This window comes from Nicotiana tabacum, chromosome 9 (assembly GCF_000715075.1).
Source record: "Nicotiana tabacum cultivar K326 chromosome 9, ASM71507v2, whole genome shotgun sequence".
Lineage (NCBI taxonomy): Eukaryota > Viridiplantae > Streptophyta > Magnoliopsida > Solanales > Solanaceae > Nicotiana > Nicotiana tabacum.
In genome coordinates, this window is record NC_134088.1 from 127380017 (window position 1) to 127452105 (window position 72089).

Below are 72089 nucleotides of genomic sequence, written 5' to 3' on the forward strand. Positions count from 1 at the left end.
TCGTAGGCTAAAACTCAATATTTTCCTCACAATTATGGATAAATATGCACTGAAACACATAAAAGAATTATCAAATAAGCCTAACAGGCATGACTCCTTATTAATACTATAGTTCAAATTTTAATTTCACAAAAGGAGAATTTAAACTCATAAGTTTTTCACCACAAGGACCTCGTCCTTATATAATTTCCACCGGCTTATAGCCCAGTTTAAATATTTCACACAATATAAAAAAAAATGCAAGGATCTCGTCCTCAACTCCGAATCACAAGTATTTTGCACATTGTGCCAACTGAAATTTTCAATTTTCTTTCTTTCTTCTTTTCAATAAATTTCGTAAATAATTTTCACAACACATAATGAACCCCCATACCGGTAGGGCATATAATTCATAAAGACAGCAGGTTCCCTTTAGGCTACCTTTCCAGCTTTGCCATGAAATGTACCAGGCAGCTTTCCAAGCTGGAATGCACCAGGCTGCTGGATAGCCTTGCCAGCCTTGCCAACTACCCCCTTTTGTGTAGCCATTTTAATTTCTATAAATAGGCTTTAGACTCATTCTTTGTAATCAGCAGATAATTGATAATACAATAGAAAAGGGCGCTTGCCTCCCAAATCTTGATCTCTTTCTTTCATAGCTTTCTTACTTATTTCGTGTGATTGTCATCGCTTTAGAACGATTGTACTGTTTATTGTTTAGGACTGAAGCTAAGTAGCAGTCAAGCTAACTTCTCTGTCCTCACAGAACCCTCAGAAAAACAGGGTCGAGTTTAGAGAACAAGTCTACAATTATCTTCAGTTGTGCGGCGTCGGGGTCGTCGCCATTTTAAGTGGGGGAGAGTGCAACACCCGCCGTCACACCTATTAATTTTCCGTAATTCTAGCAATGGCGTGGCTTACCCGAGCCCAAATCTCGGATAACCATCAGTGGGAAAACACTTGGGGCCTCACATAAATTATGAGATACCATCAAAAGGCACCTTTGGCAGAAAGTCAGCAGACCAAGGGACAAGCAGCCGAAAGTGGGAGAGCATCTTTAACATTCTGGGCCATGGTTGACAACAGGGTCCCTCTAGGCTGCCTTTCCAGCTTTGCCATGCTGGAATGCACTAGGCAACTTTCCAAGTTAGAATTCTAGCTCCGCCCCTGACTGCAGTGGACATGGCTATTAATGAATATCCCACATCGTTCAGGATGAAAGTATTAGACTCCTGATCTTGGTCAGCCTCATAAATTAACTTTTGGGATTGAGCTAGCAAATGATTCTTCTTCCATGTGAAAAACAGATCTTAGGCTACATTTTTTTATTTTCAATCATTTACATTTGGTCGGCCATGTGAAGTTTATCAATTTATTAGACTTCTTTCATCACAAAAAGAATTTGCTTTTACAAGACTTTTTCTAATAGTCAAGATTTAGAACCATATAGTATTGGAACTAAATAATTGAGGAAGAAAACCACTATTAACCAAGATTTGGACACGATTATATTTTTCATATATTGGATCCAAAGATGCGTGTAATTAAAATATGACTTTTGTATGACTATGGAGTCACCTAGGGTGTCAAATAGACGGGTTGGGTTAATTTTGGATGGGTCAAAACGGATAGAATCAATAAATAAGCGTGTCTATGACTCGCCCAAAAGTAACTTGGGCCGAGATAGGCTAGGTCAAGTTAGGCTAAAATTTGGGTCATAGCACAACCTGCCCAACTCTTACTAAGTTTAATTAATATATATTGTTTTCTTATGAATTGTTTAATTATCGAATACGACTTTTTTTCTGTTTTTATTGGAAACAGAAAAATCTATATTTCTCTACCCCGATATCGTATGAATAAATGGGTTAGACCATTGGAAACTAGGTTCAAATACCTTTATTTTAGTATGATATATGTCCCAAAATGACATCATAAAGCTTACGAAATAATTTCTTAAAATGGCTCGTTACAAGACAAATCTTAGCTCGATTTTTTCGCAACTTAAATCCGATTTTTCCCAAACTTTATATTTCATATCCAAACATCATACATAGTCATATCATGATTTTAAACTCATTTAAATCATGATTAATAAGTCTCACATTCATCTTAACTTACTTAAGACTTCGTTAAACCTTTCTTATCCTTGTAGAAGGATTTCGTCCTTTTTGAGCTTACATTAGATAATCCTATAATGACAGTGACGTCTGAAATACGGGGTGTAACAACATGTACCCTTAGAAACATTTGTCCCTGAATGATAACTCTTAAAGGCTTACGAAAATGGGTCGTAACATTATTAAATCACTTTATATACTTTCAAAGAGGATCTCATTTTCAAGCTTATATCAATTGACTTACGACGTACTTTCACGTATAAAAATATGGGGTGTAACATATATTCATAAATGCTCGTTCCGTATTGAGCACCAAACTCAGCTCTAAGGGTTGCCATAGCGTGTGGACAAGGTATTTCGTCTAGGTCGAACTCTCTACAATAACATGTTCTATTGCGTAGATCAACCTTTGCAACTGCACCATGACCAGTGATGTTGAACACATGTTGCCTTATTGGATGGACCAATAGCATGTTGTCCAAAGTTGTATTTTTATTAATCTTCTTTTCAAATGAAGAGACACAAATGGTTGGAGTGTCGAGGAATTGTATACGCCTCCCATGGAATTTTTGGGCAAACCTCCTATTAATAGCATCGAATAAGACAGTGATAGGGAATTCTCTTTCAAGTAGAAACATTAAGTTAACAGACTCGGCAATATTTGTGGTCAATACTTCATGCCTGAAATAATAATATATAAGACTTTTTTAGAATCTGGAATATAAGCAACAAGGTTCAAACATCTTGCAGACGTTTCAAACGTCATGAGAGATAGATGTTGGGAACAGTACTGTGTAAATATTAAGGACATGATGTCCTTAACTTCATAAATACTGTGTAAATATTAAGGACAAAGTGTCTTGTATTTGTACATTCCATTGTTAAACTTTAGGACATCATGTCCTTAACTTCATATGTTCAGTGTAAATATTAAGGACACGACGTCCTTAACTTCATGTGTGCAATATAAATATTAAGGACATAATGTCCTTAACTTGTATTTGCACCTTCTGTTGTTAAACTTTAGGATCTCATGCCCTTAACTTCATATGTATAGTATAAATATTAAGGACATAGTGTCCTTAACTTTATGAGTGTTGTATAAATATTAAGGGCATGATGTCCTTAACTTCATAAATGCTATGTAAATATTAAGGACAAAGTGTCTTGTATTTGCACCTTCCGTTGTTAAACTTTAGGACATCATGTCCTTAACTTCATATGTTCAGCGTAAATGTTAAGGACGCGACGTCCTTAACTTCATGTGTGTAGTGTAAATATTAAGGACATAATGTCCTTAACTTGTATTTGCACCTTCTGTTGTAAAACTTTAGCATCTCATGTCCTTAACTTCATATGTGGAGTATAAATATTAAGGACATGGTGTCCTTAACTTCATGTGTGCAGTGTAAATATTAAGGACATAATGTCCTTAACTTTATGAGTGTTGTGTAAATATTAAGGACATGATGTCCTTAACTTCATAAATACTATGTAAATATTAAGGACAAAGTGTCTTGTATTTGCATATTCCGTTGTTAAACTTTAGGACATCATGTCCTTAACTTCAAATATTCAGTGTAAATGTTAAGGACACGACGTCCTTAACTTCATGTGTGCAGTGTAAATGTTAAGGACATAATGTCCTTAACTTGTATTTGCACCTTCTGTTGTTAAACTTTAGGACCTCATGTCCTTAACTTCATATGTGTAGTGTAAATGTTAAGGACATGGTATCCTTAACTTCATATGTGCAGTGTAAATGTTAAGGACATAGTGTCCTTAATTTTATGAGTGTTGTGTAAATATTAAGGACATGATGTCCTTAACTTCATAAATACTATGTAAATATTAAGGACAAAGTGTCTTGTATTTGCATATTCCATTGTTAAACTTTAGGATAGCATGTCCTTAACTTCATATGTTCAGTAAATGTTAAGGACACGACGTCCTTAACTTCATGTGTGCAGTGTAAATGTTAAGGACATAATGTCCTTAACTTGTATTTGCACCTTATGTTGTTAAACTTTAGGATCTCATGTCCTTAACTTCATATGTATAGTGTAAATGTTAAGGACATAGTGTCTTTAACTTTATGAGTGTTGTATAAATATTAAGGGCATGATGTCCTTAACTTCATATGTGTAGTGTAAATGTTAAGGACACGGCGTCCTTAACTTTATGTGTGTAGTGTAAAATGTTAAGGACACTATGTTCTTAATATTTACACAACACTCATGAAGAAAGGGTAACAACGTCTTTTCGTATTAATTTTAATAGAGTAGTGGCTATTTGTGCTCAGTATTAAAAATACTGGATAAAAACTAAATACCATGTTAAAAAGTGGTTATCCCACGCCATTTCTTCACTTTTGTATGACTATGGAGTCACATCGGGTGTAAAATGGGCGAGTTGGGTTAATTTTGGACGTGTCAAAATGGGTTGAGTCAATAAATAAGTGTGTCTATGAGTCGCGCAAAAGTAACTTGGGCCGAGATAGAATAAGACAAATTTGACTAAAATTTGGGTCATAGCCCAACTTGACCAACTCTTACCAAGCTTTAGTTAATATGTATTGTTTTCTTATAAATTGTTTAATTATCGAATACGATTTTTTTTTGTTATGGTGATATATAAGGTATCAAACAAAAAAAAGTTATTTTAAAGATATTTTATTTAAGTTACTCATGAATCAATTTGAGCTAAAAAATAATCCAATTTTAAATATGCTAAAATGGTTTAAGTCAAGATGGTCTGAATTCAACAAATGAACCAGCTCAATCTTGCACGGGTCAAATGAGTTTTGGATCAAATTGACACCTCTAGAGTCACTTATGAATTTTAGGCCAAAAATCCTTTAAAATAAAATAGGAATTTGATGCTTGTTGAAATATGAGTATTTAAAAACAATATTAAGTTTTCTGTCATATATAAATTTCATTCATGACACATACTGAATGAAATCTCTAGAGTTAATTAATAAACACAACATCGTCTCTCCCAACTCCATAGTCGTCTCTCCCAACTCTCTCAGTCTCTCTCTCTCTCTCTCTCATGGATACGGAATCGACTGAGTTCCAGAGGGCCGAAATGGAGGCAATTCTCGTGACCGACTCAGAAGAGGCATTTGAAACTTTAATTTCCGATGAAATGTGGAACTCAGAGGAAAAACATCTGGAGGCTAAGTCAATGTTCAACCTGATGAAGCACAAGGATCCTGAGTCTCTTGCTAATAATCTTATTGACTTTCTCTGCTATTCCGATAACCTTGATTCCCCTCTAAGGTGCGCTGTACTCCTCTGCGAGTTTCTTAGTGATCAGGATGATGACATTGACTGGTCCACTTGGGGCAATCTAAGTGAGGGGACTCAATCAAGCATTAAGCATGTTCTTCTTAGTCATATGAAGATTGAAGAATCACAATCTGTTATATTAAAGCTTTGCGACACCGTTTCAAAGTTGGCTGCTTCACTTCTCCCTGATAACAACTGGCCTGGTTTCTTTTTTAACCTTGCAGTTGTCGGGAACGAACCAATATTCCGCTGGGTGACAAATATGCACTCGTTATTCCTAAGTTTACTAAATGATGATACTTTTAATGTTGAATTGAGGATGGATGCCCTGAGTGCTGTGACTAGCCTCATTCAGTTCATACCGAATTCAAATGAAAAACAGCGTTTTCAGGATCTATTACCAGGTATGATGAGGACGCTGACGTTGGCTGACGCATCGAGCAACGGTGAGGCAGCCCGGAAAACGCTTGAATCCCTTTTAGAATTGGCCAAGTATGACCCTGGTTTTTTCAGGCTGCAACTAGTTGTTGTTGTGGGTTCAATATTGGAGATAGCTGAGGAGGAGAAATTGGAACAAGGGACAAGGTACTTAGCAATTGAATTTTTGATAACTTTGGTTGAGACGAGAAAGAGGGCCCCAGGAATGATGAAGAGGCTGCCGTTGTTCATTAACAGATGCTTTGCTATGTTATTAAAGTTAACACTAGATACTAAGGATGACCCAGCTTGGCATACTGCCGAGACTGTGTATGATGAGACAGGGGCAACAATTAACTACCACGTTGGTATGAAGTGTTTAAATCGGTTTTCTGCTGCATTAGGAGGTAACGCTGTTGCTCATATTGCTATAGAGCAGATATCTGCTTACTTGGCTGCCCCAGAGTGGGAGAAACGACATGCAGCTCTCATTGCACTTGCTCATATTGCCAAAGGTTGCTTAAAGGTACAACAGTGTTGTCTATTTAGTTGTGTATACAATTATTATGGCTGTATTTTTGGTTTTATTATAACACATACTATTATTTTAACTCATAGCATTTAAGAGGGACTTTTTGCTGGCAAACTGCTTAAATTTATAAGATAGTTTGCCCCCATGCGCACATTACTATACCAGAATGCTGTATACTACTCTGTCTTCTCTTAGGTGATTACCTTGGAATCATGGCTTCTTTGCTATTACAGGTGATGATTAAGAATCTGGAGCAAGTGGTCGATATGGTCCTAAATTGTTTCCAAGATCCTCATCCTCGAGTCAGATATGCCGCTTGCTATGCAATTGGCCAGTTGTTGGCTGAGTTCTCTCCACATTTGCAAGAACAATTCCATACCCAAGTATTGCTTGCATTGTCAGCAGCTCTGGATGATTTTCATTCACGAGTGCAGGTTTGTCCTATGTGATATATCCTGTACTGTGGGAGTTGGCTCTTCATGTGATATCTTGACATAATCTTTGGGATACTCTGAGAAGTCTCTTGGCTATATATGTTTTCATTTGCTTAGTCACACAGTCACTTGTGCTTTTCTGCAGCATGAGGCAAATGAAGGATGTATCGTGTAACATCCCTTCTAGAACCTTTCAAAATTAGTATTATAATTTTATCTAATTTATTAGATTCAACGTGTGTGTTTCTGGAAAATTTTATGTTACAACTTTATTTTGGTTGCATTAATAGCTCTCTTGCTGACTTACAAGAACGTTAAGTGATTGTAATTTATTGGATTATAGAGGAAGTAATAATTGCTAAATGTCTGGGGAGGTGTCTAAAGTATACCCTTAAATAAAGTTTCCAGAACAATCATAAGCCTAAACTTTTTGTAGATGTGCTACACCTCCATTCAGTTGTTGATGCCAACTAATCTGGTCCTTTCTTCTTTCGGCAATTTTCATAGGCATGTGCAATGACAGCTCTCGTGGACTTCGGTGTGCCTGACAAGCCAGAAACTTTGATACCTTACCTAGATGATTTTGTTAACAAACTGCTTGTACTAATGCAGGTGTGGAAATATAGAGGCCGACAAATTACAAAAGTATGTCACTGCTGACAAGTGCAAGAGACTAATGATGGTTTTTCGCCTTTTTGTTGCTTGAAATGTAGAATGGCAAGCAACTAGTCCAACAAGAAGCATTAAGGGCATTGGCTTCTATAGCTGAATCTGTTGAGGTATTAACTGGTTCATTTTTTCGTGACTCAGTTTTATTTCCACTTATATTATGAATCATGAAGGCTAATATATTCTACGTCAACAGGGGCACTTCCGAACGTACTATGACACTGTTATGCCGCACTTGAAAACTGTCCTGAGAAACACAGATCTTAAATCTAATCTCATTCTTCGTGCCAGAGCAATAAAGTGCATAAGCTCTGTTGGGCTTGCTGGTGGAAAAGAGAAATTTAGAGATGATGAAAAACAGGTCTTCTATCAATTATGCCCAGTGGATCCACTACATTCTTTTTCAGTTCCATACTCATGGGATGCTTAACACTATATTGATCCCATTGATTGGGATGGCTTCTTTCTTTTTCCGTTTGTTATGCTTTGTCAGATGACTGTACCATAGTCAAACCGTAGTGTAGATTACTCTTGTTTGAGTTACTACTACTTTCAATAATAATGAGCAACAAAATAATGACAGGGATATCTTTCCTCTTACCAATTCCATTTTGGCTTCCCTCCTTTCTGCTTGTCTTGGCATTCTCATTCTTGTCTTATTTTCCCATGGCCATTTCTCAACATGGAGCTCACTTTTTATGTGTTTCCTTTTTGTTGTTGTCATTGAAGGTTATGGAAGAGCTTATGTCATTACTAGGAATATTACAAATGAAGGCGGTTGATCCTGTTACTTATTACATGCTAAGCGTATGTTTATCACTTGATTTTAAGATTAATATTTCTGTCTAGATTGGCATGTCTTTATTTTCTTTATTACATTGCAGGCATGTAGTAACATTTGCAAGTGCCTGGAGCAGGAGTTTCTTCCGTATATGAATGTAGTCATGCCCTTTTGTATTCAATGTGCTCAACTTAAATTAGATAATAAAAGGTACTAAGATTTTATCATCCAGGTTTGACTTTCTCTCTACATTGCCTGTGAAAGCGCATCCAAAGGTCTTACAAAAATCTTGGGCTTCTCCACCTGTTGCTTGAGGTTTTAAGCTGGATTAGATTCATTCAAATAATATCAGAACCAAATTCTAACCAATAGAAATCGGACAAGCAAACCAGTATATAAAAGATGAAATATCTTGGTGTATAATATGTGCTGATGATGCAATGATAATTGACAAAACTATTAAGAGAGGCAACCAAAAGCTTGAACTATGAGAAAACACTCTGGAGAGAGGGTTTTACAAGTAACAATTAGGTATATGCATTGCAAGTTTATCCTACATAAGAAGAAGAAAGTTGAGGTGAGACTAAAAGGAATTGATGTGCCAGATGTAGACAGTTCAGATATCAAGGCTTAGTCTTTCTCGAGAATGTCATGATAGATTTTTAATATATATATTAAAAATAGAATAAGAGTGTTACATTTTCCGTCTTCTGGAGCCGAGGGTCTATCGGAAACAGCCTCTCTGCCCCATCGGGGTAGGGGTAAGGTCTGCGTACACACTACCCTCCCCAGACCCCACTTTGTGGGATGTTACTGGTTCGTTGTTGTTGTTGTTGTTGTTGTTGTAGAATAAGAGTGTTACATGATAGGAAGACACTGTTGCAGTAAAAGGCAAGTACCATAGAATATCTGTGAGACCATCAATGTTATACGAATAAGTGTTAGTTCTCTATGACCACGCATAGCCACAAGATGAATGTCTTAGAAACGCAATGTTAAGTCGGATGTACCATCAAATTAACAAGACTGGACAAGTTTAGAAATAACCACATAAGAGAGAAGGTGCAAGTAGTATATATAGAGGATAACTTGAAACAAGAAGTAGTATATAGAGGATAAAATAAGAGAAGTAGCCTGAGATAATTTCACTTGTCCTAATGTAAACCTTCTATGAACTGGTTCATAGGTGTGACACTACTATGATTGAGGATATTAAACAGAATAAGGTAGACGTCATACACATAGGCAGAAGTTGTCCCAGAAGACTTACAATCTGTTGGAATAAGTATTGGTTTAACGAAGATCAAACTACAATGAAAGAAGTATCCATATAGGCGGCCTAAACTAGTTGGATTATAGTTTTAGTTATTGTTGTGACACTTACAATAGGTGCAGTGTTTGACAGAAGTCTAGTTTGGTTAGAGATCTCTATGACAGTATAAGATAAATGTCATAATAGTTAATCTAATTGAGAATCCTTAGGTTGTCCTAAAGATAAATTATTTAGTATTGAAATGAAACATGCTTAAATAGAGTGGAATCAAGATTAAGGATTCATATTACAATTCCAAACAGTTTGGGATCAAGGCGTAGTGGTTGTTGTTTATTGATAAGCAAGATGCTTTGTTTAAAATTTAACGCCTATCGATAGATTGTGACAAGCGGAACCATGGCACAAGGTGAACATACTTTTGATAGATGAATCTGATCATGGTAAGTGGAACCGCGACATAAGGTGTACATTTTCTGTGTAATTTTTTCTATTGAGTTGCTGTAAATCTATGTTGCACTATTTAAACCTAAAAGTCCGTCGTCAAGGCTCTTCTCATTGTGTTCTGCGCACATTTACTGACTCATAGTCTGAATTGGTTGCCAAATCCTGTAGTCAAATTAATCTAAAGATGTGTAGTCGCCACATCTATAGGAGTACCTGTTTTTGCCTTACTCAACAACCGTATTTGTTTTTTGAGATGGGTAGTTAATTAAATAAAGACTTCTTTCGAATATGATTGATTTCTAGCTAGTTCTTACTTTAGATTTAACAAGTACTAAGACTTCTGCGAGAGGTGGTTGTTAGGGGTACCTAGGATCTCACTTACACTTCACATTTTGCAGTATAGAGAAAGTCAAGAAAAGAGATGTCCTAGAGGTGAAAACTAAAGCCTGTAATTTGCTATGCTACTATGCTGATATATTGAAGGAAGATTTCTACCCATGGATTTCCCAGGTTGGCATGAAAACCTGTGCTTTTTCTTTTCTTTTCATGTGCTGTTGAATGAAGTCAAATTAAACAAGTGATATCAATGGGTTAATGCATAAAACAGGCTGTTTCAATCTTTGTTCCGCTTCTTGACTTCTATACCCGCGAGATCAGGGCATCTGCTGCAAAAAGTGAGAATTCTCATGATTTCATATTTTTTTTTTTTTGTTTTCATTTAATCTTTCTCGTTGCTGATGCAATTTTATAATTTATGCTGTTTAAGCCATGCCCATCTTGTTGCGTTCTGCTAAACTGGCTGTTAAGAAAGGGATTGCTAAAGGTGAAAGTGAGTCATCCACGAAGAACTTGTCAGACCATATAATACTGTCTTTGCTACACGCTATACACACGGTTGTCCTTAACATCAGTACTTATGTTCTTTTTGTTCCTTGTTTTTTTGGTGGGTTAAATGATTAAGTTGGGTCTAGTTGGATACTGCAAAATTTACACTTGATATGTTTTCTCATGTACACAGGAGTACGTGACAGAAACATGTGCAATCATGCTAGATAAATTGAACGACTGCCTGCAGGTTGGTTATATTCCAACATGATCAAACTGTTGGCCTTTACATCTCACACAGTAAATAACTTATTTTAGTGCTTGTACCTCGAGGTTTTGTATATACATGTCCCTAAGTTCATCAAACATGTTCAACTATTAATCAAGGAGATACCTCCCTGACCCTATTCAGTTGCCAAAGACGACCCCTCGTCTTGAGCTACGTATAGATTTTATGATACACAAAATACCTTCAGGTTATTATCAAGTTATTAAAGAGGCTGACACGTTGGGATTCTTCTAGTGGCGGATTTAGACTAAACAAAGAATTAATTGCGATTAATTTGAACTATGTATATTTGTGTAAAAAAGATCCTCAAAATTTTTGCAGTCACTCTAGATATATGACCCGATTTCTTATCCTTCTCTAGAGATCTAAACGAGACACTCGCCAAACTCTTACCAGTTATATTCTCTAGAAGCAAAAGAAAGCTTATAGTACAGCTCTTATGCAGAGGAAGACATGGGGAAAATGAGCAATGACTTGCACGCTAATATGTTCAGGGGATCAAGTAAAGGAGGACCTCTTTATTTGATTCTTACTATGTGTGGGAACACATGTAGATTTCATACCTACAAATACATGGTTAAACCATAATAAAATGTTTAAACATTGACAGATAGCGTAAATACAAAACTCCTCTCGGCGTATTGACTTTGTGATAGATTGGCTCCATAAGCCAACTAATGGATATTATTTTTAATATTTTCATAGTAGTGTCAAATTAAGAGTAACAGTGGCAGAAGGCAAGCTAGAACGCAAAGGAATATTTCTGCTATTGTGGTCTTTTTGTATCTTCTTTCAGATTTGTGGACCACTTCTCAGTGAAAGTCAGGTTCGTAGCATCGTGGATGAAATAAAGCATGCCATTACAAAAAGTTCAGATAGAAAACAAGAACTCACGGAGAGAGCGAAAACAGAAGACTTTGATGCTGAGGAAGCTGAATTGTTGAGGGAGGCCGAAATAAAGCAAGAAAGCGTAGCTTTCGGCAATGTATGTTCTATATAAGAATGGAGTTCAGGCATTATAAGAACACAATGTTGTCTTTCTATAAGTTTTTCACTTCGAATCTACCAGTATTTTTGAATCATACTAACGTTCTTAATAGGTTGGTGAAATATTGTGCACATTCATCAAATCTTTCAAGTCTTCTTTCTTGCCTTTCCTTGACGAGTTGTCATCATATTTACTACCTATGTGGGTAAGTTATAACCAATGTCATCTTAACCTCTAGCTGTTTTTTCCATTTTAAATCTTATTGTTTTCCACATCCAATATTTCTTGCTTGTGTGAAGGCCAAGGAGAAAACACCTAGTGAAAGATGTACATCTATTTGTATCTTTGATGCTCTTATGGAGGAGTGCCCTGAAGCAGCTCTAAAGTAGGTCTATTTGTATGGGTATTTTTCAAATATGGGTTCCAAAATCTGATTGTTACTTCCTGTCAAAATTAGGTACTATGATGTATGTCTTCCTTTAGTTTTGGACGCAAGCAATGATGAAGACCCAGATGTTAGACAGGTTTGTACATCTTACTGGTTGTAATAGCTTTAAGTGAAGTTGCATTCGCTACTTGTGCTTGCTCTGATGTCATGTTCAGGCTGCTCTTTATGGACTTGGAGTTTGGGCGGAATATGATCGTACTTCTTTCAAACACATTGTTGAAGGTATGACATTGTTGAATGTGATATTGAGACCGTTTTCATCATGGATGAGGGGAAAAGAAGTCATATGATTTTCTTTTGTATTCACTTAGTCTTATGACCTGAACCTGCAGAAGCTTTGTCGAGCATCAATGTAGTGATAATGCATAAAAATGCTCTTAAACCTGAGAATGTATGTGCATATGATAATGCTGTTTCTGCACTTGGTAAGATATGCCAGTTTCATGGTGAAAGTATCGACTCAGCCCAGGTATGTTTTTTTTATCTGTTGATGCATTCATATACCTTCAGCTCATATATGTTTGAGTTAGCATTCCAAAATTTCAGTTATAAATTTTGGGTACTTCATTGCATGCATCAAAAAGTTTAAGTAATGTCATAACGTTTGGATCAGATAATTGTCTTTTCAATATTAGTCTAATAAAATCTAGAAGTCAGTAAGTCAATTGAATCATCCCGAGAAACAATTGCTAACGACCATGGATATAGTCGTGTGATGCTTGTTTTATGCCTGCATATAGAGATTTACAAGAGTAGTCTACTATGCTTGTAATTTCCCCTAATTCTTATTCCAAGGCATTTGGCAGATTATTCCAGCTTGGTTGAATTGCCTGCCTATAAAAGCTGACTTGGATGACGCCAAACATGTTCATGAACTGTTGTGTTCAATGGTCGAAAGGTACTGGATTGGTTTGCTCTAGTCTTTATGCTCATTTACTCTGGATTGGTTTTGCTATCTTAGCATTGGTCATTACGGCTGTTTACAGGGGTAACAATGAAACTCAGTTCTTAGTAATTAATGCAATTATATTGCTTTTGGAAATTGTTTTTCGTTATGTTGTTGTGAACCACAAAAGAGAATATCAAAATTCACAAATGGCAACATGTTATTAGAAATCTTTTCTGTAGAAGAGATTGTAAATTGTATTAGTTCTTAACAAAAGAACGTATCTGTCTTAAATGAATTCTGTAATTTTAGATTTAGGGAAAACTATAAAAACATCTGTCAGACGAAATTATTGAAGCAATATATTAATACTGTAGTAACTAGTTTACAAGTTAATGACAGTGCATCTGCAACAGTTTTGATATTTTTGGTATAACAAAATTTCATTAGGCGATGAAACCTTTAAATACAGATGAATCTGATTGTTGGTGGTTGTTAATGAGATTTATCTAGGTTTTGAACTAACAAACTAAACATTAACATGAAGTGCAAACTCTAATATGTGATCTCATATATCAACGCCTTTTAGTCTTTTACTGTTTACTGAATTTTCTCACTTGCAGGTCCGACAGAGAACTTTTAGGTCCCAATTATGAATACCTTCCAAAAGTTATTTCAGTTTTTGCAGAGGTCAGTGTGAAATCAAAGCCTCGACTGAGTTGTTCATTTGTGATAGATATGAAGATTTTGCAACTGTGTTTCTTTTATTTATTCTTGTAAGAAAAGCATTAAAACCTCATGAAATTCTATAAATTGCATTCTGTATTTCTTGTTTGTGTTATGTTTTTTAAGTATCAATTTGACTATCAGCTCTCTGTAGCTGCAAATATCTGATAAAAAAACAAGGTAAAATATTATCAAGAGTAGAGTAGAAAAAAACAACTATGTAGCAATACTGTTCAAGGATCTAACTTTAAATAGCATCCACTTATTTACTTCCCTTGTCCTTTAAATTAATTTGCCAATATGATTGTCTCACTGTATCGTGGAATGTGGCCTTTATCAAACTAAATTTTATGTTTATGGAAACAATCTGTAGGTTTTGTGTTCTGAAAAGGAACTTGCTACAGAAGAAACTGCAAATCGTATGATTGATGCATTGAGGCATCTTCAGCAAACACTACCAGTAGTCACCATGGAATCAGCATGGTCATATATTTTGCCTCGGGAGGAGATGGAATTGAAATCCATTATGTCACCTGAAGAAGATGCTAACTTTTTACCTATTCAATGAAACTACTATTACTGTAGTTTTTGTTGGAGCAAACATTTTGATGATCGATAATTCTCCAATGTAATATCCTAGCTTATCTTGTGTGATCACTCCAGGGGGATGGTTCAGATGTTGGGTCTGTTATATTTAACAATCTTCGCACTCCCCAACTCCAGCACGCATACTACTATGTAAGTTGTAACATTGTGTCATTTCTTCAGCTAAAAGAGTCAAGAGTGTATCAGTTGTTAGCACAAAGGATTGAAGATATTCTGCAACATCCACATGTATTATATACTTCTTAAAAGCACTACTCCTACAAACATCATTGAAGCAATAATTGGGTTATGTTCGTTGGTAGTTTTGATGCTTTGTTCGATAAATACTCCCCACTTATCTTTTCAATTCTCAGTTTGAGTACTCTACTTAGCATGTAACTTGGAGCTCATCATATTATCATTCTTTTTATCTTTCTGTGATGCGACAATAGTAACTTTTTCATGTCAAAGGCAATACTCTTGCAGCTTGTTTGGATGGTTGTTGTTATACCCTATTTTCAAACTAGCGTATAACATTTTGTTAATTTCAGAGTTTTATTATTTAAGAGAGTCGGCACCTAATATATTAAGGATTCATAGAAGCTTATGTCATCTTGTTTTAGAATTATGACGTATAAGTAGATATTTGTATTTGCTCCTGGAAACGCTGTTACCTTATTATTCCGGTTTTAGATTTATGTTTAAGCATGTATCAAGCCTTTTAGTGCACCAGCTATCTAGCAAGACTTATGCATCAAACTAATCAATCTTACATATCCATGAAATATGGATGAGACATTTCTCCATTTCAGGGCATCTTTCAGCTAAAACAGATCACCAATTCAGTACTATTCCAACTAACAAAAAAAGCTCCCCTATGTTAAAGTTTATAAAATGCAGTGTGCAACCATAAGATTCTCTTGTACCTACTATAGTCTACATGAAACTAACTTTATATTTGTTGGATGATATCTTGCTTTCTTAATTTTAATTATGAGTATGGGATGTATCCAAATGGCAGATTTTAGGAGGGAAGAAGTACAACAAATAGTTAAGAAAATGATGAAAGAGTAAAACCAAAAGGGCAGGCCAGCTTCGTGATTAGTTTTATGGTTGACCAAGTACAAGGTGTCCTAATCCACCAAATATTATGCTATTTTTGTCAAGACTAGACCACATTTGACTTTTGTTTCTTTTTATAGTTTTTGAACTTCATTTGTATTTTAATAACATCCTATCTAGAATCTTATATGTACTGGCTAGCATGTCTTAGTCATTTTTAAACTTTCTCTTTCTCCCTTTCTTGTGAAGTTGTTAAAATGTTAATTCTAGAAATGATTTTATAATTTTTGTTAGTATTAAGTTTTACCAATCTTTGAGATGAACTCACCTTCTTTATTTCGATAACTTTTTTGGTTTCCACCGGCCGTTTGGGTCCGATTAATTCGGATTCACTCCAGAAAATTTTACTTTGGAAGTAAAGTACTCCCTACCGAAAATGGCTCAAGTTTCAAGATTCGAACCGAAACCTCTTGCTAACGATGGATGAATATTTATCACTCTACCATAACTTTTGGTGGTACAATAATTTGTCAAATTAAGACCCCTCTTTGTCAAGACAAGCATAATACATCATTTTTGTGCATTTTGCGGGCACCAATAATGATTCGTGGTCTGCAAAAATGACAAAATGTGCCTTTTTAGGATCGGATGATGAACAATGCCACCACTTAATGATACTTAAAAATACAATACAATGCCATCATCACTAATACTTGAAAATTGAGATAAAGAAAAGAATTTCCAAAAGACCCTTTATTAATTAGACATATAGTTGATAATGTTAGGTATTTTGATCATCCAAAATACATATTTAAAAGAAAGAATCTAGAAGAGATGAAGGCCAGAAACTAAGGCATCATTTCCCACCACTTTAACCAAAAAGACAAAGAACGTGCATAAGTGTGAGACTTAGAGCATGCCTTGCAAAACATGCAGCAAACATAACAAACTAACAAACACATAAAATAAACAATACATATTCTTAGATAATTGTGTTTGGTTTGATCATTCATGTTAAACAAGTCATTGCCTTCATGACATATTGTCACATCTTTTCTCCCTAACATAAACATTGATATTTCAGTCAACTAAAGAAAGAACAAGTAAATGAAGACAAGGCTCCCATAAAATTCAAAGAATTATATAAAGAACCTTAACATTGTCTCTTTTGTTTAAAGAACTCTCTCATTCCTCTCCTCTTACTTTCCTTTAAACATATATCTTTGCCTTAGCTTCAATGGAACAAGAACAAGTATATGATTCCACCAAAGAGTGGAGTGCAAAAGTTCCAAAACAAAAGAAATTTGTTGGAGTAAGACAACGGCCTTCAGGAAAATGGGTTGCAGAGATCAAGAACACAACTCAGAAGATCAGAATGTGGCTCGGAACGTTTGATACAGCTGAGGAAGCTGCACAGGCTTATGATGAGGCTGCTTGTCTTCTCCGAGGATCAAATACTCGAACGAATTTCCATAACCATGCCCCTGTCAATCCTGCTCTTTCTATTAAAATTAGAAACCTCCTCAACCATAAGAAAAGCCTCAACAAGATCAAGTCCAAAACTACTCCTAGAAATCCCACTATTACTACACCTACTGCTACAACAAGTACTACTATTTCTTCTTGTACAAGTTCTTTTAGTGTTAGCAATAGTTTTAGTTCTAATACTGATACAAGTGACTCAAGAAGTCATCAAGAAACTCAGATATTTGGTGATGCATATAAACCAGATTTGAGTTTTTTTATGGGTGGATTTGATCAAATGGGGTCCTCTACTTTTGATCATTCTTCAACGTTTTCGACTGATTTTGATAGGATTTTTTTGGATGAAAAAGTTGGTAATTTTCAGGTGCCAAAAGGAGGGGTTGTTCATGAGATAGGAAATGTTGAAGATCAGATTCCTGAATTTGAACACATGAAAGTTGAGAGGCAAATATCAGCATCACTATATGCTATGAATGGAGTGAATGAGTATTGGGAGAATATTCATGATTGTAATATTGATGCTGCTTTTTGGGATCTTCCTATGCTCTACCAAATGTTTTGTCCTAGTTAGGAATTGTGTTAGGCCTTTTCTCAATCTCTTATGTTAACAATTGAAGTTAATCATCAAATTCAAGGTACTCAATGAGTTTCAAAGATTTATTGAGAGCCTTTTTAGATTCTAGAGATTTGGATCAAATTAAACTTTAAGGCTTCATAATGAAAGTTGTAGGTGTAGTTTCTTGGGCCTTTTGTGAGTTACTAATTTTTTATATTGTAGGTGGGAATAGTTGGGAGGGAAAAATGCGGGATTGACAGGTATCCCACACCTCGCATTCATGATATCTATATTCAACTGTGCTTTGAAGACTAAATGTTGAAATCATATGATTTGATAATTCTTTCCGGAAAAAAAAAGAACCAAGATTGAAATCTGGAATTTTAATTGACTTACTCACAATTAACTTGGAAAAGATTCAGAAGCCAACTTCTTATTTTATAACTTAAACATAAATTTTAATATAATATTTATGCGATTTACAAAAAAATTGCACATCGAAATAAGGTAGAAGGGATTTGACAAATTGGACCGAATTCACCATAAAATTAGCACGCAAATACAATTTACTCGGTTCAAAACCCATACAAAATATTCTCCCATATATATATTTTTTTTCAAATTACTAAGTAATCACATCGCCGCATTTATTTTTTTAAAACTATATTCTCATTGATAGAGGTAGATTTTACTTTTTGAAGATGCAGATTTCTTTTGACAACCACTCTTCTTTCCCCTCGGAAAAAATAATAAAAAATAGATTTATAAAAATAGAAACCAAATCATCAAAATTATAATTATTAATAAGAGTTTTTTTCACTTTAACTTGCGCAAGAAATTATTTTACATTCGACAACCGAAAAAGTGTATAAATTTTATATTTTACACTTTAAATAATATGAAAAGAAGTACTCCTATGTATTTTCCATTTTTAGCCCATCAAGAAATAAAGGCAGTCAAAATTTCCAAAAAGCTCCAATAATAATTAAAGAAAAGGATAAAAAAAAAATGAGAGTGGAATTACACGAGATAAAAGCAGAAAGAAGGTCATGTAATGGCCAAATAGCCACGTCATCAGTCTCTTACCTTTCCCTTTCTTCAATAAAAAGACTCCTCTTTTGAATCAAATAACACTTAGCTCTTATTATTATACTTACAACTCTTCATTCAGACTCCTTTGCTCAAACACTTTCTCTCAATTTCTGAATATCTACGCTCTCAAGTAGGTATGCTCTGCTCTTTTTTTTGTATTTATTTATTTGATGCATTTTCATTGGTTCTTGAATCTTGATACTATTATGTATTCAATTGATCTCTGTTTCTTTTTGTCTTTAAGATTTCTGGGTTTTGTGTATTTTTGTAGAGTTATTGTGCTTTTAATTGTGATGATCGTGACATGGAGTTGGCATATGACCATGGAGTGGTTTTATATTTAGTGTGTGTGCATATACAGAAAGACGACTAATTTATTCTTTTTGTGTTTTGATTTTTCAACCCCTCTGCGCTAAATTGTGCACTTGTGTAGTTATAGGAAGTTGGATATGACCATAATGTGGTTTTATACTACGTGTGTATGTTGTTGGTTGTATTATGTATGCAGAAATGTAGTTCTTTCTGGTTAATTTTACTATCTGGGTCCTTTGGCTTTGTAGCTCAAGAATTGTAAGGTTTCTTGGAAGTAGAAGAATAGTGGACTAAGTGGAATTTCAGGAGGAAAGAAGTTCGAGATAAAGTATTTGATGCTTTTTTGCAATGACCTTTTTTTCGTGTAACTGTACGTTAGCTTTTGTTTTATCGCGGAGACTGAGTAGTTGAATGAGTCCTTGTAGCTCATACTTATGAAAGTCATTGGCTTATAGGGATTTGGTAACAAATTGCATCACCGATAACCTTAAGGTAGGATTGTGTTTGGAGGTTTACTTTGTTACTAGGGATGAGATGGATTGTATTCGTTTGCAGTTATACATATTCTTCCTTCCCCAATAGGTCGATTTTCTACTGACTCGTAAGATATTAGTGATTGGAAACAGCCTCTCTCTATCTACACGAGGTAGGGTTAAGGTCTGCGTACACACTACCCTCCCCAGACCCACTATGTGGGATTACACTGGGTTTTTTGTTGTTGTTGTCGTAAGATATTAGTTGAGCTTCATCCTTGCTGGCAATAAGGACACCGAAGATCCTCTCATATCACTCCACATTCTTTTTGTTTGTTTTTTTATTGTACTTGTCATCATTTAAGTCATCACGACTTATACATAGCCCTCTCTTCCCTTTTCCAATGACCTGTTGCTGCAGGGACATTAATTTGAATGCCTTGGTGAATCTTGTCGGTCCCTGCATCCTCATATAAATTTCTCTTATTGAGCCTTGATATGTGATTTGCTAATAGTAATTTTTTTTTCAATGAAGCTGGACAGTAGGTGTAAGTGACCACCTTTTACAATATACTCATTGATGGTGCGCACAAGCTGGGTGTACACTTCTACTGAAATATTGACATAGAGCTTTATTGCAATAGTTCCAAGTGTTGGAGCCTCAAAAATGTCGAACGGAGATGGAAGAAAAGTCTCTTGTGAAGATATACAAATGGTATGCTTTCAATCTTTCTGTAGATGAGTTGTGATCTCCTACTGTTACTTTGTCTCTTTGCTTAGTCTTATTCTCGGTTGTAATCATTCTTTAAGAAACACAATTGTCGAAAAGGTAAGAAGCAATTGTGATGATTCTAATTACTTGATTATTACTTCTCTAAAACACCAAGAATTTGTTCGTGGTTCCTTTTCCCCATTAACATGGAAGAATGTTTTGCTGGCTCGTTGATGATGTATATGAAGATAATTACGACCTAAGTTGCTCGGACTCTTCACTTTCAGTGCCGCACCCGTGTCGACACGAAATGGGTGTGGATATGGGTGTGAGATCCGTGTCGGATCTGGTCAACCAATTTTGGGTACTTTGACCAAAATCAACGGAAAAATTTGGGACAGATACAATAATTTTTGAAAACAAATCAAAAGCTAGGGTGATATGGAAGAAAATGGAATACCTTGTATATATAAATTTCTATGTCAGTCCTTTTCCTTTTATCTCCTTCTAAAATTCTACTCTTGTTCAATATTTTCTCCTTCTCGGAATACCTTGTAAGTTTTTCACATAATGTCTCATAATTTAGACATATTTTTATAACTCTATTTTTAAATAATTGAATTATTTTTAGCCGAATCCCCGTACCCGTATCCGTACCCCCGAATCTTTAAATTTAGATCATGAAGGATCTGACCTCTAGATCCGCACCCGTATCGGACACCCGTACCCGAGTCCGAGCAACTTAGATTACGACTAATAAAATCCTTGAGCCTGTCTCCTTATCAATATTTAACAACTAATAGCATCTTTTTGGGGACAAAGAGCGATTTAGTTCATTGGTTGAAGGAGAAATAGTTTTATTTTTAATTTATATTTCAGTTGTCCCTTTATGGAATGTTATCAGTAATGACGTATACTTCAACCAACACTGCGTAATCTAGTGTTGCATTTTAATATTATTCTCTGAAGCTTAACCCCCTCACTCTCCCAATGAAACCAAACCAAAAAGAAAGCTTGGGTATCCTAGTTAGATGAGTTTTCACAATCACCAGCTATTCTAAATTGAATAATCATGCGATGTGCGCAATGACACGTGAAAAAGCTGATGGTTGTTTTGAGTTTCAGGTGCAAAATCGGATAGAGCAGTGTCTTCGGCAATACATGAGTCGGAAAGAAGTTGTGAACACTCTCTTCATCCAGGACAACATAGAGCCTAGATTTACTGAACTCGGTATGTTATATATTTTTCAAGGCATAACTCACTTCCTCCATGTGGTATCAAATGAAGATGAACTTAAGAATTCATACAACACAGATAGTCCGAAAGAGATTTGAATAAGGATCAGAAAGCTCCCTATGGTTAACAGTGGAGTATTCCTCATGCTTCTTGAAAATACTAGATACATTATCAAAAAATACAATATACATGGAAAGTGTCAATCATAACTTATAAAAAAAGAGTTTCTTTTGCCCATGTCTTTTTAGCTCTTTTTCACACATGCTGATGTTCTGTGCCTTTTTAACCAAAAATCACCTTTTCGTTCTGTTACAGTCGAGTTTATTACCGCTTGTTATAAGCTTTATATCTTACTAGTTGAATGACCACGTCTGTTTGAGTACCGTTCTTTAGCTGTCCTGTGTTGTTGTCTATTTTTTATCTCTAATTTTACAGTGGAATGCTTCCTCTGTGTTTAACAAGTGTCCGAGGAAAACAAGTGTATGAATGCATGAGTATGTAAATATCCTTGAGCAGGGCCAGCTAACCTCCAACGCTAGTGTCATTGCTTCTTTTCCCCCTTAATTATGGATTCATTCTTTAAATTCTTAGAACTCAAATAAGTAAAACTTGATTTTTTTGCTAAACACAGCTACAGAGGTAGTTGTTCTAAGGATTTAAAGGTAGAAGCAATCTGAGTCATACCTTAAACTCTCTGTATTAGTTTTATTTTTTGGTGCTTGATTGGGCACAATTTAAGATATTAGTTTGACTTGTGTATTGAGAGTGGAAGAAAAATATTAAAGGATTGATTGAGAAATTAGTTTGATAGAGAAAATGTCACATCAAAGTTAAAAAGTTGAATAGTTTAATATGATTGAATTCTTGAAAGTTGTGAAAGTTGCATAAAAATGAAATGGTGTCAAATATTTTGGAACATCCAAAATTAAAAGAGTCAGAAAATTGGAACAGAGTGAGGATTTAAATTTCTTCATAAAACCTTGTGTTAACAATTGTTTAAGCGAGTAACTGGAATTGAGAGCTTCCTAGATCAAACTTCCTTGGCCTATAGAAAGTGATAGCTTCCTAGATCAAACTTCCGCGGCTCATAAGGAATTGGTTCTTACCAATTGGCATCCATTTTGGGAAAAGATCTAGCAAAAGATTAGTTTCTTGTTTCAACTTAACAATAGACTGTTGCATTTTTATCCGTACGAATTTCTATGTTATCCAACCATATGTTATAGTTTCTCACTTCTAATTTTTCATTTGCGTTTGGTTAATAGGCAAGAGGAACTGCATAACAGCCAGTAGTGAAGTAACATAAGATTAACTATTTTTTCACAATTATATCTTCTAGAAAGCAATACAGGGGGACATGGATGGATGTGTCACAGAGCTGAACTTCTTGTTTGGGGTAACCCTGAGTATTGACCTTTTTGGTAACTGGAAAAGATTGGGAACCCTGCACAGTAGGGGTTAGCTTATCTGCATCATATTCGATAGCATATTGTGGAATTTTTACAGAATTCTCTGACACTTCTGTCAACTTGGCTACTTTTAATCATTTGAACTCATCAGTGGGTGTAAAGCTGCTACATGTACTATACACCTGTGTCATTCGAGAAGCAATCAGAGAGATTTTTGTGCTGTCCTCTATTTATGAATGTACTCATGAACACTTGCAGCTCTAGCAGGCATATTATCAAGAAGATGGTATGTGAAAAGATGATATTAATACTAATGTGAAGCTACTAATGCCTCTAATGAGCTGTTTTTTATAGCACACAAATATACTTACTGACTATTCTCTGTGCTGTTTATTTTTGTGTCTTTGTTTCAGTATTGCTTTTATGCATGTAGCAATTCAAATCTTTTATGTGATTCTAGTCTCTTAACTCTTTAACATGACGATGTTCTCCCTGTTTTCCAGTTTGGCAGAAACTAGAAGAAGAAAATCAGGATTTTTTTCAAGCATATTACCTGAAGCTGATGGTGAAAGAGCAAATAATTGAGTTCAACAGGTTGCTTGCAGAACAGGTGAAGATGACACAGCAAGTTCCAAGTGCAATTGCTTCTCTACCTATGTCTAATGGGTGTAATATTTCCCCATGTAAGATAGATATTTAGTGAAGCTTTCTGCATTTTAGTTGTCATGCATCAATCAGTATCTTGTCACTGAGTAGCTCTAAAAGCAGTCATCTAACTGGCTCAATTCATGCTCAGTTTGTGCATATACCAAAGTAGTGTATAACTTTTTAACCATGTGACTTTACCTCAAAGCACAGCATAAACCATATCTGCACTTAAACGTAATTGGTTGGCAGACTCTTCCATTAGGTCGGCAATCGAAGCCTGTGTTTCCTCATTATGATTGTATGCTGCTGATCAAGTTGCCCTCATTTACGCTCAATTTCTGCCATTGCCTGAACACATCTATAAGCCTCTAGTTTTATCCTTCTTTATAGATATTTTGATAAAGCCTTCTTTATATAGATATATACTTCATTTGTCTTACTACGAGGAGTTCTACCCTCCCCTCTGCTCCTTTCTTTCTGATAGCCTCTTTCATTTGCCTCCTCCGAATTTAAAATTTCCTTCCAGCGTCTGATGTATCACCTGCTACATTAAGTGTTATTTACAGATTTGTACTATGCACCTGCTACATTAAGTGTTATTTGCAGATTTGTACTATGCACCGCCATTGTAGAACATTGGCTTCCAACATACGTGATCCATTATTGATATGTTGATGAGAGTATTTGATGCATCTCTTTCCTGACATTACTCCTATTATTTTTGCTTAAACATGTCTAATATCCTATATATCTGGCTTTATGATCTGCGATGTTACAAACAACACCCCCCCCCCCCTCACCCCCCCTAAAAAAAAGTATTTGCACTTCCTTAATTCCCAGTAAGACACTCTTAGAAGCTTCTGTCTGACCGACGCCTAAATTTTTTTTTCTTGGTTGATTATTTTCTAATCCCTGTTGTGGTTAATGTGTCCTCCGGGAGGGTTGTATTGGGGAAGGGGCAAGTATATTGATATTGGTAAAGCCAGCAAGAACCAGTTTATCTTATGCTGTAAGAACTCATAAAAGTTAGCACTTTTGTTTTTAGCTGGAGGATCCAAATATGAAATTATGATTCTTTGTTTTTATTTTTTTTTTTTTGAAAAAGCTATGCATATAGTGGTTTCGTCTCTAATCTGTTCCCACATGTACGAGTGTTCATTCTCCTTCAACTCCCCTTACAATGTAGTATCACGAGGTTAAGAAAACAGATTTTTACATGTTGGGGTCAGTGTTAGGTGTTAATGTAGTATGCCATATGTCAAGTGTTAGCATTAGAATAGCGTTGAAGAGAGAAATTATTAATTAGATATTGTCCCTCATGGTACAAATATCAAGCAGGTCTTGTATTTGACACCAATAAATAGGTGTCTTATATTCCATTATCATTAAGTCTTCAATATCTATTTTTATTCTTTATTTTTTCACATGGTATCAAAGCCTCTATGTTCTTGTAGAGATTCAAGTAGCTCGTCTAAGACTGCCCACCCAGAAATACTTTTCTTTCTTTTTGCAGCAATCGTCTCCAGCACCACTCCTCACTCCAGCAATCACACAACTCATCTCTCCAGTGACCAGCATCCTTCTCTCTTTAACATCACTCCTCTCTGCTTCAACCGTTTCTTCCTGCAACGGCTCTGGCGGCATCTTGCCTATTTAGGCAGCAATGTGTTCCTTTCTGGCAACCATTGGAATCACCGCACCTTTTTCCAAGTGAATGTTCTGCGATGCTGCACCTCTATATGGTGACTGTTCCGGTAGCGCCATGCCATTTCAGCGTAACCATTGCAAGGGCGCCATGTTTCTATCTGCTGGACATTTCTTGCTTTTGCACCTTTCTAGCCATTGTTTCAGCAACAACTTTTGCAGCGAGATTACAGCGACCAGAGCTGTTTCATCCAGCTTTTTTAGTCGTTTCTGGCGTTATTTATTTAGTTTGCATGTTTGCAAATAAACAAACTCAAGTTGTTTTCCCCATTTTGAGTTTTGGGGGGCATGTTAGAATGATAAGTATTAGTATTAGAATAGTGTTAGCAGAGTTATGCTATTAGTTGGATATTATGTCACGTGGAACAAACATCATATGAGTCTTGGGTTTGGCACCTTAAGTAGGTGTATTTTGTATTCCATTATCATTAAGTCTTCAACGTATCTCTTTCCTCTTTTTTTTTTTTTTTTAACAAGGTTAGGGTGAACTCAGGAATATAGAGTTTCCTTTTTAAGGATAGATCTGAATGTTTCTAATCCCATTAAGAAAAAAAAGACAAGCATTGCTCTGATTTTCTTGTCCTGCATTAGGTTTTTGATTTTCAGATTCTCCGAGCTCTTCTCAGCTTCCCAATCAAGAGATTCATTTGTGGCACTCTTTGTCAATGAGCTTTACAGTGTCTTAATCTTTAAGTATTGACTTCTTTAAGTGTTGTGAGCAGGTTTTCCCAAGATGTGAAGTAGATAGTATATGTGGTGTGCGTATATTGAGTTCATTTGTTGGAGGAGAAACTTATAATTTATACTTCCCAGACTTAGGAGAAATTGTTCCCAGTCCTACTCCTTTATCTTTAAGCTTGTGTCTAGAGACGAGCTTTTTCCTGGTAAATAGTAGCCCTAATTCACCAAGCACGGATATTTGGCTAGGAAATAATAGTTTAGCATGTAGCATCTGAAATTTTTTAGCTTATTAATTTCTAATTTTAATCCATTGAATCAACTAGCCATTTGGTTTTAGTTTGTCTGATCTTATCTGCAACAAGCATGAAGAGTACTGTGTTCAGTTTGGAGCCAGCCACTAAATATCTTGTCCAGACTTATCTTAAGTCAATGCCCTCTATTTGCTTTATTTTATCTGTGTTCTTGCTAAAACCTGCATTTAAGAAGCTGTGTTGTTGTCTCTACTTAATGTTATGTTTGCTTGCCTTACTGCAGTGCATCAAAACTCAACTTGCCATCCTGCAGAAAATGTTGGAACTGCTGCAAAGCCTAATGGCATGCATGAGCCTATACATGCAGATAGACCCAATGCATTCAGTAATTGTAGCTCGTCTGTTCTCCCTTGCATGCAAACAGCAACTGAAATTCCTGCCCATAGCAGGAAAATTGATGTTCCTCCTGATGTGTTTTTGGGCCAGCACTCTAACATGGGGATGAGACAAACAATGGATGGGAGGATTATCAAGACAGAACCTGTTTATGGTGGCAATTCTCCGTTTGCCTTTGGTCCTCATAGCAGTTACTTGGAGTCACGTGCTGCAATGGGCGATGCATCTGTTTCGTCATTTAGTAGTGTGGAGTCGAACACACAGCCCCTTACTGAACCTCTTCTGGATGCTGACACCACTTCATTTGGATTTTTAGGGGAAATACCTCAAAATTTTGGTTTCTCAGACTTGACTGCTGATTTCACTAATAGTTCTGGTATATGTCTTCCTCTAGCCGTTTTCTCTGTAATTTCACCGATCATCTCTGGATTCTTTGCTTTTCCATTTTCAAAGTCTTAGGCATTCAGATGAGCTGGTATGATGCTAATCATGCATGCTTTACATCCGTTTTGACCATGTTCAGATATACTGGAGAGCTATGCTAGGACTCCCTTTCTAGCAACAGATACAGACAACTTGCTTGATTCAAATGGTAGGGTATAGAACCAAGGCAAGACTTTTGTACTTTTTGTTATTCTCATTCGATAACCAACTTTGTGTCTGGACTTTCAGGAGGCATTGAGAGATTAACCAATGCATCAGAAAACTTGAGATACAATGGTTTCACTGGAGATTGATTGTGTATAGGTACTTTCTCCATCTTATAAAATTCATTAAATTTGCAGTATTTACTCTTACTGCAATGCATCATAATACTTGAGATACAATGGTTTCGCTAGAGATTGGTTGTTTAGGTACTTCTCCCGTCTCATAAAAATTCATTAGACATGAAAGGCTCTGGTGATCATATTATTGTTACTCCCCTGGTTCCATTTTATATGATGATTTTGAGTGGACATGAAGTCTAAGATATTAATTTTGATTTATGGTGCACGTATCACATATAGAAGATTAAACTAGAGATCGTCATTTGAGATAGTTAGCCATGTCCTGTGTGGATCTTCACGTGTCGGTTAATAGGCGTGACATTATGATTATGGAAGGCGCTAACTATGTATCAAATAAGTCAAATATCACATGGGAGTGAAGTTATCTCAAAAGTCTTAGAATTTCTTGAAATCAATATAGAACTAATTAAGAATAATACACAATTGCATATAATTCTTTTTGGTTTGGTAGGAACTTGTATGTCAGTCTAGAAATACCTATGAGAATTAGAGAACTGAACGTCTGGTTTTACAAAACTTCTTATTTGTCTTAACAAACAAATTATTTAATCTCGAGTTTGATGTGCCGAAAAATAGCATAATGGTTATAGAGATCGAAACTACTTTGGAGTTGAGGCATATTTAATTGATTGAATGAGGTGGAGGGGGGTGAATTTTTGAAATTTGATTAGGTAGTAAGTTACTAAGTTGATAGGATTCTTGTTCGAACCTGCTGAGAAATGCTTTTCTTGAGCCAAGGGTCTATACGAAACAACCTCTCTACCTCCACAAGGTAGGGATAAGGTATGTGTACACATTCCTCCCTAGACCTCACACTCTGGGAATGCACCAGGTATGTTGTTGTTGTTGTAGTAAGTTGATAGGGAGAAAAAATAGGTAAGTGAATTGAAATCTTGAAGTTGTTGTATTACAGTAATTATGTTAAATATTTAGAACATCCCAGAGTGAAGAGAGTATCATATACATTCAAGCAAAGTCGAGGGAGTATTTCTGGAGGTATCTCAGCTTGAACATCCCATATGGGAAGACTTTGTTCTCAGCTTGGAAAAAATACTACGAGAATTATATTGTTCTTTCTTCATCTTTTCTCTGTTCTCCTTCGAGTAGGATTTTGTTTTGGTTACTTAGTATTGGTCGAAGTAGGTCTGGTTTTTGTGCCATGGGGCCAATTGATGTTTCTTTGGGAAATAATTTTCCAGCTTCCACAAGTCAAAATCAGGTGTAACAGTTTGCCTCTCACCAAGTATTCAAACAAATAACTCAAAAAGTCAAGAATCCTAGGAGGTTGGTTGAGTTAGCAAGCATCTTTTCATCAACTTTTTTGTTTTTGTTTTTGATAAGGTAAATTGTATTAATCAAAAGGGAGAGAACTCCCGTATACACTCCCGTATACACGAAGTATACCAAAAAGTAGAGAATTTACATCAAAACATGATTCTCTACAAAAGACGCCTAATCTTCTATACAAGTAGGGGCTAAATGAGTGCACCAAAAAGCAATCAAAGATAAAAGACTATTCTTAAGATGTGAAAAAGGAGACTCAATCTCCTCAAAAGCTCTCCTATTTTTCTCCCCCCATACTACCCACATGAGAGCTAACGGGGCGAACTTCCACACCTTCTGCTTTCTTCTTCTGCGAAAACCTGCCCAGCTATATAACATTTCCTTTACAGTGCTTGGCATCACCCATTGAACACCAAAAAGATTCAGGATTGCCCTCCATAAAGCCGAGGACACAGGGCAATGCAACAAAAGGTGATCAACTTCTTCCCCTGAGCTTTTACACATGTAGCACCAACTAACAAGTGTAATTCCTCTCTTTCGGAGATTTTCAGCAGTCAAGATCACTCCTCTCGCCGCTAGCCATGCAAAAAAGCACACCTTCGTGAGCGCCCTAGGAATCCAGATCGAGGAGTATGGAAAAGTGGTCTCCTCTCTCACCAACATACTCTGGTAAAAGGACTTTACGGTGAACAAACCATCGCCACGCAAGCCCCATCTCCAAGAGTCACAAGATGGTTGGGGCCTGTCTTGCCCATATAGCAGTGCCAACAAATGTTGGAGCTCCGCAATCTCCCAATCTTGCATGTTCCTTCTGAATGAGAGGTCCCATACTACCCCCTTCATGCTCCTTACGAATCTGTTGGACCATCAATTCCTTCTGGTTTGAAACTCTGAAGACGTGGGGGAAGGAGGGCCCTCAGAGTATCCTCTCCACATCACCTATGATTCCAAAAGCTGATTCTCCTTCCATCTCCCACCCTGTAAGTGATGTTGCCACTGAATGCTTCCCAATTCTTCATGATACTCCTCCACATACCACAGCCGAAAGGTATTGTGATTGTCTTGGTCCTCCAACCCCCTCCCGTGGAATCGTACTTTTCTACTATGACCTCCCTCCATAGAGCATGCTCTTCTACCCCGAATCTCCATAGCCACTTCCCCATTAAAGCTCTGTTAAATACCCTAAGATCTTTCACTCCAAGTCCACCCCACTTCTTTGGGGAAGTGACTGTCTGCCAATTCACTAGATGAAACTTTCTAGTTCCATCCGCCGCATCCCAAAGAAAATTCCTTTTAAGTCGCTCCAGTTTTTCTGTGATGCTCACCGGTGCTTGCAACAGGGATAAGTAATAGGTGAACATACTCGATAAAGTGCTTTTAATAAGCACTTCCTTACCGCCTTTAGACAAAGACCGTTTCTGCCAGCCTGCTAATCTTTTTCAACCCGCTCGATCATTGGATTCCAAACCGTAGTATCCTTATATGAAGCGCCCAATGGGAGGCCCAGGTAAGTAATGGGAAGGGAGCCCACCTTGCATCTGAGAACAAGAGACAAGGCATCAATATTAACAACCTCACCTACTAGGAAAATCTCACACTTGCCGATGTTGATTTTGAGTCCTGATACTAACTGAAACCACTGCAGGACCTGCTTCAGGTAGGTCAACTGATCCATATCGGCATCACAGAAAACCAGTGTGTCATCCGCAAAAAGCAAATGAGAGACTCTTCGGGCACTGAGCACCCCAATCGGAGCTGAGAATCTCAAGAAGCCTCCGTCCGCCGCACGATCCATCATTTTGCTCAGAGCATCCATCACTAGAATGAATAGCATGGGGGATAGGGGGTCACCTTGCCTGAGACCCCTGGAGCTGCCAAAGAAACCACACAGGCTACCATTAACCAGGACAGAGAATCTGACTGAGGAAATGCAGAACTTGATCCATCCCCTCCATCTTGCCCCAAATCCCATCCGCATCATAATGAAGTCCAGGAACTCCCAATTGACATGGTCGAAAGCCTTCTCAAGGTCCAACTTGCATAGTAAGCCGGGTTCTGTATTTTTCCTTCTGGAGTCTACAAGTTCATTTGCCACCAAAGCAGTATCCAGGATCTGCCTACCTTCCACAAACGCATTCTGGGAGGACGAAACAGTCATGTCAAGAACCTTCTTAAGTCTGTTGGAAAGCACTTTAGAAATAATCTTGTAAATGCTCCCCACGAGACTGATAGGCCTGTAGTCTCTGATACAAGATGCACCTTCTTTCTTAGGCACAATAGTAATAAAAGAAGCATTGATACTTCTCTCGAAAACACCATTCACATGGAAGTATTCAATGGCTTCCATCAACTCCCCTTTGATGGGGTCCCAAAAGAGCTGAAAGAAAGCCAAGGAGAAACCATTAGGCCTGGGGGCCTTATCACCAACACAACTCGACACAGCCTCGTGCACCTCCTCCTCCTCGAAAACCCTTTCTAGCCACTCGCTGTCTCCCTCCCTTATATGGTTGAACTCTATTCCCCCAAAGTCGGCCTCCAACTAATTCCTCTTTATATAAGTTCTCATAGAAGGTCCTAAAACTAATCCCAGTCGGATGATGTGTGCTTGCTATGGAAGTCTTGTTATTATTTGTTTAGTGCAAGTTCATATGATTCTTTTTTCCTTTTAAGAGGATTCACAGGCTAAAATAATAGAAATAATTGATCTATCTACATAGATTTTTGAAAAAATTCGGACGAGTAAAAAGGAAGAAAAAAGAATCATGAGAGTAAAAATAATTGTGTTACATATCTGAAATAATAGATTAGCATAAGAACAACAACAACAACAAAAAATTCAGTATAATCCCACAAGTGGGGTTTGGGGAGGGTAGTGTGTATGCAGACCTTACCCATACCTGAAGGTGGAAAGGTTGTTTCCAATAGACCCTCGGCTCGAGGAAATATGAAAAGAAAGCAGGAGCACAAGCATTAACAACAACAAAATAAAAAAAATGAAGCAAAAGGAACAACACGTAATAATAGAAATCTAACAATAATAGAACACCAGACTAACACTAATACTACTGGTATGGGAAGAAACACTCTTGACTATGTACTAGCCTTTTACCTTAATTCTCGACCTCCATACCTCTCTATCAAGGGTTATGTCCTCGGTAAGCTGAAGCAACGCCATACCCTTCCTAATTACCTCTCCCTTATAAACATTTGGCCTACTTCTACCTCTCCTCAAACCACCAAGGTCAACCTCTTGCACCTCCTTACTGGGGCATCTGCTCTCCTCCTCTCTTTTTTTGAGAAGATAAAAAGTTGTTGCCCCATACAACATAGTCGGTCTAATAACCACTTTGTAGATTAGCATATGGTAATTAATTATCAGAGAAAGACAGGTATTTGAATTTATTCAATTGAATGAATAAAAAGATGGTCAAAGTAATTTAGAGGTGTGTTTAAATTGACTTTGCTGAAATTGTACAGTACAATTTGAACACATCTTGGTAGTTGTGGATTGGAGGAGGGTGATTTCTATTTGCTCTATTGTCTAAATTCTTTCCCCTTTTTTTGGTTATGATGGTTCAATGTAATTGACTCATTGTTGATGTTCTCACTGCAGATTCGGTCAAACAAATACACGACAGTAGGTTTTGTATATGCCGCTCAAATGGTTTAGGATATTTGGATTCTCTGGTATTGTAGGTTGAGGTTTTCTTGGAGAATAATGCAAACATGATAGATTTCAGTAAAGATCTTGTACAAAGAATTGAATGTGACTTAGAATATTGTTACTTTAGCAGCCACGCACAGCATACTGTCTGATTTGTAGTACAACTATGGAACAGTGATGAAGTTTAGTGTATATTGGACCAGGAAATTGCAGCTTCTCCTTTTGTTGTTGGATGATTTTTAATTTTTATGTGTACTCTCTCTCTCTCTCTCTCTCTAGCGAGCATATTTGAAAGCAAGACGTATTTGATCAATCAATCCACCACGCTTAAATCCCATGCAAATGATACAAATTGATCAACTTGATTCTTCAACGGCAAATGATTAATGAGTTACATTTTGATTTATTAGGTGCAAACAATAGAGTCACTAAAGGAATAGAGTCATTGTAAAAATAGTAGTTTGTCTTATTGCCTTGTATCAAGAGGGAGAAGCAATAAATCTCTTTATCAACGAATATTAGCTGCCAAAGAACACTATTGCCGTTTGCTCTTTGTATTCTTTTATTAAGCCGCTTCAAATTACTAAATAATATACAACGCAAATGAATAAAACAAATATTAACAAAAAAAGAATATTGGCTTGAATATTTTTCCTGCTGTCCCAAAATTAGAATGAATCAACGTTGAATATGCTCTTAAATGCTCTGCGAGTGATGGCTATAATAATTAAAAGGTTAAATGGACCATTTTTCTTACCAATCTGTTACAGATGCTGTGAGCAAGAACACCAAATTAAAAGAATAATCATCTTTTGATGAGCAAAAAAAAAAATCCCAACTTGATAATGTTGGATAGAAAACAGGAAGGGAGTAAAAATATAAATTTAAGTGTCAACACAAATTGTGCACTTTCATAATGTGATACAAAGAACTGCAAACGACCATACAAGAATCATATCACTTGTAAAAGGTGAAAAAAGGTATAAAAAATAAGTAAGATAACTTACATAAAATGTGAACATGCCTACACGATAGGAAAAATGAGTTTAACAAAATAAAACTGACATGTCAAAGTGGTTCAGATTAAGTAGCGTAACATATATTAACCAAGGCGCATGAGAAAGACTCCAAGAGTAATGAAGATAAGTTTTATTCCTACTTCCAATACGATTAATTTTAGAGTTATATTTCTTATTGCTTTGACTATACCTCTAAATTCTACTACTGTTCTTTATTTCCACGAGGCTATTTATTTTAGCGAAATGGTAAAGAAAAGTATCCATAAAATTAACTCCCGCGTCCCAAGCATAGACGAAATGAGTGAAATAGGTTTTGGCATTCCTTCTCGAGCTTCTATTTGAGAAAAGGAGTTTCGCTTGAAAACCGACAAGTTTCTAGTTTCCAAATAAGTGGTACCCTTTCTTTAGAGACCTACCAAAAAATATGGCCATTTATCCTTTTATGATGATTTCACTTGGCCTCATTCAATATTCCTTTTTCGGGATAAAAATATAAAGGATTTGATTGATGAAGGGCAAAAAGTGTAAGGGGGAAATGAAAATTCAGAAGAGCATCAAGGAAGATAACTTATGATATACAACCTCTTTAAGGAATGGTGATAGGCACAATAAAATTAATTAACATACGTTTCATTTTTTTCGGCATTCCATTTAATACCTACACATTAAATATTGCAATCCCTTCGGATTGTGGAATAACTTCTCGAATTCTACAAAACAAAGAGAAGTTTGATTGGATAAATTAATTTTTTTGAGGTATAAAGGTATTCCCATTAAGTAGAAGACAGATATTAAATAGTGCAAAAAAATCATCTAATAAGAGATAATTTTACTTTTAGGTAAAGGACAAAATGATCATTTAACTTTTAAAGGGTATTTTAGTAAATCAACTTTCAACTAAGGAGTTTTCCACTTTTAGTACTACTAGTTTCTGAATATGCGCGTTGTGCGTGTATCTCATATTATTATGTATAATATTTTTTAAAATTATATAAATATTATCAAACGATGTGTTTGAGTTATAAAATAAAATTAAAGAAAGTAAGTTCTTGAAGATGATATTTAAATTATGTATGAGATTATTATGGTTGAATACGGATTTTGTAATAAAACTATTCTTACAGTGTTAACGGATTTCTATATCTTTTTTAAAAAATAAAATAATCTTTTAATGTGAAATTTATAAATAAAAATGCAATAAAAAGGGAGAAAATATGAGAAATTAAATTTAGACATGATTCACTATAGTTATCTATCGTAAGTTTCACCAAAAGACCGTAGGTAATTTGAACAGTATAATATGGGAAATTAAGCTCTAACAGAAAGAACGAGAGAGAGAAAGGTTTAAATGGAAAAAGAAAAAACGTGGCATCTCTTCATATGGCCAAATTACATAACATAATTAAAGGAAACAAACAATGAAAGGAAGAAATGGTAGTAGGGTCTTTGTCTCACTTACCCTTAGCATGTAATCAGTGATAACGTTGCGTTGAATTTCTCAGTTTCTTGAATTAAACGTGATAAGAAAAATCAGATTTTTCCAAGAGCCCAAAAATAAACATTAAAAGAGTAGTTTCTAAGAACATGAAAATGTGTCATGGTTACTAATTAAGCTGCTAAAATGCAGCATCGTGAAAAGATCTATTTTAACTTCCAGAAAGATTTCAGCATCCCTTTCCCTCATTGAGCTTCTTCAGAATTCTAAGAATATATATACATTTTTCTTCTATAAGTAACAAAAGAACTTACAAAAAAATAGAGTGATTAGCTTTACAAGTGAAAAATATCATATATATGTATTTATAGATCTTTGGTATCAGAGAAATTGAAGAGTTTGTTTAACAATCATTTTTGCATATACATGACCAGATTGACCTCTTTGTCATACTCATCTACTATTATAGCTCTTCATAATTAATTACCCTCGTAACTCTTCATCTCATATTTTATTATAGCAATAAGTGAACATTTATAAGTAATGTACGAGAGAAGAATCAGATAAAGAGGGGAAATAAAAAGCAAAAAATAAAATAAAATGAGAAAACAAACAGGCATGTTAGTGATTAATTTCTTTAATTGATGAAGATGTACTGATATGTTAAATATAGTGATTAAGGCTTTATTGGGGAAAAGAAGCGGATAAAGATTAATTTGAAGTAAGTTGAAATCTATATTGAGTTGTTTTAAGAGCATAGTAATGGCAAGTAAATAAAGATACTCAAAACCATTATCATAGTGATAATTGTCAGTACAATATTATTATGAAATATTTTATCTTTTTGTCATTTACTATTATTATTTATGAAATATTTAGTACAAATTATAAAAGGGGGTATTATAGAGGGTAAATTTATAGGGTAATTTCGTCAATCAACGCTTAAAGGATATTTTAGTAAAACAACTTCACACTAAAGTTTTCATACTTATAATAAAGTATGATTAGTATTTGGACACGCGCGTTGCGCGTGTATTATGTGTCAATGAGAACAAAATTTTTAAAAAAGACCTAAGAATATTCATATATATATTTGATTTACAAAATAAATAAAAATTGCAAGTTCTTGAAAATGATAGACTTTAATTGTATTTAGCTAATTCAATATAAGAAAAAACCTGCCCCACAGAATTATCCAACTTTTTACGGGTGGTAATATTAATTGAAGTATAAAAAAATAAATCTAACTACTAAATGCTAAAAAAGCCTACTAAATAAAAAATATTGCATGTCCACCAATGGCAACTTAAGCTACGTTTGATTTATCCAAGAGCATTCAAAATTCTGGAAAAAAGGATTGAGGACTAAAGCATGTCTCAAGAAGAAGAAAAAGATTGTCATGTTTTTTTGTTTTTATAGAAGTTAGAGGAAAAAAATGGTAATAAAAATATCTAAGGCAATTCCTTGTAAATTATATTATAGAATTGTCACCTAAATTTTTTAATTCAAATTTAAAGACAAAAATATTGTAAAGAGATATTCAAAGCAATGCGTTATAATATTTATATATATATATATACACACACACTATCGAATATAGTATAGTATAGTAGATCTTAAGATATATATACATCTTAAGATATATAAGCTATATTCGATATATATATAAGCTTATATATATAATATACTATACTATATATACATAGTATATAAGTCATATTCGATAGTATACATCTTAAAATATACTATATATACATCTTAAGATATATATATATATATATATATATATATATATATATGTATATATATATATATATATATACTATACTATACTATATATACATAGTATATAAGCCATATTCGATAGTATACATTTTGAATTTTATATATAGTTTAATGACTGTATGGAAGGTTAAAAACCTTTACTCAAGCAAGGGGTCTGTCATAATATAATACATACTTTTATTGAGCTCATGTGTCTAACAGTATATATATATATATATATATATATATATATATATATATATATATATATATATATATATATATATATATATATATATATATATATATATATATATATATATATATATATATATATATATATATATATATATATATATATATATATATATATATATATATATATATATAATAAAAAGTGTAATTATAAAAGAATTGGGGTTAAAATAAAGTTGGGGGTTAAATGCCTATTTATAAATAGCCAACGGCTATTTTGGCAGGTAAAACGGCCATATTTTAAATGCCATAAAGACTATAATGTGGCTGATTTTTTTAAAATAAATAATTAGTCCTTGGGGCCGGATAGGCCCGTTTAGGACCGCTTGAACCGGCCCACTTCCCAGCCGGTCCCGGTCTCGCGGGCCTCGCCTATGGGACCGGCCCACTACCCAGCCCACCTCCCCACGGTCTCGGTCCTATACGGTTAGAACCGTTTAGGCCCACCGCCCATTTGGACTTGCGGTCCTGGGGCGGGCCCGGTTCTAACCGGGCCACATGCCACCCTTACTTAAGCTACGTTTGATTTATCCAAGAGCATTTAAAATTCTGGAAAAAAAGGATTGAGAACCAAAGCATGTCTCAAGAAGAATAAAAAGATTGTCATGTTTGATTTATTATTTTTGATAAATTAATTCATAAAAGTCTTCCATTGTATTTTTTCAAATGGTATGTAGGAGAACATCATTGAGCATAGAAAGAGGTGTCGTATTAATTACTGATATCCTAATCAATAACACCATTGGGAGGTAAGTGTTGATCCATGGGGCCAAAAACACCTAGTGCCACTCAGAGGCGTTCCTTTATTTTTTCATGGCGATCTCCCAATACTTTTTTTTTAATGAATTCAATATATACTTTGCGTCAGCCGTCAGGCTGTGAATGAACAATATAGATTAAAAGTCTAAGAGGATAAAATTTATGAGACCTTTAATATCTCGTAATAAAAACCTTTAATGAATAATTTTCTAAAGATCTTTTGTGGATATCTGTTGAAGATCTAAAAAAAACGATACCAATTTATAAGTATCTTATCCAATTGAATCTAGGTTAAAATATTTTAGGATATGTCACTTCCACCTAAGTAGCTTTTCTCACAGTGACCAATAACCATGGGGGTGCTCCTTTGAGACATTGAGCAGCATATTTTGAACTTTTTAATTAAAATTCAACAAAAATTGTTCCTTGTAAAATAGATTGCCGATATGCTCCATAACATGAGTCAATATCTATAAAAGAAGATAACAAGGATGTGAAATAGTCTACAGATCTAGCAAAGAGCTATAATGAATTACAAATATAAACGTATAATAAAGAAGTTAAATGGTCAAGTGAGCAGCCAATTATGGATAATTAATAACCTTCACTAATCAGTTAAATGCCAAATAAATTATGTATTCTACTTGTATATTCATGTTGAGCACTAGTAAAGATTTACCAATATTTATGAATCGTAATTGAATTATGACTCAAACTTCAGAAATTTGCACAAGTAATAAATTAGAATGAGAGATAACGTAGGATTATTATCATTATCATTAAAAATAAATGTCTAAAGCTTGTTTATACAATAAATGTGCTCAATTTTATCTTTGGTACTCATTATAATGTATAATTACATTTTTATTCAACAATGTTAAATGAGTATTGTTAAACTGAAGGGTAAAATGGTCGTTTAGCTTTTGAAGGATATTTTAGTAAAATAACTTTACCAAAAGTCTTCACACTTATAATATAATACGATGATATGATAGTTTCTGGACACGCATGTTACGCGTGTATCTCATATCAATGAGTACCAAAATTATCAAAAGTGACATAAAATCTTATTAAAAATATGTTGGACTCAAAACATTAAAATCGTTAAAGGAAAAAGTGTAAGTTCTTGAAAATAATGAATATTGGTTTTTTTTAACTAACTCAATAAAGGAAAAATTCTTGCGGATAGAAATTCTTGAAATTGTAAATTCGATATACATGAGTTATGTATTTGCTTTAGAAGTCCAAATAAAGTGGTATAATGCATAATGTGTTGACCCGTATTGACATTATCCCCAACAATATTTTAGTCCTATATATGACTTACGTACTTCTTTGCGGAAATAACTTGAAAAAGCAAATTTCTATGACACAAAGCATGCACGGTACAAAGATGAAAAAAAAAATATTTAACATGAAGAATCGCAATTATGACAACATGGAAAAATATTTTAAGCTTCTTTGCACTAAGAATATGTGGCGTTTAACATGACCATGTCTATGTTTGATCTTAAGACAATGACACAGCTAATGATATGTTCTAACTGAAATGCGTTTTATTGCAGATTAAAATCTACTTCCAATTGGGCTCCCTTTATGGGGTAAATGTCCTAGAAGAAAAGGAAAAAAGAACCATGCTTATTCCAAAAAATCCAAACAAAATAGATACGAAATTTATGTAGATTAATAACTTTAACATTCATGTTATTAGAGATTTAATCTTTTGATAATCAAGAAAGTGATTATCAAATAATTAGTCTAATTAATTAATTAATTTTATTAGAGTAATGATAATTAGCTCAGATAGCTTTTGTCTAATAATTAAAGTTAGAAATAAATAAATCAAGAATTTAAAAATATAAAAGTATGAGAAAAGGTGAAGATGCATGTGATGTGAAACAACCATATATCAGTATAGAAACCAAAAAATATATAAACTAATTACAGTGGTTAGTAAATATGATAAAGAAATATGAAGATAAAAGACAGAACAATTAATTTTGCAGTTACACAAATTGAATCCATGAGTCGTCCTACGAATATATTTATCAAAAAACAAAAAAAGGAAACCACTGGAAGTCCTCAAACATGAAGCATGAGCATTAAAAGATTTTTCCATTACCATACAAGATCCAGGAACTTCGTTCTATGTCCAAAGAAGTTTTAGTACTCGATCTCGGTTAAGCTCCTGTTCTTATTCTTGCCTTGAGGAAATGAGCTATGACATAGTAGGTCTAACTTTCCATACTGTTCTTTTCCTTGATGAATCAAATTATTTTATAGAAAATCCATGTCGCATTCTTGTTAACATATGTATCTATAATAATACTGAACTTACTGTAAATACGTCCTCATCTAAAAATTTCACTGCAAAGAAATGAATGATTTCCAATTCCCACGAAAGGAGATTATAATTAAAGCCACACAAATTTATCTAAACAATTCTTGGCTTTTTGTCTCCCCCTCTTTCCAAACGTACACTTCAATCTCCTATATTTTGTATTAAAGATGGAATTATTAATTGCCACATAAATATTTCATAATCAATTCCCACAAAAAGTAATAGATACATCCTCAAAGAACATTGTGTACATTGAACGTATTTTTAATGTTTATGGAACAGTCATAAATTTTCCTAGCACTCTATATTTAAAATTACATTTTTGTACTTTAAAGATAGAATAGTTATTAGGATTTTGAAAGTGCAAAAAAGTCATCAAAATTCTTATGGATATTTTGGTAATTCGAATTTTCTTTTTGGGACTTCCAACTTATAATATAATATGATGATATATGAAATAATATGATGATATATATATATATATATATATATTATATGATGAGTACATGCTGATTCTGTAAAAAAAAAATTGGCGGACTCCGATTGACCTGAAATTTTGTAGGTCCATAAGAAACGGTCCAGTGACCAATACTTACGATTTCATCATGAATTTCGGATATATCCACTTTTTCGTGTGCGGATAGAGCAGGTACGTAGGGCAGGAAATACTCAAAATAGTGGCAAGAGTCTAACTTTGGCAACAAAAAACAATAACGAGAAAATGACTAGACAAGACTCTCCATACTAACTCTGAACCTTACACATGACCAACCTTAAGCTTGTGAGATAGAATTTAGCATCAAAATATTTGATCCCCACAAGTTCACAAGACTAGTAATTTCATTGTGTGGGTTGAAATGTTAACATCTTCTTCAGGTGATAGGATGGATTCCAATTCCATCTCCTGCTGAGGCAATAGCAAGGAACATGCTGATTCCCAGGTGGCTGCTGGTACTGTTTTCCGAAAATGCCTCAACAGATTAATCATGCGTTTTGCAGTTTCTTCCGTAACAAGATCCTCTCCGGCACATAGAACCTACAAAAGAACCAACTTTCAATTACTTAATGTCTACATTAGAATAAATGTTAATTTGATGTAAATGTCACGGTACAGTAAGATAGCCATACCAATAGATTAATCAACTGTATTAGTGAAACAAGAAAAACAAACGATCAAATGAACCCTCCAAATAGACAGATGGAGCACTAATTGCCAACTGACTAACACATGATACAAACTGCCTTTTTTCTTGTGTCTTATTTTTCCCTATTGCATAGGGTCCAGAGAAAGGGGAAGGGGAAAAAGGGCCAGTGAAAATCAGACTCACACCTATTGTGTGCAGGGGCGGATGCAGCATGAAGTACTTTTGACGCGGAGCATAAATTTATATGTAAAAATTCAATATCATTACAACAAATAGTAGATACGAACCAATAAGTTTAAAATATAAAGGGTTCAATGCTAAGAATCTTAAGGTTGAACCATAGAACTTAAATTCAAATCAGACTCTAATTGTGTGGGACTACCAACAGATACTATTAGATTACGAGCCCTGGTTTTCTGCCTCCTTTCTTAAAAAAGTAACTATCAAAATCACCTGTTTAATAACAAGCACAAATGAACAATTCATTCTTACACCTGCTATTTTGAACTAACCTCTGCAAAAACTGAAATAACCTTTGGAAGGTGCAGATAGTTGGGATCCCAAAGTTCTCTGTCTGATCTGTGAGTCAGAAGATTTGATGAAAACATTAAAGACTAAAAACATATTAACACTTCATATTACATCTTTAGAGTCGGGAAAGTTCATCTTTTAGTACAACAGGCTTCACTCAAGATGAAAATTTAATCAAAATTCTGTTACATCAAATTAATCTATATAAACTGTTCAGTGTTCACATTGCTCTATCATTAACTTAATTGTAAAGTTTAACCACTGAAACTATTGAAATATTACTTCAACTTGGAGAATACAGAGAAGATATGCTATGTGTTAGGATCGGGAACCCGGGTATTGCGGAATATAGCCAAACAACGGTATAATGTCAATAACAAAGACAATGGAAGTTGATAACAACGGCAATTAAAGTAGATAAAGAAGACACAAATTTAACGTGGTTCGGTCAAGATGACCTACGTCCACAAGCGGAGAGGGGCAATTTACTATAACAATAAGAGTACAAAAGAGAGTACAAAATCAGAGTAAATACTCTAATTAATCCCAAATACCCTAAGGGAATAACCTCACAAGATCACTCCAAAGAAAGGGTTCACACAAGTGCTTCCCAACACTAACTCTCATACAAAACACTCTTAATAAAGGAAGAAAGGAAGAAACAAGAAATAAAGACTCAAATCTTGTTGGTGTGTCTGCAAATGAGGAGAAACTCCTCTATTTTTAGCAATAAATCCTTAGCCTAATAATGGATATTATGTCATGGTAAATGTCATGAAAATTTGGCCATATTACAAATCTCCACCTTGGCCTAATTTTGGCTGATATAGTAAATTTGCTCCACCTTCTCCGCAAAAGCCCCAATGGGCATATGTCAAAATTTAATGCCATCAAAATCAGACAAGTTGTCTGATACCGAAACTGTAGTAGGGCCTATAACAGTGGAGCCCAATAAAGTATACAACGAACCAGATCTGTGTGCTTTCATGATCACAAGAGCATCTTGAAAAAATTTTAAAACTCCACCTTCACTAGTGAATTTGCACCCAAGGGATTCTAAAGTGCCCAAAGATATGAGATTTTTCTTCAACTCAGGAACATATCTAACATCGGTGAGAGTTCTCACCACATCATTGTGCATTTTTACCTGAATTATACCTTTGCCAATAACGTTACAAGTAACATTGTTACCTAGTTGGACAACTCCACCTGCAACTGAATCATATGTAGAAAACAAGTCCCTGCTAGGACACATATGATATGAACAACCGGAATCTAAAATCCACTCATTGACTAATCTGAAACTAGTTTCAGTTGCTAAAAATATAGTTCCCTCAATCTCATCAGTTGCTACACTAGCTTCGGCGGTGTCAGTATTTTTGTGCTCATTTTTTCTTTCTTTATGCTTTTCTTTATTTTTCAGTTTATAGCATTCAGAAATATTATGACCTTTCTTATGACAATAGCGACACTCTAAATTATTGTATCTGGAATTGGAGTCGGATTTGCCCCTAACAAACAAGCCAACTCCCGCTTGAGTTCCACTAGCTTCCCCAGTAATATCACTATCTATCTGTTCTTTTGATTTTAAGATAGATTTAATATCCTTATAAGAGATATTATCCTTTGCATAAAGCATAGTATCTCTTATATGCTTAAAAGATGGGGGTAGAGAACAAAGCAGTAACACGGCTTGATCCTCATCTTTAATTTCAGCATCTATATTACTCAAATCCATAAGAATGGAATCAAAGGTGTCAAGATGAGAGAGAATAGAGGTACCTTCACCCATACGAATTGTATAAAGCTTCTGCTTCAGGTAAAGTCTATTTTCCACCGTCCTCTTCATATATAAGGTTTTCAATTTTTCCCACATGCCTTTGGCTGTGGTTTCTATAGAAACTTCACGTAAAACCTCATTTGAGAGATTTAAAATAATACTTGCTTTTGCCCTTTTATCTATGATGGCAAACTCCTCATCCGTCATTTTATCCGGCTTCTTCTCCTTTCCTTGCAACGCCAAGTCTAAGCCATCCTGAATTAGGATAGCTTCCATCTTTAATTGCCACATTCCGAAGTTTGCACTTCGGTCAAATTTCTCAACATAGGTCTTTATTAGAGCCATATTGGCTACTAAAATAAACCCGGTTAGATCCGGCTCTGATACCAATTTGTTAGGATCGGGAACCCGGGTATTGCGGAATATAGCCAAACAACGGTATAATGTCAATAACAAAGACAATGGAAGTTGATAACAACGGCAATTAAAGTAAATAAAGAAGACACAAATTTAACGTGGTTCGGTCAAAGTGACCTACGTCCACAAGCGGAGAGGGGCAATTTACTATAACAATAAGAGTACAAAAGAGAGTACAAAATTAGAGTAAATACTCTAATTAATCCCAAATACCCTAAGGGAATAACCTCACAAGATCACTCCAAAGAAAGGGTCCACACAAGTGCTTTCCAACACTAACTCTCATACAAAACACTCTTAATAAAGGAAGAAAGGAAGAAACAAGAAATGAAGACTCAAGTCTTGTTGGTGTGTCTACAAATGAGGAGAAACTCCTCTATTTATAGCAAGAAATCCTTAGCCTAATAATGGATATTATGTCCCGGTAAATGTCATGAAAATTTGGCCATATTACACTATTGATTTATTAGGTTGCCGCTACTGCTGTTCGTTTCTTTTGGATTATTTTGAGTTTATGTTCTATGAGATGTTACATTATATTGAAAATAATGTTTCTGAAGACATGTTTGATACACATTTAAGCCCTGCAGCTAGGTGAATGCATATTGGATGTTTCATGTCGCTTAGGTGACACTTCTGTCCAGGCACCAAGGCACACATGCATTCTGTCCTGCAGAGATTGACACTAAATAAATGTATGACAAAGGAAATATATCAAATACTAAGGAGCTTTTTGTATGAATAAGTTAGGAAATGTTAAGTCCCACATTGATTGAGGGAATGGATTGTGGTCTCTTTATACGTATTTGCGCAATCCTCTCTGCCTTTGAGGTTGAGTTAGGCCTAAGCTCCATTTCTTCCCAGTAAAGTGTAGGAAATTAGATATTTAGTATAAGAAAGCTAGTCATCGAATCCGAACAAACTGCATATTGGCATTGAATCAGAACTTTAAAATGATTTTAAACTTGACTGACATGGTTTTACCTCATACATTAAATTTAAGTCTAGTTCTCTCAATTTCATTGTTGGATGATGGTGGTTAAGGCACAAATTTAACATGTACATAAGCTTGGGGTGATTCTACTGGAATTTACTTGACTGTATGTGAAACAAATTATAAATGAAGTTACATAAGTGAACAATGCTAAGATAACATGGAAAACTCCAAATAGTAAAGACCAGGTGATGATAAAATTACTCCAGTACCTCTCAACCATTGAACAGAGCTGGTCGTGAACTACTTTGGCTTCATCCTTGTCATCTTTTATAGGAAGACAATTCAACCAAGCAATGATCTACCATAAAACTTGGAATGAGAATTTAGTGGTACTTTAACAAGAATATGTACATTGGAAAAGCATCATTTTTTCTTGGAAGATCAAAAGCTATATGCTTTACCAAAACAATGACATAGTGAGCATATGCATACTGTGACATACTCCTCTAAAAAGGTATAAACAAAAGGAAATATGTTGTTAAGTTGTATAAGTTTGACCTTTTCTCTAGCATTTTGTTAGGATAAGCTGTTGTTAAGTCTCCTTCGTCAAAATAGCACATTTAGGAAGTCAGTTTCATTGTATTGAAAGGCTGCCCATGGCTTAATGAAATTCATATGATTCAATGATCAATTCTCTCTTTCAAACCAGTTGCACCAAATATCAGTCACTATGCAGTCCATTTTCCTTTTAATACGTAGAGCCGAGGTACTGATAATGTATGTTATCACACATAAAAATCTCTTAAGTTTCTTTTTAACACGTAGAAAGTGTCTAAAATTTCCTTTTCTTAAGCTGACTAAATACCCTCAGCTACAGGTTATTAAAAGCTAAATAAGTTGGAAGGGAAACCAACCACTAGAACTATATATGCAGGTATTATCTGAAGAGGAACTAAGTTGTTATCCCAGCATATATGCATCTACATTAGAAAAACAATTTCATTTCTGGAAAGATAGGAAAAGAAAAGCTAAATATATAACTGGGGTAATGGAAACCTCCATGCAGTTTTGGAACTAATATTTAAAAAGCTTAGCTATTACAAGCATATTTTAATTTTACTAATAAAAAAGTATCCATGCTTACAACTAAAGAGCTAATTGATAATTATAGAGAACTCTTGTAAATAACTATATGAGTGATTAAGACTTAAGACGAGCACAGTGCATCTCTAATCCTAGTTTATTGCAATCATTTATCGGGCTGGTATAGTGACGTTCAGATTTTAAAATCTATAAGAAGAAAACTGTTGTGAGTTCGAGTCACCCCAAGAGCAAGGTGGGGAGTTCTTGGAGGAAGGGAGCCGAGGGTCTATCGGAAATAGCCTCTCTACCCCAGGATAGGGGTAAGGTCTGCTGATGTTACCCTCCCCATACCCCACTAGTGGGATTATACTGGGTTGTTGTTGTTGTTGTTGTAAGAAGAAAACTGTTGATGAAGTTCGGAGTGATCAAAGTACCCAAAATCTAAACCCGATAATTTAGAATAGCTCGAGTACGTATGAGTTGAGGTATATTTACAATGCATGAACAATAAAAAGTTAGAGATTAATCCCTAGAAAGATGTACCTGCGCTGAGTCAATAGTTTCCCGATGAAACTGACATATCTTACCAAGTGCAGAAACAGCATTGTCATATGCCTCTGCATTCTCTGGTTCAAGAGCATTGAGATGCGTAATGACTACATTGATCCTTGAAAGAGCTTCTGAAATCATGGGATTGATTAAATACCAAAATATATCACTCCTAATTGTCTCATCCTCCATAATGTAAAGGGTCAGAATAACAGGGTGAACAATATAATACCTCCAATAAAAGGTCTGAAAGCATAACCACCATATTCAGCGGAAAGCCCCAGTCCATAAAGTGCATTCTAAACATGACATCAATGGTGTTCGGATGAATCAAATAGCAATTGTAACTTGATTGAAAACTGTCCCAACCACTAAGATACACAAATTAAACCTGTCTAACATCTGAACTGTCGTCGTTGCATGCGTCCAAAAGAAAAGGAAGATACATATTATAGTACCTAGTTTAGACAAAGAAGTAACTATCAGAATTATGATCCAATTTAAGAAAAACTCACAAAGATAGACCTACTTTAGAGCTGCTTCACCGCAATGCTCCATAAGTTGATCATAGATATAAATACATATGCTTCTCTCTTTAGCTGTTTTATCCTTGCCCTTCAAACAGGGAAAAAGAAAGAAGAATGAGAAATATAAATGGAAAACAACCTAGCAGGTTAACTTGACGGTAGTTATCGTGAGTGGAAACTCACCGTCGTAGGCATTAGATATGGTGAAAGCTCATCGAGGAAAGGCATAAAAGAAGCTTTGAATGATTTGATCAATGTAACCAATATTTCAGCAACCTGATAAAACGAATGTTTATGTGAATCAAGAACAACCTCAAGTGAAAGGTTCTATAAAGACAACATGGTGTCATGAGTTATGTCTATCGACCATACACCGCTGAAAATTTCTTCTTCTTGCTCTCTTTCCTCCCTTAGCAATTCAGCTTCCTCAGCATCAAAGTCTTCTGCTTTTGCTCTCTCTGTGAGTTCTCCTTTTCTATGTGAACTTTCTATAATGACGTGCTTTATCTCATCAATGATGCTATGAACCTGATCTTCATTGAGAAGTGGTCCACAGATCTGTAAGGAGACACAAAAAGGACCATACCAAGTGAATAATTATCGTTCTAACTAAATTTCTACAACTAATATTGTTTTTTGCTTAGACAGTAATCATGAAACATTTCATAAGTTGTCTTAACGGTAATTTACTACATGGTTAAGAATCTGTTTATGTCAGTCTTACCTATTCATGCCAAGAGAACTTTTATAATTATGAGATTATGGTAGATTCTAGGCCACGTTTCAAATCTTAAGCATTTATTATGGTCCAAGTATGTCTTTTTATATGAAGAACTATAAGTTCTGCATGTGCTCACAGACTAAATGAATCAAGTCAGATGAAGCTCATATTCTACTTGATCCCTGAAGATCTTACTAAGCAAGTTATTATTGGAACAACAGTTCCTCTTACCTGATTGTTACCGGTTCTCATCTACTAGAAGTAGTCTTTATCTTTTATGTTTATCCTATTAGTTACACAAGTAGATCTAAAGTTATCCTCTCATTTAGAGTATCTTTCAGTTAGTTTATTTTGATATAGTCTTTACGTTGAATATCTCCTAATACAATATTGTAACGACCCGACCGGTCGTTTTGAGCATTTACGCTCCTTTCAATTATTTGAAGTCTTGAATAGCTTCATATGATATTTTATGACGTGTGTGAATCGTCGGTTTTGGTTTTCAGGTGTTTCGGAATTAGTGCGGAAGAACGAATTTCATGTTTGAAGCTTTAAGTTGGAAGAGTTGACCAAGTTTGACTTTCTAGTATTCGACCTCGGATCAGATTTTTGATGACTTCGTTAGGTCCGTATAGTGATTTTGGACTCGGTGTATGCCCGAAATTTCATTTGGATATTTCTAGAAGATTTCGACGTCAATCGGCGAAAGTTGGAAATTTGAAGATTTGGTATGTTCATAAGTTTGACCGGAAGTTGACTTTGATGATATCGGGTTCGGATTTTGGTTTCGGAAATTGCGGTAGCTTCGTTATGTCATTTATGACTTGTATGCAAAATTTGAGTTCATTCCAAGTTGAATTGATATAGTTCGACACAAGTTTTGAAAATCAAAAAATCGAAAATTTGCTAAGTTTGAATTATGGTGCGATTCGTCATTTCGATGTTGTTATGTGTGATTTGATGCCTCAAGTAAGTCCGTATTATGTTATGGGACTTATTGGTATATTCGGATGGGGTCCCGAGGGGCTCGGGTAAGTTTCGGACGAGGTTCGGATAATTTTTGGACTAAGTTGAATTTTCTAAAGTTGCTGGTTCTGGTGTTCCGCACCTGCGACTGGTACTGCGCAGGTGCGATGGTCGCATAAGCGAGCCCATGAGCGCAGAAGCGAAGAGCACTGCTGGCCAGGAGTCCGCACATGTGGAGTTTTTGTCGCATATGCGAAGGCGCGGATGCGAACATTTTATCGCAAGAGCAGAAAGGGAATGTTGGCGAGTGGTCGCAAATGCGGGGCATTTTGCGTAGAAGCGCGACCGCAGAAGCGGGAAATTGTTCGCAGAAGCGATGGGCTGTGGCTTTGGGCCTGTTCATAAAAGCGAAGGTTGGTCGCACACGCGAGACCGCAGAAGCGAAAATTTGTTTGAAAATTTCATATCATATCTCAGTCTCTGTTGCTATTCATTGACATATTATATCATCGTTTCTGGGCTGATTTTCATGACATTTTTTAGCCCAAGAGACTGGAGAGATCGATGACTGAGTGAGGCCGATGGCTTGATTGTGAGGATATTTATGGGATCGGGCTGCACGTCGCACCATGTTTTATAGATTCATGCCATAATTGGCTTATTATAGCGTTTGGGCTGGATCTGCCCCTCCGGAGTCTGCACACCCACAGTGAGCGCAGGTACCAACTGACTGCGAGTGTGAGTGTCGAGACCGAGTGTCGAGTGATTGGGAGGATTGAGTGACTGTGAGGATTGAGTGAATTGATACTCTGAGAGTATGCACATGGTTTTATCACTATGTTGTATTGCATTTGACATGCACACTTGACATACATGCATAAAGATGCATTTTTCTCATGTTGTACGGTATTACGTCATTCATTACTTCACATACACATTGACATACATGCATAGAGATGCATTTTCCTCATGCGATCTGATAATGAAACATTTACCTGTTGTTGAAAGTTTTTGGGAAAAATCACACATTTCTGACTTACTCATATTTTGGTGATTTCGGTAAAAGATTTGGTTTTTACTGTTATACTTGAAAGCTTGCCTATTTTCCGTGATTGTGAACGAGCTGAGCTGAGCATCTTTGAGTTATTTCTTGTACTATTATTATTATTATATTGTTACGAGTTGTTTCTGGTTATTGGTGTGGGAATCTGACCTTTGTCCAAGATCGTCACTACTTTCAATCTAAGGTTAGGTTTCTTACTTATTGAGTACTTGGGGTCGGTTGTACTCATACTACACTTCTGCACCTTGCGTGCAGATTTTGGATGATGATGTTGTTGTGTATGGCGGGAGCTGGCATTGAAGATGTACATGCGATCCGGTCACAACTGACTCGTGTTCTTGGTAGCTTTAGAATTATTAATATGTTCATGTATATTTCAAACAGATGATGTATTTATTTCGTACAAACTTTGTAAACTCTAAATCTTAGAAGCTCATGATTTGTACTACCAGTCCTTGGAGAGTGTATAAAAGTTCAGTTATTTTATTATTTATTTTCTCAGTAAATCTTATTGGTATTGGATTATTGTAAATTGGCTTATCTAGCGGGTTGGGTTAGGTGTCATCACGGCTAGTTGGATTTTGGGTCGTGACAAAGGAGTAGTCTTAGATAAACTTGTATATATACTCAGCTTGCTATTCAATACAGAACAAGGTTTTTCCATCATTTCTTAAGTCTTTATATGGTATCTGAGCCTATACAACTCTAACGAGTACGATCTAATTTTTTTTCCTCTACACCAAATTCCTTTTTCAATGGCCAAGAATGGAAACAATTTCACAGATGTCAATGCGGACAACACCGCTGGCACCAATACCATAGTTCAATTCAATCCCACCTCCCAACTACCTAATAACTTAGTGGCAGCCACAATTTTGCCACTTGGAAAGCTCAGTTTTCCATACTTATGCATCATCATAACCTTTATGGTCACCTTGATGGATCTAAGCCTGACTCCTAACCGTACTATCACCCTTGGCACAAACATATCCCCCAACCCGGACTACGCACCTTAATTCCGTCAAGACCAACTCATTCAAAATGCCCTTATGGCTTATGTTGACCCCACCATTGCCTCCATGGTCGCTGCGGCACACTCATCTAAGACGGCTTGGGACGCATTGCACACTGCTTATGCAAACATGTCCCAAACCCGAACCTTTAGCCTGCGTGATCAACTTGCCCGGATTACCAAAGACTATCGCTCCATTACCGAATATCTTCAAGCTATTCGGTCTCTTTCAGATGAACTAGCCACTGCTGGTGCCCCTGTGTCAAACTCCGAGCTCATTGTTAAATGAACTAATCTTGCCCTAAAGTCTCGCTATGTATCACTAAGATTTCTAAAGAGATATCTCGTAGAGTACCTACCATTCTTATAAGCTTGGACAAGTGTCTTGCTTATGATAATGGACATAAGAAGCTCAAAATCAGCACAGCATCAACATAAGAAAACACTGAAAACTTGGATCAAAGTGCTGAAACCAACTTAACATGACATACCTCTAAGCACTCTTTCAATCCACTCAATTTAGTTGCACATACCTCTGTCTCATGCTCCTAGATGAGATAGATATACATGTGTTAGTTTCTCAGTATTCAGATAAATGAGCTCAATCCTTTTCCCCATAGAAAGAGAAAATGTAAATAGTAAGGTGTTGAAGGTAACCGAATATAAAGTGTCCCCAATAGCCAGTATTATATCGCCAGATAACTGCTTGAGGTACGCCTGGTTTCCACCTTGAGCAGTCCCTTTGTCTACCGCCAGTTTAGCGGAATGCAACAGGAAGTACAATGCTTAACCACCACAATTTAAAACATCTCATAAGGAATTGGAGGAAGCCAAAGAAAAATAAAGAAAGCCATACGAAATTCATGAGATTCTTTTTACCAGCACTAGCACCTTCCCTGACATCATTGTTGAAATCGAATTTCAGTAGGGGAACAAAAATTGAAGCAGCCTGTTTCATGATTTAAGCCATAGATTTCAATTGATTTATTTGAGCCCACTTAACAGAAAAAATGAAGTAAACATGCAAGTGATTATTCATACTAACCTGGGAAATCCATGGGTAGAAGTCTTCTTCCAATTTCTGAGCATATAAAGCAAGGATTTTACAGGCTACAGATTTCCCTGCTAGGAGGTCACTTCCTTTGACACATATTATTTCGTTCCCAAACTTGACTTTGTGTATGCTGCAAAATGTGAAACTTAAGCAAGATCCTTAATAGCCCGAATAACCACCTCTCCCTAGCAGTCTTAGCAGTGATAAGTAAAGTAAAAGAAATAACAAGAAATCCTATGTCTGATAGATATCAAAGCTATTAACTGGGTGAGTAAAACTTTATCTTTTACTGGGTTACTAATACTGATTAAAACCAGGATGCAGTAAACTAGTTGACATCATGTCTCACAGATATCAAAGCAATACAGATCAGCGGGTCAGATTTTTGATATTCTAGAGGACATCCTATGCTACTTTAAGTTGCAGATTTAAACAGAGACAATTTCATGCATTGAATGGCAACAATTTAATGATTATTGAGTAAAAGTTGGAGATAACGAGGAGGAGGGACAGGAAGCTATTTGCATATATTGAAAAAGAGATCTTTTAGCAGGAAGAAGCATAGAAATTAGGAAGGAAACAGAACATGCTCAAGATTAAAGTAATAAAGAATACAACACCATTATAAGGGGATATCTTAAGAGGGTCAGGAGCACGATATGACTACTATGAATCATGGTACAGTTTTTTGGTGTTCTATTACTTGATTGTCTACAGTGCACTTCCCCTTTAGATTCTCCACTGATAACAAATTCTTTACTGATCAAAAAGTAAGAAAAATAAGTTATAGCTTAGCCGACTCCATATCATTTATACACTAATCAAATAATGGTATTCCTCCTAAGAATTGTAAATTTATATGATACTCTTAAAATCTATCACAAATAGTGTGGGGTCCATCCCATAAATTAAGTTTGATTGGCAGCTATTCTCTTTTGCATTGTCAAAAAATGGTAGGATGTAGAAGGAAAATGTCAAATTGTTATGCGGAAGAAAGAAAAAAATTGCATTGCAAATTTTCAACCAATCCTTCATTCTGATTGGTTGAAGAGGTAGGCTATTTCTCCTGTAAAAGGAGAGTTTCGGCTTCTTCATTTCATCACACAGAAAGAGAAGCAACACAATAGTTGCAGAGAGTATTTCTCAGGTATTGTGAGAAATAGACTGTGTAGAGGAAAAATAGAGAGTGAACGATATTGTAGTGAGGTGGGAATATCAAAAAAGGGTTATTTCTTTTGAGTGTTGTAGTGATCTTTGGAGTATTTTGCTCGGACCTATAAAGTGTAAAATTCCTTGCTATAGTGATATTAGTTGCTCGTCTCGGGGCCGTGGTTTTATCCTTTATTCAAAAGGATTTTCCACGTAAAAATCTTGGTGTCGTTGTCACTCTTTTATTCTTGTTAATTACCGTATCTCAATGCTACATTATTATTCCGTTTTTAGTACCGTGAATATTATTTCTGTGGAGATTTATTCCCAACAAATAGAAATGCTTAATTTAGTGAATCATCAATATAGATCAATGAGCTCAGCAACTGTTGGCAACTAGAGTGAATATGACGCAGTAGTATAGAAAGTAAAGATTATTTTCCGTTAGAAGACTATAAGACCACAGTGCACATAGGCTTTTGCTGATTCAGTCGTTTATCCCAGATTGTCTAGAAAAGAAAGCAAAAATCCAAATTAAGAAAGAAAAAAAAATCCAAATGAACTTCATAACTAAAAGAAAATGCCAAACCTCCATAAGTAAAGCTTACCTATCATCTAATTTATCTGAGGATACGGTCTTATCGGGCTCAAGCTGAGCACATTCAACCAAAGGAGGGATGATGGTACTCATGTAAGGAAGAAAATCCTTTCCCATGCACTGGCAAATTCTACCGTATGCCTGCAATGAGATCGAGAAAATACTGAAAGGTCAGTCTAGAGAAAAAGTTTTAAGCCCGTAAAATCATAGGATTAATACATACCTGTACACTGCGAACAATAGTATCAAACTCTTTTGCTTGTGATTCTTGTAATGACTTAAGCACTTCCATAACCTTTAATGACAACAAAAATAAAATAAGAATAATATTCCACTTCGAGAAATGAATAACAAGATCAGGCCACCGTGCCACAGAGAGAAGAAAAGGAGTTCCAAAGTAGAGTCAGAATTTAGGACCAAAAAGGAACTAGTAGGAGAAAATGTGTGAGTCACAATTCGTTGCTCCCAAAAGCTCTAACATATGCGTTCTGCATCGCATGTACAGGCACAAAGAAGTATTGAGGATAGTTGGGAGAAGACCTGCTTAAAGTCATTTCTGAATTTCTCCTTGCCTACAGCCATCCCGACTATGCTTATGCACTCCAAGGCTTGGCTTTGAAGCATGTGATTAGATTTATCATTTGCATCTACCAGGATAGTCCTCAAATATTGCATTACAGAATCATAGTACTTTTGGAAGTGCTCCTGTTGAAGTACAAATAATACATTAGCCATCATTATCCATCATATTGAATCAAAAATAAATGCAAGTAAATACCTTAGACAAATCAGCTGTAGCAGACAATGCATTTAATGCTGCTTGCTGAACCATTTGATTGTCTTTCTGCATTTCAAACAACAGAAATGAGTAGGAAAAAAACAGCATTAATCTCTTAAACTTGTCAGCAGTAATCTAACTTTATACCATGGTGGCCTCTATATTTGCATACCTGTAGAAGTACAAACACTCTGTTGAGTATTCCATCTAAGTAGGGTATCAGAGTTTCTGGCTTTTCAGATCTGCAGAAATTCATGACAGCTTCAGCTGCAAGTGCCTATGAAAATGCCAAAAAGGGTAAAAAGAGTAACCTTGGTGGCATCATGAACTAAACGAAGCAGTAATGACACATCAATCCTACGAATTCTTATGCAAATTTATAGATCATCAACTTTATGGAATATGCAACCCATCGTAAAGGTGCAGCAAGATAGATACTTTTGCTGGGTTTTTTCTGTATCAATAATAATTTATACTTTTATAACAGCAATTTTATTTTGGGAAGTCTGCAATAACCATGAAGTGATTCAACCATTGGTCAAACCTACAATCGTGGAATTTGAGAATCATCCATAGCTGCAGCTAATGCAGGCAATACTTGGTTATGATACTGTTCTTGCAAGTCTGGACAGAAATCAGTCGACAGCTGGTAGATTGCATTAATAGCTGCCCATCTGACTCGAGGATGAGGATCTTGGAAAGAACGCAAAACCATATTCACTATTTGCTCCAAATACTTGATCATCACCTATAAACAGATAAACCATGGGTTCAAGCTAATAGCCTAAGAAAATTAAACTAAGACAAATAAGGGAACTACCTTATATCCTAGAAGTTTGCAAGCAAAGAAGCACCTCATCAATGCTACACAGTAATCGCAACATAATCATGATAAATACACTAATGAGACATCAGATTTATACCTTTGAGGTACCTTTAGCAATAGAAGCAAGTGCAATGAGAGCTGCATGTCGTTTCTCCCACTCAGGGGCAACCAAATAAGCAGACAGCTGCTCTATGGCAATAGGAGCAACAGTCTTGCCACCTAATGCTTTAGAAAACCGGCCTAAACACTCCTTACCAAAACCATAGCTGTCCCTTTCCCCTGCATTCTCATGCTCGGTGTTCGCACTATGCCAGCTAGGCTCATCCTTAATATCCAGTAACAAATTCAATAAGATAGCAAAACAAGTGTCTGTAAACCGTGGCACCCTCTTCATCATGCCAGGGACCTTGTCCCTGGCCTCAACCAAAGTTAACATAAACTCAATTGCCAAGTGCCTCGTCTCCTCTTCCAAACTCTTAGCCTCTGCTATCTCCATTATTGAGCCCACAACAACCACTAGTTGTCGCCTCAAGAATTTAGGCTCATTCTCAGCTAACTCAATGAAAAGATCCAGCACGTCCTTTGCTGCATCCTCCTGATCACCATTGCACAATCCATCAGTCAACGTCTTCATCATACCTGGCAAGAGATCTTGAAACCGCTCCTTTTCATTTGAACTAGGTATGCACTGAATAAAGCTGATGACAGCGTTCATGGCAGCGATTCTCACATCGAGATCATTGAGGGTATCGTCATTCAGTGTATTAAGAAATAAAGGGTGCAACATTTTTACGTAATTAGGGACCATTATTTCACCAATGTCGTCAGCTAGGTAAGCAAAAATTAAGAAAGCCGACTCTTTTAACTTGTTGCTTGAAGTGGAGGTGAGGCATTGGTACAAGAATGGCAGTAATTCGGGCCAGTTATTATCTGGTATAAGTGAAGCAGCTAGATCCATAACAGTGCCACGGAGCTCTACGATGATGGATTTTGATTCTTCAAGCTGGGAAATACGATTAAGGAGAGTGCATTTGATGGTGGATTGAGTAGAGACACTTAGATTGCGCCAAGTATTGCACAAGTCATTATCATCAGCAGTAAGCAACTTACTTAGGAGGACAACACACTTTTCACGGGAATCAATGTTTTGTGAAGAGCTGAGGAAGTTACAAAGCTTAATAGCAAGAGACTCGGGATCCTTGTGCTTTATCATGTTGAACATTGACAACTTAGCCTCCGAATCATTTTCCTCGGAGCTCGACATGTGATCGGAAATAAAGGTTTCAAATGGCTCCGAATCAGGCCCCAAAATCGCCTCCATCTGGGATTCTAGAGGGAAGGGAGAGCAAGAGTCAGTATTGAGAGAGAGAGAGAGAGATGACTATGAGTTGTGAAAAATGAAGTTTACCTGATGTTAACTGAAAAAACTGAATATATTAAGGTCAACTCCCTGTTTTGTTTCCAAAATCTGAAGATCCCCAAGCAAGACTGTCAGCCAATTTTCTTAAGGCTTACTGTGGTGAAGGTAGGATTTGGACAGCAAACATACCAATTTGTTTTCCTAATTTCACCTCAAATTGTGCCAATAGCTGATCTTTAGCTCTATTAAGATCATTCTTAGGTAAAGTTGTGAACCAACATGACGATGAGGTTTGAGGAAGTGAAGAAATATGATATTTGGACACAAGTCATATCTCTAGCATACAAGGCAGTAGACATGTAACTTGTAAGATTGAGTTGTTGAAGCCAAATAGATTAATCTTTAAAAGATTATTTTTCTCATAAAAAATATTGGCTAATCCAAATAATTTTATTTTATATTTAATGTTTTTGAAAGTTTTTGGCACAGGCTTGGACCAATTTGAATGTACATCTGCGCTCCAGCTTGGACCAATGTGAACATGCATGCAACTGTTCCTATTGCAGTGCAATTATTATTTTATTAGTAGCTTTTGTGGCGACTAAGATATAGTTATAAAAAGTAAACAAATACGCCAATGCATATACTTATTCAAAAATCAAAAATAATAAACTGGATCGAGGTCATGAATTGGTAAAAAAAATTAATAAATCATTATACTGTCAAATCTAAATACCTCTTGAACATTGAATTTAAAGCTTTCCATTGTTAAAAAATTGTAACAGATGACAATAATGAATATAGAGAACCAGGGATAAAAATAATATAATGTGATATGGAACTTTGAGCCACTCAACTTACCTTATTATATGTTCTTCCATTGTAGTCGCTTTTTTCTATTCGGTTATTAAGGGCCAGCAATAAATGGTTTTAATCTTGACTATTAGAAAAAGTCTTCTAAAAATAACACCAAGCAAATTCTTTATGTAAAGGAAGTACCAAAAGAAACAGCCTTTACATCTAATGGTAGTTAGCAAAGAAAATCGCCCATTTAAAAATAAATAAAAAAAGTGCAGAAGTAATTAGAGACTCCATGTGATATCTTTAGGGAGATAGTATTTGAAAAGACTCAAATTATAGCATTTCATACCTTGAGATTCAAGAAAATCTATTATTTATAGTTCTCATACTTCACTAAAATATACCTAGTCGTATCCTTCATCTTTCAATGAATTTGTGAATAATTAAATAGTCTAAACTACTTATATACACGTTACCTTGGTTTAATATGGCAACTAATTCAGCAATAAACAAACCCCTGTTGGTTTCTCTTTACTCTTTGGTGAGATAAGCTTTTTAATTTTATATTTTCTCAGAAAGAAAATCGCCCATAAGACAAAAAGCTCAAACATTCAATTACTTTAAAAACTTATTTTCCTTTCTTAACCATTCAGTGGCTATATTAATGAAATGCAATAAATTGGGGATTCAATATACTGTATGACACAACATTGATTTTGAGCCATCAACTTGCATTATTATATAATATGTATCTTCATTAGCTGTGATTTCTTTACCACTGCATTAACCAAAAAAAAAAAAAAGTTTTGGTTAGGAAACAAGTCAACGTTATCATTATATTATCATATTATACTAAAAATAAAAAGGTTTTATCTTCAAAGTTGAATTACGATAATATCTTTTAAATCTAAGTTACGATTTTGTCCCTAATAAAATATATGATCTTCCACAAAACAATTACTCTTTATTATTACATTAAAGTGGTTGAAGATGGAGAATTGTTCATCTACCTATAATTAGTACAGACAGTAAATTTCTTAATTATTACTCCTTCAAAAGCATTTTCCATTTCATCTTTGTTTCTTCTTCCACGGTAGTTACAATTTTGCAGAGTCTGTTTACCTTCTTTACTCTATAAAATTGCATAACATACTTTCTAATCACTGAGGCACATTATACTATTTTTCTTGTTATGTTAAAAGTTCCCTTTTCCCTAAAAATCTATTGCGGCTATCCTTGGCAAAAGCACTTCACGTTTTCCAGAAGTAAGTTTTTGCTATATTATTATGATTTTCCTAGATGATCTGGACAATTGAAGATTAGTAGAATAATGTATAAGCTATTTAACGTTTTCGCTTCCTTTTATTTATTTTTTCATTATTTTTTGTTTTTCTTAAAATAATCCCCCCCCCCCCCCCTGTTTTGGCTCGTTTCTTCAGTTGCAGGTTTCACTTGAAAGTTTAGAAGCATTATTTTTCTTGTGTTTTTCCTTGTTAAAAATCCATGTACAAAATAGTTAATAATTTATCTGGATTAATGATTTAATTAACCCGTTTAAAAAGTGTATCATTTCACTTATTAGTTGGTCAATTTTAATCCCTCTTTTGTTACTACACGAGTTTAATAGATAAGCCGAAAGTTCTAATTTCTTGAAATATTAGCCTATATAGTGTGTAATGGATGTTAGATTTGCCACAAGATTATCGTGTTATACTTACGCAATTATATAATTTATACTATTCAACTAATATTCTTTTGTCAAATTTACAGATGAAAGGAGTCATAATCTTGAATCGAACAAACTGTCATTGTACGTGCAACAATGATATCAATAAAAACCTTTTGATGTTAGTAACTATTAAATATCTCTATCACAAATAACTATTATTCTTTTTGCAGCTTTACACCATGAAATTGATTATGATATACTAGCCACCCTAAAGAAGACCTTATACAACTTTTACAAATTACTGCTTTCATTCGACAACTTCTTCGACAACAACTTCTTGATATGTATGCGGTTGTAAAAATAAAAAGGCTACAATTTCTTAAAGACAAAGGAGAAACTTTTGACATGAAGTATTTGCAACCATAGCCGATGTTGCTCATATTCAAATATAATCTACATGTTGAAATATATCAGTAAGAAAATTATCGCGTTGAATATTTGGTATGACAATCCTATTTTATGTAACTAATATTAGTTGTTCATATGATAACCTCGACCTGCAACAATTAACTTGGAGCTTGTATTTTCATCCCTTAAATTTAATATAAATCATCTCACACATTCTAACATTATTCATACCATTTTAAAAGGTATATTCTTATTAGGCGGAAATCAAATAGGAAAGATCCTACCCTCAAGATAGATTCATCATAATATCTTTTAAACTCTCAGTGAAGATCAGTTTCGTCCCTGAAGAAAAAAACTTTCCATTACATAATTTTGAACAATTTATTACATTTAGAAGTGAGCTGGTAAATTATAAGTGAAGTAATAGTACTTTTATGCTTCAGACACTCAACTTAAACATTTTGTAATAATTAAAATTATTTACGAGTAAATGAAGAGACTATCATTACAATCGCGTCATTATATTGAATTAAAAGAAAAATTGAATTAAGTTTCACAAGTTTATAACTCAAGTTAGAAGTATTATAATCGTCCGTATAAGTTTGTCTTTTCCTATAAGGTGCCCATATGATTATCTTTCTTTGTTTTGTTCACATAAACATGAGAATGTTGCCTTTGATAATTGATGTGTGGCTATAATTCCATAGTTGCGTACATTATGTACCTTGTATTTTACATGCTTTAATGATAAATTATACTTTATTTATGCATAATGGAGTCTATTTTATGTGTAGGTGAATTGAAAATGAAAGTAGAGCAAAAGGGATACTTAAACGTTGAAAGTGTATTCGAGAACAGTGAAAAGGAGAGATCTCGTGAGGCCAGCCAAAAGCCAGGTTGGACCAGGCTTTAGCCTGACGAGGCCAGCCAAAGGCCAGGCTGGACCAGGCTTTAGCCTGGCGAGGCCAGCCTAAGGCCAGACTGAACCAGGCTTTAGCCTGGCGAGGCCAGCCAAATTCCAGGCGTTAGACTGGCGACGCCAGCCCTGAGGCCAAGTCCAATCCGAGTTTTGAAGACTTAATTCGTTCCAGGTTTGACTAGGACTCAGCCCACATGATTAGGGTTTCTTCTACACATACAAATAGACCTAAAAACACCACTTGGAGGAAGTTTTTTCAGCAGCCAAGGGTTTTGCAGCCAGAGGCAAGGAGAGATGGTGGAATCACCCTTTGGGAGTGAAAATCATCAATTTTTATATCTTTTCATCTTTACTCTGTATTTTAATTATGAAAAATATTTGGGATATTGTTACTATGAGTATTAGTAGCTAAATTCCTAATCTAGGGTTTTGATGGAACCTATTGAAGGATGATTTTCTTGTTACGTTAATATAGATTTGCCGCAGTATTTCTAATTTGTTCAACTATATTATTCTTATGGTTGATTGAAGGGCCCTTAATTAGTTGTGCCTATTTAGTATGTATTACTCGGGAGAGAGTGCATATTTAGGTAGTTGTTGAACAACATCACTCTTAAACGTATATGAGGGATCAATACGGAGGTTTAAAATTGAATTTAGGGATAACGAAACCTTAGTGCGATCTAAGTGAGTTGTACTTAATGCCAGCTAGCGTAATTCGGGAGAATATGCCTAGTAAATTGTGGTAATTACTCGGGAGAGAGTTACGACAGTTAGAGTGCTCATGGTCGATAGAGAAGACTTAGGCAAATTTATAGGAAACGTAGCGGAAAAGATTCCGACAATTGGGAAAATCATAAATCTAGACCTCCTTAGTCTTGTCTATAATTTCATCCATGTTAGTTGATAATTTTACTGCTTTATAATATTTGCTAGTTAATTAGTAGAAATAAAAATTAAATCTTTATAACTAGAAAATTATTTGAACTTGTGTTTTTTTGCAATATTGAACGGCTGTGGTTAAGCCTTAGTTCTCTGTGGGGTTCAACTCCGGACTTGTAAACCAGATTATATTTGCATCGACCGCTTAGTCCTTTTATAAGGTATAGGTGGGCGTAATCAAATTTTGGCGTCGTTGTCGGGGAATTAACGGTATTAATTGCAGCTAAAAGAAGTGCTAGAATTCTTAGTGTAGTCAATTTTCTTCATTCTAAACCAAATACATTGAAATTTTAACGTTTGTAGTCTTGGGTGTTACAGGTGCATGCCTAGGAATTCCTCAAGATCTGGTGAATTGCTTGAAGCGATATCAGATCGTGAGAAAGTTTTCAAGGAACTAAATCACGCAAACAAGAGAAACAAACAACAACGAAAATCGAGAGAACAAATCGAACCAAACATGGCTGACGGAATAGAAAATCCAATAAACAACAGAAACAATGAGAATGAACCAAACATTCGGGGTGCGGTGCCTCTTGTACCAGAAACAACATTATATGATTGGGCACAACCCACCACCGACAATTTGGCAACCGCAATTGCAGTCCCTCATATACAAGCAGAATCATTCCAAATCATAAATAACATGCTACATTTGTTGCAGAACAAGGGACTGTTCTCAGGGTCACACATTAAAGATCCTCAGCAGCACTTGAAGAATTTCTTGTCACTATGTTTAACGCAAAGGCAACCTAACATAACACCGGATGCAATAAAGCTTTTGTTGTTCCCATTCTCGCTGACAGGAGAAGCTCAGACTTGGCTTAATTCACTCCCCATAAATTCCATTACTACTTGGGAGGAATTAGTCAAGCAATTTTTGAACAAATTCTACCCACCAAATAAAACTGCCCAACAGATTGATGATATATTGAGCTACAGGCAGAGACCAACAGAATCACTATAAGAAACGTGGGAGAGGTTCAAGGGAATGCTGGTTAAATGTCCACATCATGGTATTCCAGATTAGATGTTGGGGCATAGATTCTACATGGGACTGGCTGACAGCTTAAAGGCCAATGTTGATGCTTCAGCAGGTAGAGCATTTCTGAGTAAAACATTGGCAGAATGAAAGATCCTACTTGATAAGATGGCACAAAACTCAGGATGGATGACTAGAGCCTCCACGATCACTCTGGTAGTTCACTCAGTGGTGTTGGACCCAAACAACTCCATAGCTGAGAATGTGACCACTCTAATGACACAAATGAGTATCCTCACCAAAAAGATTGATAAATCAGGCCAGAAGCAGCAGGTTCACATAGTTGACACAACTAATGGGGGCTTATGTACACCATGCATTAACCAATCATATGTTTGCTTGTGGAGTGCGGAAGGTGACAACCAGCAATATCAGGAAGATATGAATTATGTAGCCAACTATGGGGGACAAAGGCAAGGTGGTCAGAATTGGGGTCAACATAATCAACAATATAGACCAGCGCAACAACAGTACAATAACAACAACAATCTTAGAGCTATGCGACCACTGGGTCAAGTTGTGCCTTACCAAAGGCAACAGGGCTACATCCAGCAAAATCAGCAGCTGACTTATCAACAACCTCAACAACAACAGATTATGAGACCAGATGATGGGTTTACTAAACTTGAGGGAATGCTGGACAGCAACAACAGAATGCTGCAATAATTGATTGGGTCCACGGGAAAAATGCAACAGAGGGTAGACTCGCATGAATCAGCGATAAAGGGTATTGATATTCAATTAGGACAAATTTCTATGGCTCACGAAAGCCAGCCTACTGAAACACTTATGCCAGTACCCATCGAGATAGATGACTCAATAGGGTTAATAGAGGTGACGATACAACATGCGCCAGCTAAAACAAGCAAAGAAAAAGAAGTCACGAAGGAAACTGAGTCAGAGCAAGAGAAGGCAGCAGAAACAGTGCCATAGCAGGTTCAAAATCAAACCATATTAAAGAAGCGGCCTCCAGCATCCTTCCCCCAAAGATTGGCCAAATATAAAAAAGATGAGCAATATAAGAAATTCTTGGAGATGTTGAAGCAAATTCAGGTAAACATTCCATTGATTGACGCCTTAAAGGAAATGCCTGGTTATGCAAAAATGATGAAGGACTTGATGTCTCGTAAGTTCGACTTTCAAGACTTGGCCACGGTTACACTGACTCAGACATGTAGTGCTGTTGTGACAAGACCCATAGCTGAGAAGTTATCTGATCCAGGGAGTTTCACAATCCCATGCACAATAGGCAACTATGCATTTGCTAAGGCACTTTGTGATTTGGGGGCAAGCATAAACTTGATGCCCTTGACTATCTACAAAAGGTTAGGCATTGGAAGAGCTAGACCCACGTCTATGTTGTTACAGCTGGCCGACCGGACAGTGAAGAGGCCCTCTGGTATCATTGATGATGTATTAGTACAGATGGGGAAGTTTGTTTTCCCAGCAGATTTTGTCATTTTAGACTGCCGGGTTGACGAGGAGATTCCCATAATTTTGGGAAGGCCATTCTTGGCCACTGGGAGAGCCCTAATTGATTGTGAAACTGGAGAGCTAAAGATGAGATTGAACGATGAAGAGATAACGTTTAATGTGCAAAAATCTATGCGGTGACCCAGTGAGTTTGCTAACTGCTCTCTGATAGAAGTTATGGATGTGATCTTGGAGGAGGAAGATGAGACTCTGAATGCAAAAGACCCTCTAGCAGCATGCCTCATGAACTTAGAAAAAATGAATGGTGAAAATAAGGCAAAGTGGGTTTTGGCCCTTGAAGGACGAGGGTACTGGAAAAGAGAGCTCGAATTCGGGCCCTTACACTTAGAAGAATGAAAAACACCTCCAATTAAGCCGTCAATTGAAGAGCCACCACAGTTGGAACTAAAACCGTTACCGTCTCACCTCAGGTACGCTTTCTTGGGACCTAAATCCACTTTACCTGTTATTATCTCATCTAGTTTGTTAGATGTGCAGGTAGAACAACTTTTGTAGGTGTTAATGGAATGCAAGACTGCAATTGGCTGGACCATTGTGGATATTAGGGGGATCAGCCCGACATTTTGTATGCATAAGATTCTACTGGAAGATGGGCACAAACCTTCCAGAGAATATCAAAGAAGTCTAAACCCCAACATGAAAGAAGTGGTGAAGAAAGAAGTGATCAAGTGGTTAGATGCGGGAATCATCTTCCCAATCTCTGACAGTAACTAGGTTAGCCCAGTTTAGTGTGTGCCAAAGAAGGGTGGAATGACTGTAGTGCCCAATGAGAATAATGAGTTGATCTCAACTCGTACAGTTATGGGTTGGCGAATTTGTATGGATTATAGAAAACTGAACACAACCACCCAGAAAGACCATTTTCCTTTATCATTCATTGACCAAATGTTGGATAGACTGGCAGGGATGTCTCACTTATGTTTTTTGGATGGGTATTCGAGGTACAATCAGATTTCCATAGCCCCTGAGGATAGAGAGAAGACATCATTCACTTGCCCGTATGACATCTTTGCCTTTCGGAGAATGCCGTTTGGCCTATGCAATGCACTGGCCACCTTTCAGAGGTGTATGTTAGCCATTTTCACTGACATGGTTGAAGATATTATGGAAGTCTTTATGGATGATTTCTCTGTGGTAGGGGATTCGTTTAAAGACTATCTGCACAATTTAAGAAGAGTGTTGAAAAGGTGTATGAAGACAAATTTGGTGTTGAACTGGGAGAAGTGCCATTTTATGGTACAAGAAGGCATAGTGCTGGGGCATCGAGTGTCCAGTAAGGGTATTGAAGTTGACCATGCTAAGGTTAAGGTGATTGAGAAGTTGCCACCGCCCACTTCAGTTAAGGCAGTAAGAAGTTTCCTTGGGCATGCCGGGTTCTACAGGCGATTTATAAAGGATTTCTCTAAAATTGCTAACCCCTTATGTAAACTCCTTGAAAAGGATCATTCTTTTGTGTTTTATGATGACTGCAGGTTAGCATTTTGAGGAGCTGAAAAGGAGACTGGTGATTGCACCAATCATTTTTGCACCCAACTGGGAGCAACCATTTGAGCTCATGTGTGATGTGAGTGACTATGCTATAGGAGCAGTCCTGGGGCAGCGGAAGGACAAACTGGTGCACCCAATTTACTATGCAAGCAGAATGCTAAGTGGTGCACAACTCAATTATACTGTGACTGAGAAAGAGATGTTGGATGTGGTGTTTGCATTCGACAAATTCAGGTTTTATTTGATTGGTTCAAAAGTGATTTGTTTATACTGACCACGCAGCACTTAGGTACCTGATAGAAAAGAAGGAGTCAAAGCCACGCTTGATCCGTTGGGTGATTTTGCTACAAGAATTTGATTTGGAGATCCGCGATAGAAAAGGGCAGAGAACCAAGTGGAAGACCACCTTTCAAGGTTGGATGGAGCTGAAAAGAAAGTCGAGGTAGAAGATATAACTGAGACATTCCCAAATGAACAATTGCTAGCAGTGACATTGGAGGAAGCGCCATGGTATGCATACATTGCAAACTACCTGGCAAGCGGTATTGTCCCCTATGATCTTTCCTATGTTCAAAAGAAAAAGTTCTTTCGTGACTGTCACATGTATTATTGGGATGAGCCTTACCTGTTCAGGATTTGTGTTGATAACATGATCCGGAGATGTATCCCCGAGATAGACCAATCTTTTGTTTTGCAGGCTTGTCATGCATCACCATATGGTGGCCACTTCGGGGGAGTAAGGACCGCCGCGAAAGTGCTGGAATCGGGCTTCTACTGGCCGACAGTATTCAAAGATACACACTTATGGGTGAAAGGTTGTGACGAATGCCAACGAACTGGGAATATTTCCCGCCGACATGAGATGCCTATGAACCCAATTCAAGAGGTAGAAGTGTTTGACGTGTGGGGAATCGATTTCATAAGGCCTTTCGTCAGTTCATATAGCAACAAATACATACTCGTAGCTGTGTACTACGTGTCAAAATGGGTGGAGGCTGCAGCGCTCCCGACAAATGATGCTAAGGGAGTAATTGGCTTTTTGAGAAAGAATATATTCGCCCGATTTGGCACTCCAAGGGCGATAATCAGTGACAGAGGCACTCACTTCTGTAATCGAGCCTTCATAAAGCTATTAAAAAAGTATGGTGTACGTCACAAAGTTGCCACCCCATATCATCCACAAACGAGTGGGCAAGTAGAAGTGTCGAACAGAGAGATAAAGAGTGTTTTGACAAAGACTGTGAATGCTACAAGAACGGATTGGGCAAGAAAGTTAGATGATGCACTCTGGGCCTATCGTACCAGTTTCAAAACTCTGATTGGTATGACGCCATATAAATTGATATTTGGGAAGGCATGTCACTTACCAGTGGAGTTGGAGCATAGAGCGTTATGGGCACTGCGACAGTTGAATCTTGATATAGAAGTTGTGGGCACAAGTAGAGTCACAGAGTTGCAAGAGCTTGATGAATTTCATTACCACGCTTTTGAGAGCACAAGATTAGACAAGGAGAGAATGAAAATAATGCACGATAAAAATATTCTTGAGCGGAGTTTTAAACCCGGAGATAAGGTATTGCTATACAACTCGAGGTTGAGGTTATTCCCGGGTAAGTTAAAGTCATGATGGTCGGGACCATTTAGTGTGGTGGAGATTCACCCCACCGGAGCCATAGAGATTGCTGCATCAAATGACTCTCGCACGTTTAGAGTCAATGGGTACAGGTTAAAACATTATTTGGGCATGGAAGATGCGAAGGTAGTGTTGATGACTCATTTGCTCGAGCCACCAAGGTTAAGCGAGCCTTAAGTGCAATTATCTGCGTCGTGCCACAACGTTAAATCAGGTGCTTATTGGGAGGCAACCCAATTCATAATTGATTTTTAGTGTAGTTAGAATTTTTCCTTTTTTTGTTTTGGTTTTAGGTACTAACAAGTTTGCAGGCGAGTTGGGCAAGTCGAACAGGGTTTCAGCATCACCTGACGTACACCAGGCGCTTAGGCTGGCGATGCCTAGCTAACGCCAGGGTCTGCTTGGCCTTAGGCTGGCGATGCCTGGCTAATGCCAGGGTCTTCTTGGCCTTAGGCTGATGACGCCTGGCTAACGTCAGGGTCTGCTTGGTTTTAGGCTTGCGACGCCGGGCTACTGCCAGGTACTAGGCCAGGCGGCGCCAGGTAAGTTATTTCGGCCCAGTTTAAGTTATTTTAGTCGAACCTCCTCACATTACACACCCTAAACACTAAACACAATACAAACAACCCTAACCTCACTTAAACCAAAAACACATCAAGCTTTAGAAAAGAAATTCACGAGCACACACATCTTCTCATCATCGTTGCTCTCAATGAAACACACTGCATGAATTGCCCTCACCCACAAACACTCAACAGCACATTGCCATAGTGGTCTCCCTCATCACCATTGAAGTCAAGTTTAGTCTTGTTATTCTTTCATACTAATCAGAAATTCTCAGGCAGCTTCCTTCTCTCAAAAGCTTCAAAGGTATGATTTAATCTCTTTCCTTTGTAATTTCGAGAGATGTACAAGTATACAATTACACACAAAAATTGGTGGGTGTTCTTCATTGTGGTATTGAGTTTGTGTGCCCCAACCCCATGAAACCCCATAGGAATGGTGTTGCGATTATGAAAACATGTGGTAGTACGGAACCCCCAAGCCGATTTGGCAGGATGAGGCAATCCCTCATGTCTATAAGAAATTCCATGGCACTAATGCATGTTAAGTGTTTGATATAATGCCTCAATGGCATTCCTTGTCCCCATTGGAGCCCGAGTCTCCAGGATTAATAGACTAGTGTTATGAAGTCATTCACCACGATAAAATCTTAAGTGTGGGGTGGCTCGCGGGTAGGCCATGTATTTTTCTTTGACTCTAATATTAAGAAAAGACGAGGTGAAGTCTGAGTAACCTCGTAAAGTCGGGAAATATTATGTGTGTAGTATGTAATGCAATTTTATCTGACTACTGCTTATTTGTGTAGGAACAATGATGCCTCCCAGAAAAGACACAGGCAAAGCCAAGGCTACTTCCACTGCGCCGGCTAAAGTAAAGGCGACCTCAACACCTCCCCCAAAGAAGAGAGAGGGGGGGGAGGGGGGAGGGGGGAGCTACCTCCAATCTAAGTGGAGTACAAGTTGTGGCAGCTATAGTAGCTATGCGTCAACAACCACAAGGCCACCGGGAGTTTGGCATCAACAGCATACCACCGCATACTAAGGATTGGTACAGGCATTGTAGGCCTAAACATGTACACCCGGAAGCAGCTATCAATGAACGCAGCTTGAAAGCGAAGTATCAGGCAATTAGGAGGTGCATTCGGGATATGGGGTTGAGCTATGTATTCAAGAACACAGGTAACATTAATCCCAACTTAGTCCGAGAATTCTATGCAGGGTTTGATCCGTAGAGTACTGAACAGTTGGTGCCGATTCGTAGACGATTGATAGATTTTTCACCCACGGCCATATGTAACTTATTAGGTGCTCCGGATGTTCCTGTAGAGCCATTGGACCACTTCATTTGCCGGCCTACATACAGAGAGTTGAGACACATGCTTTGTGATGCCGATTCTACGGCAACATGGGTCCGGGATAAGATAACTAATCGGCACAAGAGGTTTCCCAAAAAGAATATGAGGGCGGAGGCTCAAGTATGGCTTAAACTGATAAATGCACGGCTCCTGCCGTGCAATCATGACACACTCATTAGTCGTGAGAGGGCCTGTGCACTCTACTTCCTCATGACGGGTCAAAGGGTAAATGTGGGTCATCTGATCCGCTACCAGATGTTTGTAGTCAGAACGAGTAAAAAGATCGATCGAATGCCATTTGCCAATTTTCTAACTCAGTACTTAAGGCAAAATGAGGTTGAGGAGGAGCCAGAGTTTGACCACACCATCGATCAGCCCCTATGACAAACGGGAATCACTAGCCTCCGGCTAAAAGAAGAGACTGCCATAACATCATTGATAAGTACCGAGCGCAACGCTCAGGATGATATTTTTATGGCCTATCTCTATGGGATTATGGATTTGCAGCTAAGGATAGGAGGTCAACATGCCACATCTAGGGAGTGGACTGAATTGGAGCACCGGTACCCGCTCAATGCTTATGCCCAGCAGCTGGTTGGGTTAGGAGATGGATACAGAATCTCCAGTGATGAGGATATCAACACACCAGAACAGTTTGAAGCTGAGCCAGAACAATCAGATAGCGAGGGAGATGATGATGAGGAGGAGGAGGACGAACATGATGAGGAGTGGAGAGTGTCAGAGGATGAAGACGTTGCTTGATCAGGGAGTTTCTTTACACCCTACTCATTTTTTGTGTTTTGTCATTTTGTGCATGAACTAAGGACAATGCATGATCTAAGTGTGGGGTGGGGACTTGTACATGGTTAATTTTAGTCATTTAGTTATTTAGTATTAATTGTTTTAGTATGTGTTTTAGTAGTTTAGTAATTGATTTGACTATGTGTTTTAGTTATTTAGTGTCGTTAAAAGAAAAAAAAATATTAGACTCATCCCGACGATAGATCTCCCAGACAGTTTTCTTGAGGGAAGTAAGTCAAAAGAAAATACCAAAAAGATTTTTTGTGTGCAAGTAGTGTAGTAATTCCCCCTTGGTTTTTCTTTGGGTCGCGGTTCTTTTCCAGGGGCTTTTAGTTGAACCGGCGTAGTTAGTTTTAATTTTTAGGAGTAGGAACCACAAAGCTATGCATTTAATTGTAGCAATATCTCTTAGATTTGTTATGCCTTGAGAATAGTTAGTACTATGGTTGTGACGCTTAGGCTTGGTTTTTGACTCTTGCATAAGTACCTTAAATCGTAGATTCCTAATTTTGCTTAACTGCTTTGACTGGAGTGTCGCGAGGAAACCAATCCTGAGTGAGTTATGTGCCATGCGTGTGTGAGTTTTGTATGTATTCTGTGCATTGCATTTGATGTCTAGAACTTGCCCTGTGTGTGTGCAAAGCGAAATAATAGTCTTGTTCAGTCTGAGAAGTGATATAGGCATTTCTTTGTTAAGCCAGATATATATAGTTTACCCACCTAACCCACCTAAAAGTTATGTAACGTAGTTAACCCCTTTGAGCCTGTAATCCTATTTATTTGGTAACCACACTACAAGCCTTGCCCAGTTGTTTGAATTAACCATCTATTTGAACCTTTTCACCTCTAATAAGCACTTGAATTGTTATGAACTTTGTAAAAGTTAAAGTGTGGGGTGGTTGGTTTGGTTTTTGAGTGGAACTAATGAAATAAGGAGAAAGGTGAACTGTTTTGAAAAAGTAAGAGCCGCTTGAATTGAAAAAGAAAAAAAAATAGTTGTATTGCTGGGAAAAAGAATATTATTTGATAAGTGGCGACTCTTATTGTAATTATGCTTAAAGAAAGATGGAGTAATATAAATTGAAGTGAAGGTAGAATATTTGGTTTGGCATAAGCATGGGATGTGTGTTAAAGTATATATATTAAAGTGCTTAAGGGAGGTGTAGTCACTCATATCCAAATGTATCCTACCCGACCCGCAGCCTACATTACAACCAATGAAAGTCTTATTTGATCTTAGACTGAATGAACTCGATTAGTAGAGTATTACACTACGGGATAGCCTATGGTGCATCATTTGTGGCATATGAATGTTATTTCTGAGAGCGAGTGAATTTTGTCTATCTTGAGTTCGTATGTTCTTAAAATTCATTGTGTGTGGAACTAAGCTCTTTGATTGGGTGAGGGCACATGATTCATAAAAGAAAGGTAATGTTGTTGACATCCATGTCAGAGTAAGTAGGTGAATTGTGAATAAGGCATGTTATTTGTGAGTCGAATCTTGAGGCGAGGATGTCACACTTGTGTGCTTAAACTATTTTAAAAATTCTTTGTGTAATGAGTTAGGAGAATTGCTTAAAAAGGTCGTATCTATAAGTGTAGTTTGATTGCTCGAGGACGAGCAATGTTTAAGTGTAGGGTATTGATATGTGGATATAATTCTATAGTTGCGTACATTATGTGCCTTGAATTTTACATGCTTTAATGATAAATTACACTTTATTTGTGCATAATTGAGTCCATTTTATGTGTAGGTGAATTGGAGATGAAAGTAGAGCAAAAGGGATACTTAAACGTTGAAAGTGTGCTCGAGAATAGTGAAAAGGAGAGACATGGCGAGGCCAGCCAAAAGCCAGGCTGGACCAGGCTTTAGCCTGGCGAGGCCAGCCAAAGGCCAGGATAGATCAGGCTTTAGCCTGGCGAGGCCAGCCTAAGGCCAGGATGAACCAGGCTTTAGCCTGGCGAGGCTAGCCAAATTCCAAGCGTTAGACTGGCGACGCCAGGCTTGAGGCCAAGTCCAATCCGAGTTTTGAAGACTTAATTCGTTCCAGGTTTGACTAGGACTCGGCCCATACGTTTAGGGTTTCTTCTACACATATAAATAAACCTAAAAACACCACTTGGAGGAAGTTTTTTCAGCAGCCAAGGGTTTTGCAGCCAGAGGCAAGGAGAGTTGGTGGAATCACCCCTTGGGAGTGAGAACCATCAATTTCTACATCTTTTAATCTTTACTCTGTATTTTAATTATGTAAAATATTTGGGATATTGTTACTATGAGTATGAATAGCTAAATTCCTAATCTAGGGTTTTGATGGAACCTATTAAAGGATGATTTTCTTGTTACGTTAATATAGATTTGCCGTAGTATTTTCTCTATTTGTTCAACTATATTATTCTTATGGTTGATTGAAGGGCCCTCAATTAGCTGTGCCTATTTAGTATGTATTACTCGGGAGAGAATGCAT

At 36.4% G+C, this 72089-nt stretch overlaps 4 protein-coding genes across 10 annotated transcripts; 3 read left to right on the forward strand and 1 right to left on the reverse strand.

Annotated features, from left to right (window-relative positions):
• Positions 1 to 5054: 5054 nt before the first annotated feature.
• Positions 5055 to 15012, forward strand: LOC107782000 (uncharacterized). The gene is made up of 20 exons (XM_016602831.2): positions 5055 to 6335; positions 6575 to 6775; positions 7283 to 7387; positions 7489 to 7554; positions 7641 to 7805; positions 8174 to 8251; positions 8329 to 8435; positions 10341 to 10452; positions 10550 to 10616; positions 10709 to 10836; positions 10961 to 11017; positions 11853 to 12041; positions 12157 to 12249; positions 12344 to 12429; positions 12502 to 12568; positions 12648 to 12714; positions 12825 to 12961; positions 13299 to 13390; positions 14002 to 14068; positions 14478 to 15012. Exons 1-20 carry the CDS (start codon positions 5154 to 5156, stop codon positions 14670 to 14672), a joined length of 3261 nt encoding a protein of 1086 aa, XP_016458317.2. The 5' UTR covers positions 5055 to 5153; the 3' UTR covers positions 14673 to 15012.
• A 1878-nt stretch (positions 15013 to 16890) lies between these two features.
• Positions 16891 to 18116, forward strand: LOC107782002 (ethylene-responsive transcription factor ERN1-like). The gene has a single exon (XM_016602834.2). It carries the CDS (start codon positions 16989 to 16991, stop codon positions 17805 to 17807), a length of 819 nt encoding a protein of 272 aa, XP_016458320.1. The 5' UTR covers positions 16891 to 16988; the 3' UTR covers positions 17808 to 18116.
• Positions 18117 to 18855: 739 nt separating this feature from the next.
• Positions 18856 to 32686, forward strand: LOC107781998 (uncharacterized). 2 transcript variants are annotated; one of them, XM_016602830.2, is made up of 8 exons: positions 18856 to 19014; positions 20205 to 20384; positions 21507 to 21612; positions 23531 to 23710; positions 26595 to 27083; positions 27231 to 27299; positions 27380 to 27454; positions 32393 to 32686. In XM_016602830.2, exons 2-7 carry the CDS (start codon positions 20337 to 20339, stop codon positions 27442 to 27444), a joined length of 957 nt encoding a protein of 318 aa, XP_016458316.1. In that variant the 5' UTR covers positions 18856 to 19014; positions 20205 to 20336; the 3' UTR covers positions 27445 to 27454; positions 32393 to 32686. The 2 variants fall into 2 exon arrangements, with proteins under 2 accessions (XP_016458316.1, XP_016458315.1); XM_016602829.2 differs by having other exon boundaries at positions 18860 to 19018.
• Positions 32687 to 40691: 8005 nt separating this feature from the next.
• On the reverse strand, positions 40692 to 56474 carry LOC107781997 (uncharacterized). Of its 6 annotated transcripts, none has more exons than XM_075222272.1 (20): positions 55250 to 56474; positions 54875 to 55074; positions 54499 to 54568; positions 54327 to 54392; positions 54089 to 54253; positions 53772 to 53843; positions 53559 to 53689; positions 51793 to 51931; positions 51627 to 51696; positions 51405 to 51493; positions 51239 to 51295; positions 47358 to 47543; positions 47169 to 47261; positions 46988 to 47073; positions 46850 to 46916; positions 46691 to 46757; positions 46453 to 46589; positions 45096 to 45184; positions 41674 to 41740; positions 40692 to 41052 (listed from the first exon to the last, which is right to left on the reverse strand). In XM_075222272.1, the coding sequence occupies exons 1-20, from the start codon at positions 56471 to 56473 to the stop codon at positions 40840 to 40842; spliced, it is 3288 nt and encodes a 1095-aa protein (XP_075078373.1). In that variant the 5' UTR covers position 56474; the 3' UTR covers positions 40692 to 40839. The 6 variants fall into 6 exon arrangements, 4 of the variants coding, with proteins under 4 accessions (XP_075078373.1, XP_016458313.2, XP_016458312.2 ...); XM_016602827.2 differs by having other exon boundaries at positions 46453 to 46586; positions 51405 to 51532; XM_016602826.2 differs by having other exon boundaries at positions 51405 to 51532.
• Positions 56475 to 72089: the final 15615 nt, after the last annotated feature.

Coding starts and splice junctions, on each gene's coding strand:
- LOC107782002 (XM_016602834.2), top strand. CDS start 16,989: ATGGAACAAGAACAAGTATATGATTCCACCAAAGAGTGGAGTGCAAAA.
- LOC107781998 (XM_016602830.2), top strand. CDS start 20,337: ATGTCGAACGGAGATGGAAGAAAAGTCTCTTGTGAAGATATACAAATG. Junction 20,385..21,506: donor CTTGTGAAGATATACAAATG/GTATGCTTTCAA, acceptor TTTGAGTTTCAG/GTGCAAAATCGGATAGAGCA. Junction 23,711..26,594: donor TGGGTGTAATATTTCCCCAT/GTAAGATAGATA, acceptor GCCTTACTGCAG/TGCATCAAAACTCAACTTGC.
- LOC107782000 (XM_016602831.2), top strand. CDS start 5,154: ATGGATACGGAATCGACTGAGTTCCAGAGGGCCGAAATGGAGGCAATT. Junction 12,250..12,343: donor CATATTTACTACCTATGTGG/GTAAGTTATAAC, acceptor GCTTGTGTGAAG/GCCAAGGAGAAAACACCTAG. Junction 14,069..14,477: donor TTATTTCAGTTTTTGCAGAG/GTCAGTGTGAAA, acceptor AACAATCTGTAG/GTTTTGTGTTCTGAAAAGGA.
- LOC107781997 (XM_016602826.2), bottom strand. CDS start 56,473: ATGGAGGCGATTTTGGGGCCTGATTCGGAGCCATTTGAAACCTTTATT. Junction 55,075..55,249: donor TTGCTAAAGGTACCTCAAAG/GTATAAATCTGA, acceptor ATCTGTTTATAG/GTGATGATCAAGTATTTGGA. Junction 54,569..54,874: donor GATTCTCAAATTCCACGATT/GTAGGTTTGACC, acceptor GAATTTCTGCAG/ATCTGAAAAGCCAGAAACTC.